Source organism: Gossypium raimondii, chromosome 7 (assembly GCF_025698545.1).
Source record: "Gossypium raimondii isolate GPD5lz chromosome 7, ASM2569854v1, whole genome shotgun sequence".
In the NCBI taxonomy this organism is placed as follows: domain Eukaryota; kingdom Viridiplantae; phylum Streptophyta; class Magnoliopsida; order Malvales; family Malvaceae; genus Gossypium; species Gossypium raimondii.
In genome coordinates, this window is record NC_068571.1 from 42,784,268 (window position 1) to 42,856,356 (window position 72,089).

General features: G+C 31.8%; 4 protein-coding genes and 2 pseudogenes across 6 annotated transcripts; 4 read left to right on the top strand and 2 right to left on the bottom strand.

The window, feature by feature from the left end:
* Positions 1-7,303: 7,303 nt before the first annotated feature.
* On the bottom strand, positions 7,304-9,900 carry LOC105789921 (plant UBX domain-containing protein 4). Its single transcript, XM_012617225.2, has 4 exons — positions 9,298-9,900; positions 8,921-9,212; positions 7,938-8,033; positions 7,304-7,845 (listed from the first exon to the last, which is right to left on the bottom strand). Exons 1-4 carry the CDS (start codon positions 9,798-9,800, stop codon positions 7,462-7,464), a joined length of 1,275 nt encoding a protein of 424 aa, XP_012472679.1. The 5' UTR covers positions 9,801-9,900; the 3' UTR covers positions 7,304-7,461.
* A 4,183-nt stretch (positions 9,901-14,083) lies between these two features.
* Positions 14,084-18,832, bottom strand: LOC105789920 (endoglucanase 11). The gene is made up of 5 exons (XM_012617224.2): positions 18,418-18,832; positions 18,126-18,338; positions 17,845-18,045; positions 17,509-17,766; positions 14,084-14,901 (listed from the first exon to the last, which is right to left on the bottom strand). Exons 1-5 carry the CDS (start codon positions 18,625-18,627, stop codon positions 14,248-14,250), a joined length of 1,536 nt encoding a protein of 511 aa, XP_012472678.1. The 5' UTR covers positions 18,628-18,832; the 3' UTR covers positions 14,084-14,247.
* Positions 18,833-24,405: 5,573 nt separating this feature from the next.
* On the top strand, positions 24,406-30,194 carry LOC105789912 (uncharacterized). The gene is made up of 10 exons (XM_012617220.2): positions 24,406-24,594; positions 25,186-25,342; positions 25,482-25,656; positions 26,386-26,501; positions 26,607-26,661; positions 27,629-27,778; positions 28,003-28,069; positions 28,867-28,938; positions 29,086-29,151; positions 30,009-30,194. The coding sequence occupies exons 1-10, from the start codon at positions 24,406-24,408 to the stop codon at positions 30,141-30,143; spliced, it is 1,182 nt and encodes a 393-aa protein (XP_012472674.2). The 3' UTR covers positions 30,144-30,194.
* A 2,876-nt stretch (positions 30,195-33,070) lies between these two features.
* Positions 33,071-48,601, top strand: LOC105789857 (nucleobase-ascorbate transporter 1). 3 transcript variants are annotated; one of them, XM_052633231.1, is made up of 13 exons: positions 33,071-33,363; positions 34,504-34,601; positions 34,788-34,964; positions 35,163-35,263; positions 35,350-35,425; positions 35,517-35,764; positions 35,841-35,937; positions 36,021-36,107; positions 36,360-36,418; positions 36,504-36,595; positions 37,150-37,227; positions 37,686-37,846; positions 48,373-48,601. In XM_052633231.1, exons 1-13 carry the CDS (start codon positions 33,288-33,290, stop codon positions 48,583-48,585), a joined length of 1,563 nt encoding a protein of 520 aa, XP_052489191.1. In that variant the 5' UTR covers positions 33,071-33,287; the 3' UTR covers positions 48,586-48,601. The 3 variants fall into 3 exon arrangements, with proteins under 3 accessions (XP_052489191.1, XP_012472641.1, XP_052489192.1); XM_012617187.2 differs by lacking the exon at positions 48,373-48,601 and adding an exon at positions 37,938-38,303 and having other exon boundaries at positions 33,076-33,363; XM_052633232.1 differs by lacking the exons at positions 33,071-33,363; positions 34,504-34,601; positions 48,373-48,601 and adding an exon at positions 37,938-38,303 and having other exon boundaries at positions 34,820-34,964; positions 35,120-35,263.
* Positions 39,788-41,309, top strand: LOC105789888 (polygalacturonase-like; annotated as a pseudogene).
* A 43-nt stretch (positions 48,602-48,644) lies between the features above and the next one.
* On the top strand, positions 48,645-50,753 carry LOC105761604 (polygalacturonase-like; annotated as a pseudogene).
* Positions 50,754-72,089: the final 21,336 nt, after the last annotated feature.

The window sequence follows — 72,089 nt, forward strand, 5'->3', positions numbered from 1 at the left end:
ATCCCATCTTATCAAAATACTATTCCATTATAATAAAACTATTACAAGCCTTCTCAGAAGTCTAGGTGGATGAAGTCATCCAATTTGCAAATATAAAACTTGAGTCTCTATCTCACATGGCATCTGCAGTAGGGATTCGAAAGAGAGGTAAAATCTTATTAGAGCATAAAGAAATCCCTAGCTATGAGAAAGTATGACAAGTCTTCCACATAGACTCTGAAATATGTAGATGACGCCATTAAAAGAATCTTATCCGGTGATTCAACACCTTCCAATCCAAAAAGACTCGATTGCATTTCTCGCTTATGTTGGGAAATGTGTCCATATTGTAGTTAACATGTAACTGTTTTCAGTGTATTTGAATGATAAATAAATAAAGTTAATTTCACACTTCACTGATATATCATTTGTGTTTTTGTTTTTCATGTTTTACATACGTAGCAAAATTGTGACAAACAAATATTAGCTTATTGATTGTTTAAGTTCAAATTGATTATAAGTGACATTGTAAGAGCGTTTACATTGCGAGAAAGAAAACTTACTTCAGTAGATAATCTAAACGAGTTTGTAATCTCATAAAAGAATCAAAGTGAACGTTTGATTAAAATACTTAGAAGGATTGTTATGCCATCTACAATTCCAATTGGGGAGATGGCTAGCCTTGGCTATCGAAGTAGTTGACTCCATGGGTAGAGACATAAATGTACTCATTGAAAGAATGATACGTTGGACTAAACCCAAGTTGAATTAATTTTAAATATGTTTGTGAATTAATTCACTTGTGATGTTCATAGTGACCGTGAGTATGTAACTCATGTGTTTTGATATAAGTGGAGACATGCTTTAAATATGATCAAGCCCATAGGCAGTATGTTGGGTACATAACTTATGTATGGCATGACTTTACTAGCAACAATGGAATTCATAGCTCGATTAAAGAGTTAACAATATCCTCTCATTGGTATTGTGTGGATTGCTAAATATGAAACGTGGCCACAGATTGCTTATTCTTAAACAAGCAATTTATCACAATCATTTGTTGATAATGATCATATTAATCATTAAGAAGACACAATGGTGAAAATGAGATAAAATATGATTGTATTGAGTGAACAGATTTAACTTAAAGAAATCAAGGATATCATATGAGAATAACACACACATGACGAGGTCATTAGACAAAGTAGTTGGATGAATTACTTTTGTAAAGAGTATACGATAAAGAGTTTTTAATCATGATACTTCTTGTGGATTGACTCCATTGTGGTGAATGATACTACATATTGCAAAAGTTGTATACCCAACGCAACAAATTTTGGTTTCTTATCTATTTGAACTCAAGATTTTACTTACATCAAAGTATACGAGTCACGCATATATAGTTCGTCATCCACTTAGGATTTAAGTATGCCACACTATGAATGTCACGAGTGAATAAATCCATAAACGGATTCAAGATCTATTCTTCTTAGGTCCAGCTTGATGTACTATCAATCATATCTATGTCTCTATCTTTTGAGAGTCATCTGCTCCGATGCCCCAGACAAAGCATTTCCCTAATTAGACTTGATAGACGACATATTAGTCTTTCAATTAGTTTGGTCATTTCCTATTAGACTAAAGACAGGTTTATGTTCGTCTACTAATATAAGTCATCAAGAAAAAGAGAAAACAACATATACCTCTCTAAGACCTAGCAAAAAATCGTATCATACTCATCTCAAGTGATGTTGATGGCAGGAGAAGAAATATGTTGCTCCAAGTCTGGTCTTAGCATTGGCACCATGTGCAGAGACCTGGGAGGAATTTGTCATTTTCGATTTGGCAACTTTACATAATTTGAGAAGAAATTTAAAGCCTCTAAATGCAAACCCTAAAGATACTTGATGACAACAACCCTCGAATCATACAGTTAGGAGTGTTCACATTACTTCCATTTCTCAACATCCCTCAAGCCATCTATCAAATTTGGAAGGGTGTGCCCTATAACCTTCTTATCGCGAAGACAATAGCAAAACGCTCCGCAAAGGAAAATGTCATGAGAAATAAAAAAGATGCTATTATGATTCAAAAGATTATAGACATTCTTCTCAATAGAAATGTCTCCAACCATGGACGATGAAGATAACGAGAGGTATAGGTTTTCTTTATTTAATGGGGAATCTGCAAAACTCCCTTAACTTTAACTCTACCAAAATATACTTCTTAATATTTGGCTTCAACTTCCCCACTCCTCCATAACTGAGTTGTTTAGTCTTTTCCCTTCAAACCACAAGATATACCTCCTCATAGTTTTCCTTCTCCTGACCACCAGGTGCTCCCAACTAGTTTCTCGAGTGCTAAATTGTAGGAATTTAAAAAATACATAACAAACTGGTGAGGTGGCAAGTGAAACCCCGGTCTCTATTAGGAGCAACGATTGGTAAAATCTTAGTCTCCCTCACCAACACGTGGCTTGAACACAGAAGTCAATAAATGCTTCCCTATGAGAACACTGAGGTCGTACTTGGAATGTCTTATAAGAATGCCCTTACATCTTAGCGCCATTCTCCATTCCTTAAAGGCTTGTCTAGCGCCATTCACATATTTGGGTTTTGTAATGACCCATTGAGCCAATATGGGCCTAGGGTGGGAGTAATGAGTTACTTGAGTGTGCAGAATATTGATTCAGGCCAAGAAATATGAAGAGTGACTTCTGTGTCACAACATTCAACTTCGAATCAACAGAAGTCCCATTTGATGTTTAGTGTCGCTACACCGGTATGATAAGGGCCAAAATATTACCAAGGGTGTTTTTATTTGCACAATATATTTTATTCAGCTTAATGGCATGTATTTAACCTACTTTGGGAAGCTACAATTGCCTATATATAGTAATGTTTTAGGTTTAGTTAAGGGGTCGTTTCTAGAGTAGTTTTACGATTTTTAGTTTTAATTTTAATTTAGCTTGAGATTTCATAGACTTTTTATTACTGTTTTCAGACTTGGATTTGATCTCGATCGAAGCTTTTGTTTCTTTATTACTTTATAATTTTTCTTTGGTTTTCAATTGCAATCGGTGTTATCTCGACAACTGGTAAAAGGTTTTTGACTTCTAAGCGCATCCAATATCGACAACTTTATAATTCGAGCTTTGCGTGTTTAAATTAAACTTAGGGAATTTTGTTTCTGGATGTATGAGTAGCTAAACCCCATAGGGAGATTAATGATTGGAGGTGGGATTAATTAACTAAAAAATTAGGGTTTGCCTTAGAATTAGTTGATTTAAATTATATACACTTAAACCCTAGGATTGACGACCGTAAAAGTAATTTATGTAAATGAGGTCGAAAGAATAGTTTATCGAGCACCGCTTAACTTGACTCGGTTTAAATTGCGAGGTTGAGAGATAAGTGGTTTTTGTCAATTAATTAAGTAGTTAGAGGCCAAGAGGTAATTATTAGCTAATTCATTAAAACCCGAGTTCTGAAGTTAATTATGAACATTGACATGAGTTAATCTTATGTTTGTTATCTGAGTTAATTTCAATTGTTAATTTATTCTTATTCGTCTTATGTTATTTTTGTTACTAAATTTTATTTCTGCTTATAGTGCTATAAGTTTAGATTAGTATTGTTTAGCTCTGTTAGTGTAGAAAGTAATTTTAGTTTTACTCAACCTCCTTTGGGTACGATCCTCGGAATATTTTTCGAAATGTTTCGTTGTAAACTTTACTATATTACAATTTAACCTATATACTTGTGGACACCGCTATTCTATTTTATATCTTTTTGTTGTAGTATTTCTACTCTAGACGTTTGCACGTCTAGCAGAGGTCACTTATATTGATAGAATCCTATGATACGTGCCTATGATTATCCATTACGCATTTAACGGGATTGGTCGTTTATCTAGCCATATCATATCGATGGGTAAAGGGACCTTTCCTATAGATACCCTAGAAAACTATGAACAAGGGATCGACCTTTTAGCACATTAAAGTTACTTTTAGCACTTGCCCTTTCAATCGGCCTGTTCTCTTATCATTGTTTCGACTTTCAGCCTCTACAGGTGAACTAGTCTCTATGCACCACCTTGATCTTGTCCTTGTTCCTTCTTGTCCTCTTCCCTTGTTGTACTCAATATCAACAATTATAATATTTTCATTTATCTCAATTAAAATGTCATTTTATATCTTTCTAGATCAAAATTTTAAACTTTGGTGCTAATTATGTTAAATATTATAATTAATTATATGAGAAAGATATTTAAAAATTATTTCGTTTAAGTTTTTAAAATATATTTTTTGTATTTTTTTATCAATAATAAATTTTAAATAAAAGGAAATCTAAAATTTAAAAATTTGGTCATGAAAAGTTAAAATATGATGATTTTAGTGGGACGGATAGAGTATGAATATACATACTAATGAGACTTGTTGATGGTCCGAACCTACCAATCTAAGTTGTTAGCATTCTCGCTCATAATTAACCTATATGCTATAAGATACAAGTTCAAGTCAACTATGTGCAATGTATGTGATTCGTTTCGTTTTATAAACGTATCGAATATTTAGATACTTAAGCATACTTGTTAAAGGGATTACTGACTCTATACCAACAACACTTTATAGACTTATTTAGTAAGAATTGAAAAGACTTCAACAAGACTAAAATAAAGATAAAAAGGTTGTTATGATTTTTTTAACATGGTCATGAAAGCTAGGGTTTTTCAACTGGTTTTTTGGCAGTTGAATGTTCTTCCAGAAGCATATATATATATATATAGTATTGGGGAAATCCCAACAATTATAAGACAACACTTGTCAATTTTTTATTTGTAAGAAATACCCAAATTCCAACATCCATTACCCTATCTTTTCCATCTTTATTTTGACAAATTTTATGCATTCATGCTGCTGCAATTACTTTTGGGCAAGCTTATACTCTATCAATATAAAGAAAATGTTGTAAATGTTGAAGTTGGAACCTTAAATTCATTGCAATTACCTCTTAATGGAATGTACCAAAAGAAGGTTGAGACCAAAATTAAACTTGGTAACATTGACTACAATGATAAGTTGGAGAAATAGTGAAGTGATGGATCATAAAATCAATAGAGCTTTTGAGAGTAATTTTAATTTTAACCTTTATATTTTAGTTTTATATGATGTTAACCAATCAAATAATAATACATCATTAAAACTCTAATTTTTGATCGGTGTCTAATAACCAAAATGTAGTAGAGAAGAAAAGATGGTAGACATAGGAAATTCAAAGTCACAGCAATGGCAAATCCCTTCACTTCCCCTCCACTCCAAGTGTTTTTTTTCTTTTCCTCACATAAGAATTTATATGTGGAAAATTTCAAGTGTCATTATCCACCCTCCCACCACCCCCTTATTCAATGGTGCAACCACCGCACCCCACCGTCACAGCCAGTCACCACGTTTTTCTACCACATGATCTTAATCCAACGGTGACCAATCCCATGACCCTACCACAAACATAAAAATCACCAATTATATATAACATATATGGACCAATATGCTTTGCTCTATATATTATATAATAATATCAACCCTGGCTTTTACCATTATAGTACCTTGAAATCCCTCTCAAAAGAAAACACCATGAATCGCTTTCAGCTTTGCTCCATTGTTCTTATTTTCTTCTTGTTTACTTCCAAGATCAAAACAGCATCATCTGGTAGTACTGCTTCACATAGCAGACAACCTCGTCGACATGTTTTTCAACCAACCGGTTTCAAAGGCCAACCACCCAGCAGCATGCAATTCGGTGAAGAAAAACGAAGGGTTCCAACTGGTTCGAATCCATTACACAACAAGCGATGAAATTCAAGAACAAAAAAAGTTGCAGATAATATCTCTCTCTATTTCTTTTCTTTTTTTATTAAAATGCTGTATAAGCATATTTTTGGATGATATCAGTGACGATATCACAAATTATTATACCTTGAATTAGTTTGTTTAGAAGGCTTTAGAGATATTGTACAGAAGGTAGACATGGATTTAATAGATTAAACTCGAGATTTTTCTTAATAATATGCATATAATCATATGTACATGAACGTAGTTTCAACGTAATTTGCTTTGAACCCAGTTTATCTAGGAAAGTGAACGATGAGAGAATATTATTGCAGCTTTGTGAACCATCATGTTTTTTCTTGTTACTTGCTTGGCACTGAATGCGATTCTGATTTGGAATTCAAAGCTAAAACACGAAACCCAATGTGTGTGTGTGTGTGTGTGTGTTTCGTTTTTGAAATTGGGTTTTTTTTTTTTAAATGTGTGGAGAGTGTGTTTCAAGGCGGGTTCACTCAGTTCCTGACTCACTGTGACCAGGTCTTTAATGGTGGGCTTTAATAGCAACATTATTACATACCAACAACCATACAATTAATGATTCTTTTTTTTTTATATCATCATGAATCGGGTAGGATTTATTCCGATTCGGTAATAAATGATTTTACTTTGTTTGGAAATTCCATTTCATTGGGGTCTTCAGTATTAATGAAATTGCTATTGTGTATATTAACTGGTAAATCAATTGATAATATATTTTCAGAATCTAAATTTATAATATTTAATGCACTTGAACTGTTAATCAAGATTTTAACTTTTCAACATTTTATTAAATATCAATTGTTTTGTTCAGACAAAAGAAAAAATGGAGTTGAAGCTAAATCCAACTCATCAAATGATTTTGTCAAATTATTAGACATTTTAGCCAGTTTAGTGTATTAGTTTCAACCATTAAATTGAGTTTTGATTCAATCAAGTTTAACTAGGTTGGAATTTTAAAGCTTTTTTTTTAAATTGAAAAATCTATAAATTTATAGAAAAATATAAACACAAATAATTAAAAATAAATAAATGAGCACTTCATCTAACAAAAACATACTGATTTGTTTTAAACTATATTAAATCGGTACATTTTAAAAATCTGATTGGTTTGACTACATTTTGAGAAAATGCAGTTAAGAAGATCAAATTCGTACAGCTGAAAATAAATTGCAAATAAATAATTAAAAATAAATTCAGATATAAAATTACCAGCTGTAGTTTTTTTATTCCAAAGATGTAAAGTTTTTGGGTGGGTTGAAATGTAAAATTTGAGCTAAACTTTTAAAATAATAGGCCTAATACATATTTCAAATAACAACCCTCATTTAAACATAAACACTGGATTCAACCCAGCCCAGTTTGAAGCAATTTGATTAACATCCAGTTATATATATAAGCAGTCAGACCACCGGACCAACCGATTCCTTCTTCCACCGGCTTGCTTCCAACAAGCATTAGTTGACAATGTTGCTATTATAGCAACTAAAACAATTCTAACATAAAAGAGGGCAAAGTTTCGTGAATAATGTTCAATGTGCACATAATGTTTTGCATGGAGTCATTGAAATAAAATGGGAAACAAAGGGAAAAAATAAAAATAAAAATAAAACCTAGGGCTAGTATTTCTGGATAACAACAGAGTTAGCAATGCCGGCTTGCTCTATTGTTTGGTCCAAATCAGTGAGCTGTTTAGGAGGGAACCCCATTGTCTGTAACTGATAGTTTGTTGCTCCGCCAGGCTGTGATGCATCGATGAAGCCACGGATGTCTCTGATCGTATGATGGTGATTGAATCGTGAGATCATGCGCGTACCATCCGATAACCTCAGCTGAATAGAGGTTGTTGGCAATGATGTATCCACAACCAGGCCCATTGATGGCGCCGGTGCAGTGGTGATATTACCGGCTGCAGTAGTTGACTCAGAGGGGGTAGGACTCGGGCTGCTACTTCCTAGGGTTCTTCCAACACCTTGAAACGCGCTTTGGCGTCTCTTTGGTTCCTGCACAGAAAAAGTATGAAAGGAACGTAAATGCAGAAACAGGCAAAAGAATAGATACGAATAACTTATAAGAGGAGAAATAAAGGACGCACGGAATAGTTTTCATCCCGTCTAAAGAGGTGAAGATCCACTTTTGTTCTTGGATCAGCTGGTTCGAGCTCTTTTGGACATTGAGACCCCATCACACTCTGCAATGAAGTGTGGTTAGGAGTAAGCATAAAGCAATCTATTCGAATAAGCACTGGCAGAGATGCAAACTCACATGCATAACACTTGAAAACCAACCTTCTCTCGAAATGAAGCTTATCCAAACATGTAATAACCTTAATTTTACAGTAAGCATATAGCAATCTATACCGAACAAGAAGCACAGGCAGAGAAGCAAACACACATGAATAACATTTTAAAACCAAACTTACCTCGAAAGCTAAAGATTGTTCAAACATGTAATCAGCTCAATTCTAGAGTAAGCAAATACCGAACAAGAAGCATTGGCAGAGATGCAAACTCGCACGCATAACATTTTAAAATCGAACATATCTCAAAAGCTAAAGATTGTTCAAACATGTAATCGCCTCAATTTTAGAGTAAGGAAATACTGAACAAGAAGCACAGGCAGAGAAGCAAACTCACAAGCATAACATTTTAAGATGGAACTTATCTTGAAAGCTAAAGGATTATTCAAACATGTAACCACCTCGATTTCTATGAATGAAACTTCATTACTCAACTGCTGAATCAACTAACAAACATAGAGAAATAGCAGCAAAGAAACCCAAGGTCCAAAATCAAATATCGAATCGACTAAGAGCAAAACACCTAAAAAGGCAGGTAAAACCCAAAAACCTTCAGTCCCGAGAAACTGTCACAACATTACATCTCAAAAGCTAATTGATATAAAACCCAAACATCTAAAGGACACAATCCTAAAGTCTTTGACAGCTAAATTCTTGAAATTACCAAACACAAATATATATACAATATACCTAAGAACTAAAGCCTTGTAATTCATCAAACAAGCAAATATATATATACAATGCATAAATATAAAATATCAGAATATATTAGTATTTACCTCCAAGAAGGTAGCATTGGCAGGATCATCCAGCTGACGCAAAGGCCCATCATCAACTGTAAAACCATTCCTCCAAAAAGTAATATTGTGAGTGACAACTTCAGGTGGCGGAGGAGGAGGAGGTGCCACGGTTTCTCCGGAGAGTAATCTCGCCGTCCCACTGAAGCTTCTCGTGTTCGAAGACGATGGCCGGAAGTAATCGTCAGATCCTTCAACCGCTCCAGCTTGTCTCGCTTGATTAAAAATCGAATCCACATCACGATGCTTCGAAGGATCTCGAACCACCATCCCACTGCTCATTCCCAAATAAGGAATTTAAAAAGAAAAATTATATTTCCCTAACAAAAAAAATTAAAATCCAAAGTAAGAAATTAAACCTTTTTTCACCGCCGGTGAAATAATCCTGTCCTTCATCAGAATCACTATCGGACCCGCCAGGAGGTGTCCGGTTCAGATCAGCTAGGGTTCGAACTCCACGAGCGTTATTCCCACCGCTACCAGACGGCTTCTTATCGTTACGGCGCGACCGAAGCGCATAAGGAGGACGAGCCGGTCGAGCAGGAGAAGGAGAACGAGACCGAGAAGGCGATTGAGAGGGAGAGTAATCAGGGGAATCGGACTGTGAAGGAGAAGCAGAGTTGTTAACACCACCAGCGCCAGAAACAGGCGGTGCGATCGGTGGTTGTTGTAGTGCGGCGGTAGAATTGCTGTCAAGGAAAGTCGAAACGGCGGCGTCTAAGTCCCACTGATGAGATTCCAAAAAGAAAAGGGCTTCTTCTTTAGAAGAAGATGTGATTTCAATGAAAGAATTGATCAAAGCAGCGTTTTGATCGGCGTTTGGGTCAGTAGGGTTTCCTTGCCGATGCGTTTCGTGCTCCATTGTCGAATTTTCTCTGAGTTTAGAGGAATCAATGAACTCACTGAATTAGTTTTCGTCTCCTTTTAACTAAAGCGCTTCGCTTTGTATTTGATTTTGAGTAGATTTTCATCTCTGCGTTTTTCCGTTTGCAACTTGGAGTCTTCAAAACGACTGCGTTTCCCTTTAAGAATTAGTATTATACTTATCCATGGAGGTTTTCTTTTTTTTCCAAAACTATTTATTATATTTATCAGTGTAAGAGAACGGTAGTTTAAGTGCATTGAATTGCATTGTTTTTCCTTTAAATTTAAAGGTTAGAGAAGAATTATGAATAATTTTAAGTATTTCATAAAATATTTTTTAATAAATTTATATTATTTTTAATATTCTTAAATTTTTCGTTTGAATCCTTTTAAAAATAAATATCTTTTAACAATTTATTTTATAAACAATGACTATATAAAATTTTATATTTAAGAAATTTTTTATTTAATTATTAATTATTTTTAATTTTAATACTTTGTCTATTTATTATTAATTATAAATCAATTAAATCTTTATTTTAATTAGTTTTAAAGTAGAGAAATTGTGTTGTAGAAACACTATTGTTTTAAGAGCTAGGCTCTCTTTCTTTCCCCAAAATTAATCAAAGAAAAACAATAATTACAACTACAAATAATATAAATTAAATAAATCCTGAGTTGGTATTATTAGTTAATCAAACACCAATTTACTTAAAATTTTATTAAAATTCATTCTTTTAAAAAAAATAAAAGATACTAGGATGAGTGTAACTTTTTATTTTTATATATAAAATCTAATAAATAACACACGTTGACATTTCTAAAGGTGTCTATTTTGGCATTTCAATTATATATTTTTACTGATTACTATTTAAGTTTTTAACTAAATCGATGTTTGTTAGAAAATATTTAAAATAAACCTTTTAAAAAAGTAACAATTATTATTATAAAACATTTATATCTTTTAAAAATTATAATTATTTTTAAATTAAATAACATAAACCCCAACTTTTAAAAAATCTCTAAATCGAAAAGGTTGATAAAAGCTAAATTTTGTCTTCCAATGTAAAAGAGTAATGTTTTCTTGAAGTTGAAGACAAGTATGCCTTCAAGATTTAATCAAGCCTTGAATAACTATATACGTATATTTTTCATCCTAACGAGCTTAATATAGTTTGTTCAGTAATCATTTAAATTTATTTTATACAATAACAAATTAGTCGCAATAACTTCTGATAGTATAATTATTATCGTCGTTGAACCGATAGTGTGAGTTCCGACTTGATTCTAACTGATTGTAAAACTTCTGATGATCTACAAGAAATCAAACAAAGCAAACGTAAGCAATTCAATGCTTAGTAAATTCATACAAAATTTAACATAACTTACTTGAGTCTAATGTAACTCAAGCATTGAACATACAATTTATACAATTAAGTAACATGGTATTCTTTAATAGCCTATGCAAATCACATACCGACAAGGTTAATTCCTTCGCAATATAAACATAAAAACATTGCGATGCTTATGAACCATATTCAAGTGTACATATATCACCATCCACTTATAACAAATTATACTATCATTTCCATTCCATATGTCCTGCTTTTACCCGATGAACTATAGCGAAATAACATTGGATACTAAGGATAGAGATGCTTACACGAGCTGTGAATATAATGCTCACACAATCTGTGAAAATGGGCTTGCTCACACGAGCTGTGGGTCGAGATGATAACATTACACGATACTACTCACACGAGCTATAAAGAATCTACAACAAATGCAGGACCTTAGCCATCGGTAAAACATTCAAAACCAGCACTCGAAATAGTAATAACTCTAATGACATGTCATTTACATCCTAGTCATTCACAAAGTTCGTAGGGCCCTTAATTCATATCCATATTTTTAGTCCTTAAACATTATCACATATTCATCAATTCAGCCGTATAAATTCCCATTTTCCAATCATATATCTCATTTATACCATAATTCACAATTTAGTCCATCTAGCATTCAAAATTATCATTCCATAACCACTCATTACCAGATATACATACATACCAAATCACAAGTCAATTATAATTCAAACTAAAAGTTATACGAACTTACCTAAATCGAATCAATAACAAACACGAAACCAAGGGCTACTTAATAATTTTTCCTTTTTCGCGTTTGTCTATCTTGTTGATCTATTTCTTAATCTATAGTATAACTTAATTCAATTATCGACTTCAATTACCTTGTAATGTCAAAATGCATGCACATGACTCTTAAGTAATATTTTACATTATTACCTTAAACTTTTATATTTTATTCAATTTAGTCCCTAAAACTGAAACTTACATATTTTTCACAATTAAGCCAAAACCTTAGTGCCAAATTCAATATAGTCCCCTTAACAACCCCTAAGTAACTAAATTTTACAAAAATTCCTTGTTAAATTCAATATTTTATCAATTTAATCCCTAAACTCAAATTTAACTAAAATTACTTTACAAAATAGTCCTATTTAACAACCAAACTCATAAATCTATCATTTAACCTCATAAACATCTAAAAACCATTAATGAAAAGTTTCAAAACTTATGATAGTTTTACGAAATAGACCCTGAACTAGCTAAATTAAACAGACTTAGAATCAACTTACATGCAAAGCCGATTGTTTTTGAAGCTCTCAACAATGGTGGTTCTTCTTTTTCTCTAGGTTGGACGGTGGAAGAAAGCAAAACTAAAAGACGGTAATTCTTTTCCTTTTTGTTTATGTTTTTACTAAATTATAATAATAACATTTTTAACATAATTTTATTAATTAGAAAGCACTTACCGTGCACTGAAACTAATAGGGTCTAATTTCTACATAAAACCTTTCAATTACGATAGTAATTAATTTTACAATTTTACGATTTAATTATTTTTTTCTTAATTAACTAGTCAAACATCAAAATTATCAGACCCAACTCTAAAACGGCATTGTAATAAGCACGCAAATATTAAATATATAATATTTACTAACTTACTAATCAAAATTATAATCCCAAAATTATCATTTCCAACACCACTAAAAAATCGATTATTTTATACTTATCCTACTAAATTAAAGGTTGGGGTGATTGAATTGGATTATGATTTATGACTCATGAGTAAATGTATTCAGTGTCACACCAAGCTAGACCAAGATCCAATTCTAGAAATTTTGTAAGCCTGCGGCAAAAAGCTCCCTTCTCTATTTTATGTTTTTTTTTTAAAAAATAATTATAAAAAACGTATAAACATTAATGTTGCTATTTATAGTTGTTATTAATTGAAAATCAAGATAATTAATAGAAGTGTTTGACTATAATGATCACTATGGTTTGGTACTGCAAAAATTGTGCAAAACTTAATTTAGTGAGTAATTCCGCTATCTTTATTCACCAATACAACAACTGAACCACACTCTATCACTCTCTAAGTATAGAGATCTCACGTTTATACCTGAATGCTAAAACACTCATCTCCAAATCCTCTCCTAAGAACTTGGGCAGTAAATACTCAATGTTTACAATTCAATTTGCACTCTCAGAAAACAGTTATTCAATGAATAAATTCAAGTGTTCTCAATAAACTCTCAAAAATAACTTAGACAAGTTTCATAGCATATGTCAATTTTGGTTTGCTAACATAAAATATAAGTGAATACAAAGTAACTCATTGAAAATAACTATTACAATATAAACATTCTAAACACAATCTATAGAATATATGATCTCTAAAAATCAGTAACACAATCTTAATTAAATCACTCCACATAATAAGGGTTGAATTGGTTCACTCTAATCCAATCTCATCTTTAATAGTCACGAATTGATTTGTAAAAATAAACTATAATATTTTTAAAATATGAACGGTTCAAAGATTTTTTTTAGTAAATTGTTAATATATGAGGGGTAATTTTACTGCCTTAGTGGCACTCTACAGTGAGCACTCAACTCCATCAGCTCACCTTTCCTCAACAATTAATAGAAATTACTTTTTTTATAATTTTATTATTTATAAATAGTAAAACGAACCAAACTAGAATTAAAAACTATAAATTCAAATCTAATCCAAAGCGGACCAAGGCAATCGGGCCATGAACACGTCTCATCTTGAGAACTTGTAAGGGCAGTAAATGGATCAACGAAATTGAGTTACAGTTGACACTATGCTCATTTAGACAATTCGTCGAACACCAAAAACCCATCATGTTAAAAACGAACTGACAGATAAAAAATAAAAAAAAGAAGATAAAACATATATCGAACATTATATTTTTTTCACTATTATAAACATTCAACAAAATTGAAGGTGAAATAGTTAGTGGCATTGAACACCTTTTAGTTCAGCCACACAAAAAAAAGGGTGTCTTAAAATACTCACCACCAACACTATATAATATCATTTGATTATATTTTGTATATCTAATAAGAGGCAACCAATTCTACTTCAAGGTTTTCCTCTAATTGCAACAATCTTGCAAAAACCCCAACTAATGGTGCTGTATTGTATGTGCAGGCCTCGGTCTGCATATAATTATCTCTTTGGTCCATGAAATTATCTCGACAATCTGGTCCACCGACCAATGCTCCAACCAACACATTGGGGTTCGGCTCCACTCGACTATACCAATTGTCATAGCCTTGGGTGCAACCAATGAACCCTTTGTTTTCTCTGTATGATACTATGGAGGCACCTCTATGGTGCACCCTAATAGGGTACTTAGAACCATAGCCCACTAAGTAACTCATGTTCATAGGGTTAGACCCTAGTATGTAATCTACTTGGGATTTGGCAAAACTTAGGATCTCTTCGGTATCAATTGTTCCGGTGGGACACCGGAGGTGTTGCTTTGAGTTGCGGAGAAAGTCAGAGTAGACAGTGAGTAGGAATGTCGCTGTCGACACATATTGCATGTTGTTCCATTGCCGGATGTATAAAAGACCTCCAGGGGTACGTTCGACGTTGTCGCTGGTGGCGTTGTTTTTGTTGAGACACGAGCATAGGTAGTACTCGGCTTTGGATCGGTATTGCTTTAGAACGTGACCCTCATGCTCGTGTTTTGCTTTCTCCAACAACTGCAAAAGAACAATTAAAGTTCGTTAAAAAGAGACCACCTATAACTTGGAATAAAAGAAAGGATTACAGATGTTGTTCGAACCCAGACTCTATGAATGCATGAACATAAATCATTTGGAGTACACTCGAATTTGTACTAATAATATGGAAGTTTGTCATAATGTGGTAGGTCCAGACCCCTACTATTTGGTTGCAATGTGTTAGACCCCTTAATTAGAGGTATGAAAACAAAGCTATTTCACCACCGACCAAATTGGCATCTTCCATGCATCAGATAATCACGGCTAAATTTTCTGCATCTCTTTGCTTTGCCAACAAATTGATAAGTTCTTCAAAATTGTAAACAAATTCAAAGATTTATGACGTTTTCTGACCAATATTTCAAAGTAGAAAAAATGGATTTTAGAATTTGTAGTTTTTGGTTTTTTTTTTTTTTTAACTTGCATCAACCATTGAAATCTCATAACAGAAGCCCTAATGAAACCCTGCTCTAAGAGAGAATTTACTGCAAAAATGAAAGAAAAAAAAAATTGTGGGTCTAACCAAAAAGGTTAATTTTGGTTTTGGTGCCTCAGTAATACTCAAATTTAAAATTTAATTCTTATATTTTAATTTAACATAATTTAATCATTTATTTTAATAGTGTTATGAGTTAGTATTAACTATTTAACCTAACTATCGATATTACAAAAATAAAGAGTTAAATTATACCAAATTCAAGTCTAGGAATTATGTTGAGGGTTGGACTCCCAACACCAAGTGAGTATAAGTGGTAGCATTCTCACCTATTAATGTCCTATAAGCTATAGAGAATGGATTCAAATCCAACCTTACGTGTTGCACATGGTTCACCTTTTCAAACACTGATGAGACACTTTGTGAACTCATTCGAGCATGAACAAAGTTAAGAAACCAAATCTCCATTAAAGATAATACTTGATGTATTAAGGGTATAGATTCAGCAAACTATATCCCAAATTTGTATCAAGCAACTATTAAATACAGGGTAAATTACATTCAAGGTCACTGAATTATTAGTGAGTTTATAGTTTGGTCACTTAATTTTAAAAAATTTACAAAATAGTCACTTAATTATTCGAAACTTTTTATTAAAGTTATTGGACTGTTAATTTTTGTTTAAGTCCGGCTAGCAAGTTCCTAGTGACGATTCAACAATCAGTACGGTGGGTCAGTATCCATCACCGAGTAGAAGAACCTACTTTAGATCTAAGTTGATCTGATAGTCAGTGTTAAAGATCGAAGAAAAAAGTTGTTTGAGTTTTAGTTCGTAGATTCATAATGATTAAAATTGTTTCATGAAAAAAAATTTAACTATAAAAGAGAAGGAGAATGAGAGCTTTCAATTGATGAAGGCGATGCAAACAGAAAAAGTCATACAAGCAGCGACTTTAAAGATCCAATAACTTAAAAAGAAAGTTTTAAAATAGCTGAATGACTTTTTTTTTTTTTTTAATTTTACCCTTAAATATATAGTAACTCAATTTTAACATGGAAATAACATAACATATTATAAATGAAAGAGGGGTTCTAAGCATTCACAGGGTTGGCAGTGGGACCAAGATGTCAGATCAATGTACCAGGCCCTACCTTAAAAAGCTTAGACAACAACCCCAGCACCCATCACTCCCCACCTCTGCTACTCCTCTCCATTCCCCATCTCTTATTTCTAATTTATCTATCCACCTCCTCAGATCATGGAATAGCTACGATGTGCTGCTGAAGCACAGCACATGCAACTTACTGCTCCTGTTCCACTATTTTTAAGCCACGTGGCACTAATATATTGGCATGGATATTATGATAACTTTTTTAAAAAATATAATATAAAAATGCATACATAATCATAGGCACATGTAACGGAATGGTGTATGAAGATGATACCTTAATTAGGGGTTACTCTATCAGTGAAACTTTGGTGTGTAAGTAAGAAAGTGGGAAGTGTATGTCTCAAAGTTAAACTATTATTGCATCTTTGAATTTAGGGAAAAAAGAAAAGGAAACCCATCAAGGTTTTAGGGTCTCATTTGTTTTCTACTATTCAAACTAAATTGAATTCCCTTTCCTGTTTTCATGTAACAATTGAAAAAGCCAAGAGAGAGAGAGAGTAAAAGATGTAGGAATTAAGAAAAAAAAGCAAGTTGATCTAAGATATATTTTAATTCCACAAATCTTAAAAGCTATGCATTTCATATTTTAAATATTTTTTTTATTTGAATCTAGAGCATAGACAAGAGGTAGGCAAGAGAGGAGTTCTGCTGTAAGCTCGGGAAAAAGAGCGTACACCAAAAATTTTTTGGAGGGCACGGTAGAGTCTTTTAATCCTTTTTAAAATTAATAAAATTATAAATTAATATAATAATATAATTAAAATGTAATTCATTTCTGACTATTAAAGTAACATTTTAACTTCACTTATGCTTTAAATTTTATTTATAGAGATTAAAAACTCTTATCAAATAATTTTTCTAGGTTTTTTAATTATGAAATGATTATAAACCCAACAAAAGGCCAATTCATGTGTTCAAAGCATATATAATTAGACATAAAAAAGAAGAAAAAAAATTGAAAGTGATGAGAGAATTTACCATTGATGCCAAAACTTGAACCCCAGCATATTTAACATCCCAGCTAAACTCTGATATGGCCCAACCAATCCCACCAAAACAATGAGCCTTGTTTATAACATACTTCAAGTAATAATCTTCCTTGTCGGTGGCCTCATGCAGCCACAAAGCCGCCCACAACAACTCATCCATGAACCCACTCACCGACGCATAGTAGCTCTTCACCACCCCTATGCTTCCATCATATTTCCCTCTATACTTATCCCCAAACTCAAACAACTGCAACAACACCACACCCAAAATTCAAAATCACTGTCATGTAAACATATGTATATGGTGTGTCATTTTTAAAATTACCTCTTGAGCATGGTGCAAGAGTAAGTGAGAGTAATGAGGGTTTGTTTTCTTAAACACGATAGACGCAGCCGCCATTGCCGCCGCCGTCTCACCGGCGAGATCGGACCCTGGGTTTTTCTCATCGATCTTGTAAGCTTGGCGTGAAGTGGTCATATCTTCCGGCCGTTGCCAACAGTAATGGTCGGTGTCTCCGTCACCCACCTATAGCAACAATGAGCGTTACGTGGTTGATATAATAATGAAGCTTAAATAAGACAAAATTAGGGAACCTGAAACTATACCTCCGCCCATAGTACATTTGGGCTGGTGTGTGCTTTAATGAAGTAATCTGTCCCCCATTTAATTGCCTCTAAAGCATGTTCTAATTCACCGGCATCGGCGATCTGGTCCTGGTATTCGATAACACTCCAAGACAACATTGTTACCGTGAAAGCCATCGGGAGTCCAAATTTGACGTGATCGCCGGCGTCGTAGTATCCTCCGACTAAATCCACCTACATTAGCAACAAAAACAAGACTGTTTATAAGTTGGGTAAAATTTTAAATTCGTGCTATAGCAGTACAGCTACATACTCCTTGTTCCAAGCCGTCGGTGAGGCCAGAATGGTCTCGCCAAGTAACACGTTGATTGTACGGTAACCGACCGGAACGTTGGGATTCAAAGTAAAGGAGGCTCTTCATTAATGCATCGCCATAATCAAACGCTGTTGTGGAGGAAATGGTGAGAACAGAGAAGAGAATGAGGCAACAATGGAAAAGGCTTAGCTTACTCTGTTCACCCATTGTCCCCACTTCTCTTTAGGTGTGAGGGGGGAATTTAGTAGCTGAAATAGCTATTGGAAGCTATATATTTGCACACCCTTTTGCTTTTTCTGCCTTGAAATTTGTGTTTTTTATGTAATGTGGCTCGAGTTCAGTGACTCAGTGAGCGATTTTCATGGCCATGTGAGGTTACTTTTTTTTTCTTTTTGTTGTTTATCATAAAAAATAGCGTGATTTAAGCAACGGTTTATTGCTTTTTTCCTGGTATTTAATAGTGGGGTTGTATGTAAGTTTGAACCGGCGTGGACTACTGTGGGAAAAAAATGGAATATTGGAAAGTTTTTGTGGAAGAAGTGAGATTTGATGGAAATTTTGGGTTCTCTTACTATTTAAAATTTGGGTTAAAATGTGTCGTAAGTACTATACTTTGTCAAAAATTTAGTCATTACACTTTTATTTTCAAGAATTTTATTTGTTTATTTTTTAGATTTTAAATTTCAAATCTAGATGTTAGTATTACTAGATTTTTTCAAAGGTTAATTATATTACTATTTTTTAATTACACGGTTATCAAGAGACTATTTTTTATTTCAACTGTCACGTTAACAAATAGATTTGTATTTTAAAATTTTAAAATAAAAATAAACTAAAATATTAGAAATAAAAATACAAAACTAAATTTTAAATTATCGAAAAAGTACAAAAATTTATTACATATTTTAACTCGAAATTTTATCTTTCTACTCTATCGAAGGTCCTAACAAGTTGTTGAATTTACTGAACACGTGAGAACTGAAAAATTCATACAAATGACCTATATGCTATGAGTTGTAGGGTGAGGCTAATTGTGTGTAAACTCTAGAATTTTGTATAACTTTGTTTGTTGAGATACTCACACTTTATAAACTCATTACAGCTTTCAAAAAAATCAAGGAAAAAAACCTCAAGTGGAGGATAAACTCAAACTTGTCGAAAATTCTAACTCAAATGTTAATTTTTTTCTCTCAGATGATTTATATGATATAAATTAGAAAATGAATTCAATCACTTCAAAAACACATTTAAAAAATATCAATAATTTCATTTTTTTTGGGTTCAAATGTGAATCATTTCATCCCATGTTAGATGTATTTCGTATTCGGAATTTATTGTGTCCAATGTCCGGGTTGGAATTGTTTATTATTTACAGGTTAATGTAGAAGGATTTGATGGGCATGTGGACCAAATAAGTTGGAAATATATGAAGTAAATTTTAAACGTTTTAGTTGTTTAATGCTTTGAGCGTTAAACAAAATCTCAGCTCTGTTTCCTATGAGAATGAGGTCCGATTGATGGCGACAGTGCTCATAATAACTGGATTGCTGCTTATAAATATATAATAATATATAAAGACTGCCAACCCAGGAAATTTCAGTTGTGGAAACTTCGCTCTTTTGCAATTTCATCCCTCTTTATATTAAAATTTTGATTATTATTAAATAAATAAATAAATTTTACACATTAGATTAAAAAATAAATAAATTATTTTTTTAAAAAAATTCATCTCCTTATTTTGGCTGCAAATTCAAACTGAAAATTCTTTAGATTCCTTTTGACATTTAAAAGCTAACAATGGCTAGCCAGTCTGAAAAATCGATTTTAAATGAAATTCTTAATAATAATTAAATACTTTCTAATTATTAAAAATTAAGTGGAAAAATAGCAAATCAAATGTAAAGTTGTCAAATTCGATCACTCTTGCATGAGTTAAACCGGCATATTTTAATATGTAAAATTTAAATTTAGTTATAAAATATATGCAAATAATATAAAAAACTTATGTTTTAAATTTAATTATAAAACATATGAAATTATTAGTTTCATTAAATTTCTTGAAGTTACAAATATAAATAATACCCACTCAAATAAATAGAATAAACTATTATAAAGCAAAATATATCTAAACTTGGGCCAAAATAAATTTAAATAATTTTACACAACCTAAATCAAACATCTTTAATAATTTACATGAAAGTTGAATCAAGGATCTCAAATTTGTTAAAATTTTAATTTTATCATTAAATTAAACCTTCGGTAATTAAAAAGAATATTGTTAAAAATAAGTTAATTTTAATATATATATAAAAATAAATAATCCAATAATATTTTTATATTAGATAACAAGCGTAGTGATCTAATGAGAAGAAAAAGCCATTTATTTGCAATAAATAGATGGACCGGACCGGTTGGCCGCCTTGTTCCATGGCCGACACTTTCTATACGGTATTTTTATCATTTAAAATTTAATACAATTATAAAATGATTTATTGATTATATTTTTATATGGTGAAAAACCATTAATGAATATATGCGTTCTCAAAATAAATATAAATACAAGTATTAAATATAAACATACATCGGAATGAGAGTTTTTTTTTTTTATAAATATTTATTTACAAATCTTATTTTTCTCTTCATATGCATTGAATATGAGGACCAGATAGGAGTAGTTATAAAAGGTTGAAATATTCATCAATTTAAAATTTATTCATTATATTTATAATTTTAAAAAATTCGTTTTTTTCATATTTTAAAATTCAAGTCTAATTGTTAACATTGTTAAATCATTAGTATGTCATTTTGAAATAAAAAATATTCATTTCATAGTCGTGTAACTAAAAACTGTTGTAATGAACTGAATTTAACAAAATAATTTTAATAGTGTTAATAGTTAAATCGAATTTGAAATCGGGACTAAGTTTTTAAAAATAAAAATATAGTGATTAAATTTCAATTTTATAAAGAGTACAATGATTTATGATATATTTTAGCCTTAAAAAAATTAAACTAACATAACATACTTAACTTTAAGCTTAGCTAGCCGGCTGAGTCTTAACTCGGTTGGCATCAATATTGTTGTTAGATATAAGATAACGTAAGTTCAAGCACGCTGAAGCGTGTTTATTCTCGATCGAAGAGGAGTTATGAATAGTTTGTATATAAAAAAAAAAAGAAGCTTTAAGCTCGACTATTTACATTTTAATTAAAAGTTCAATACAATCAAAACTAAAAAAATATTTATTTATAAACAAAATATTTTTAAGGGTTTGCTTGTTTCAATTGAAAATAGCTTTCAAAAATGATTTCTAAAAATAATTTATTTTCCTAGAAAAATTAATATTTTTGGTGTTTGGATGAATCTGTAAAATATTTTTTAATTTGTTTTGGATTTCTTAAAAATATTTCATAAAAGTTGAATTCAATGAAACAAACATACATTTGAGATTTTTTATCATTTTATTGTTTAATTGAGTTTATTTTATATCTATAAATTTATATTTTACATTGTTTTGCATATATTAAAATATTTTATTAAATTCATGTTCATTACAACGTCATTTTTAGTTACAGGACTACGAATCGATTATTTTTATTTAAAATTGTGACATTAACAAAGTTGACAAATAAATTGAATAATGTCAATAACTGGACTTCATTTTCAAATCGAAAAGTAAATGTAATAAATTCTTGAAAATAAAAGTACAGAGACTAAATTGCAAATTTATGAAGAGTACGTGAGACTTATGACATATTTTAACATTTATACTACAAAATATTTATTATTAATATATTTATAATTGCAATAAATATTTATTATTAAAATATTAATATTTAATATTTAAAATTTTATTATTAAAATATAATTGAAATATTAAATAATTTATTAAAATAATAAATTATATTAATTATATTAATAATTTATTATATGACTAAATATAAATAATTAAATATGTATGTTTAATAATATTAAAATATAATATTTTATATTAAAATATAAATAAAATTATTATCAATATAATAATATTAAGCTTGATTTAAGTTAATTTTATATAAAATAAAATTATCTATAGATGAGCTCTTTCTCGAAAAATGACTTACGCTTTTCAAAATTTTCAAAAGGGTAAGTCATTTTACAAAAAAAAAAATTACTTATTTTACATTAACCTATAAGTCATTTTCTATTGACCAAACTGTTATTTGTGAAATAAATACAGGAAAATACACAAAATATTTTATGTAAAACTTTTTACAAACCCATTACGGTAAGACCTACAGAACCACATTTGGGTTCAAGGAAATGATCTCCCGAGTATTGGGTAGCTGTCGTTAAACTAGGCAGAATACTTTATTAAATGAGCGGGGTAACCGAAAATATAGCTAGAAAGGCTATTTCAATAGTGGCATAAAAAATGTCTATAAAAACTCAATTTATTATTTCATTATAGGAATATAGAACCATAGGAAAGAAGTATTGTCTTGGGAATAAAAAAAACAATTGCGAGTTTCCTTCTTTTTTTTTTTGACAAACAATATTTCTTTTTTTTTTCATCTTTTGTTACATTAAAAAAAGAGATTTAAAAAATGATCCAACCTCGGACCCATTTGAATGTAGTAGATAACAGTGGGGCTCGAGAATTGATGTGTATTCGAGTCATAGGAGCTAGTAATCACCGATATGCTCATATTGGTGAAGTTATTGTTGTTGTGATCAAGGAAGCAGTACCAAATACACTCTAGAAAGATCAGAAGTCACCTCAAGTTCAAATAATCCAACCTATCATTAAAATATGGATAAATTCTACCCAAGGTCATTAAACTTTTATTAAGTTTAAATTTTGACCATTAAACTTTAAAAAGTTATAAAATAGTCACTAATATATTCAAATATTTTCATTTAAGTCATTGGACTGTTAAGTTTTTTTTATTTAAAAGTTCGTTCAACGAGCTTCGAGCTACAATTGGACGATCAATATAGTGGAATAATACATATCGATGAGTAGAAGAACATATCTCAAGTCCAAGCTGATTTGATGACTAGTGTCAGAGATCAAATAAGAAAGTTATTTAGATTTTAATTCACTAAATCGTGATGTTAAAAGTTATTTCATGAAAAGTAAAAAAAAAAAACCAAAGTATAGAAGAAGAGGGGAAGTTTATGCTTTCTGATTAGTGCTGAAAGTAAGAAAAGAGAAGACCATACAACGACAATTTTTAATAATCTAGTAACTTAAATAAAAACTTTTGAATAACTTAGTGATAACTTTTAAAATTTGGTAATCAAAATATAAACTCAAGGCTTACATGGAATTTACCCTTAAAATAGTCAAATTCGACTTTCTTACATTTAAGACCATGTGGAGAGAAAAAGGGAGGTGTGGGTTTTCAATCTTAATGATTATAAAATCAAACGGCTAAGCTGAACAGAGGTCCCACGCTCAAAGCATTTTCTGCCACGTGTCCACACCCACTCAACTTTCGACACATTTCCACCCACAAACAACATTTTCTCCGGTTAAAGTACTAGGAGATCCCTATATTACAGGGGGGATCAAATTAATGCATCTATTATTAAATAAATTAATTTAGTCCCTATTAAGAAAGAATCAAATAAACTAAATTGGAACACATTTAAAACTTACTAATATAAAAAATGCATTGAAAGTTATTATTATTAATTACAATTTAATTTAAAACAAAAATTTTAATTACAAAATCAAAACTTTAAAAACATTAAGTAATAATTTTTTAAATAGTAAATGTTAATTTGACCTTAATTAATTTCTTTTAATAATATAGAAATTAAATTCATCGATTTAATTAGTAGAAGTACTAATTTGAACATATGCTTATAATAGTGGAACCTCTCGAGTAAATGCACTTTTTTTTATACGCAAATGCCAAATGGGAAATGGCGCGGAACTAAAACTTTATATTAAATTGCATGGGCGCGTTACGATTTCCTTTTTTTGACCTATGATCATGTCGGCTTCAGCGTTTACGACGGACGGTGCGGACCATAAGGTGGAACTGGTCGTGCTTGAGAATCCTGAATCGGCCACCGACGGTGGCTTAGCTGTACCTTCGAAGGAGATAATACCTCTCTTGTCGCAGGCCGAGAGGCCTAAGATCAACATCTTCAAGGACTTTCGTTCCCGAGAGAAACCTCTTGTAAGTAAAGTAAACTTTTCGTTCTTTTTCAAAAATTATGTATTGCTGATCACATGAATCTTTAGTTTTTACCATAATCTAGTTTCTATGTGTTAATTGGGAACCAATTACGTTGAAATTCGACCGTTTGGCTCGATAATCTGATCATTTTGTGTGTATGCGTGTGTGTTTTACGATTAAAATGGAATTTCGTAGGATTTTTGTTCTCTTAATTGTGTTGTTTAACCTCTGATGCCACCTTGAGGAAAAAGAAATTCGTAAAATTGATTGCCAAACAGAATCCATGGAAGTAAAATTCATTTAGTAAAGGTAGTAATCGGACATTGGTTAATTATTCTGTTTGTTATTTCATTTTCTCTGAAGAATGCAGAATGTTGATCGGAATGGCAAAATTCAGTTCAGATTCATAATTGGTAAAACTTGAATGACAAAGCTCCTGAACTAGAGGATAGTATGGTTGATAGTGGATTATTGATTAACCGTATTCCTAAACTAAAACTAGTACTAAAATATTCTTACCTAGAATGTAGAAAGCAATGCAGATTCCTATTAGTTTAGGACTGAGTTCAGGTTGGTTTAATATATTTGCAGGAACAAGTCATAAAAAATATTACAGAGGCAGAGATATCTCTACTTTCACAGTTAAGTTTTTGGGTATGGAAAGGATCCAGATACTCTGGTCTAGTATGCATGGCGTTATCATCTATAATCTACTTCGTGATGGAAGTTCTCTCTGATAAATTCAATGGTTAGTAAATTCACCTAACACCCCCTGAGTGCCTATCTCTGATATCCCTTTTTCAATGATTTAAAATCATTTGTGGCAAGGGATGTTTTTGCATAAAGTTTCTATTGATTTATTGTGTTTCATTGTTTTACGATGGCAGCACAGTCAATTCCTTTATTTGAGACTGCATTTACCAGATGTACAGTTACTTTGATATTATCATGTTTATGGCTGAGAATAAGTGGACAGCCACTATTTGAAGCAACACATCCCTGGAGTCCTTTAGTTTTAAGAGCTCTACTGGGAAGTCTCTCGCTACTGAGTTTTGTCTATTGGTAAGTTGCACTTCATATCCTTGCATTTCTTTCTTTTTTAGAGTTTGCTTACATTGGGTTCCTTTCCCTCCTGTTCTTCTGAAATAGAGAAAGAATAATCAAGGAAGTTAGGAAAAGAAAAAGGTTTTCCATCATGTTACTCCCTCTTTATCTATTCGGAATTTTCATACAGCATATTAATCTTTCAAATTTACAAAACTTCTTTGGCATGATATGGTCACTACTGTTGCTCCAGTGATACATTAGGCATGCTGGAATTTCATTTTCCCTGTTAGGTTGGGCTGCAATCCATCATGTTTTTGCCTGCCTATATCTGTTCTTTGGATTCTCATCTTAACAACTTACAATGAAGGCTTATCACTTTTATGACTGCAATGGTCTAGTTTACTATTTATTTGAAACATTACACCACATTACATTGGAAAATTAAGTTATCAGGATGGCATAGGACATAGATTGTTACCAAGGTAAACATGAATCTATTTGTTTTCAAGGATATGCCTACTTTTTTAATGGGTTAAGCATTTTGAATCGTTTCTTCCTTTACCGCATTCTCAGTGTTCGTAGTAGGTTTTGCTTCTTTGTTTTCCTATTCATTGTAAATTTGTAATGCCACACAATTCTTGGACTGTTTTTGGTATGGTTTGTAAACCTTTATCCTTGCAAACAGAACTAAGACAATCTTGTAGTCATAACCAGTTCACTAAAAAATTCTTATTTCTTTTTCAGCATTCAAAGAATACCTTTCTCTCAGGCTCTTGTCTTAGGCTTTACAACTCCAATATTTGCTTCAATCATGGCTAAAATTATTTTGCATGAGAAGTTGAAAATTGCTGATATTGTAGGTATGTTAAAATATTCTATCTTTTATCTCTAGCTATGATATGAAATTTGAGTTGCCTAGCAGTACAAGGGGTTTGATCTTTGTTTTGATTGTCATCCCTTTCCAGGTCTTATTTGCAGTTTCTTTGGCATGCTTTTCATTTTTAAGATGCTTTACACAAGGTACAGAAGTGAGTCAACACAACCTTCTCTAATGTTCTAAGAATGAGTGCCTTTGATATATTAAAGGTTGAAGTATAGTGGGGGTTTTATGTTAGTTTTCTAATTTATGTTTTATTTAGTGTCTCGTGACCTCTTTCAGTAACTTCGCTTCTTTTGTCTCTCTCTGCATTTTTGCTATTTTTTTACTGTCTCTAGTTGCAAAAATACTAAAGTGAAAATTATTTCTTCCAATTCAACAAACAGAAAGTCAATTTAGTTCGAAATCCCATATCTAAAATATGTTTCATTTTGTTCTACCTAAGTTGTTAAATCTTTTACGGTCGCTAGTTTATTTTAGCTCTGGTTTATATTTCACGATTACGAGACCTCGTTCTGGTAGGATATGAGACAGTCTCTTTGCATCCATCAAGTGATATAATTATTAGAGAGTTGTTAAGGTTTTGAGGTCTTCCGATTTATTAATAATCTTGCATTTTTGTTCTCTTTTTCACCTTTTAGTATTAATGGATTTGTTTGCCCTTCTCCGTCTGGATTTTTTGTTCTCAATTTGTGTTCATAGCTAGAAGGGATATTTTTTTTTCTCTTTTTCAAAACCAAAAATCCCGAGCCCTGAAACCTGAAATCAATTTTTAACTGTTCTCAAGTTGCTCTTCAGTGCCAGCTACTTTCAGCTCGCTCTTGCCTTATTCAGAATCCTAAAATTGTAGAAAGGTTTAAATACGCAAATTTCATTCAAGTCGGCAGGCATAGTGTTAGTACACATGTTTCTTTAATGAATTTCGACAAAGCTAGTGCAATACCTGTTCAGTTACTTTATGGTAAACAATCAAATGCTTGCATAAGGAGTAGCCATGAACAAGTCCTTTGATTTTGTTTCTCTTCTTGGCTCATGGAACTATTTATACTTGTTCCTGCTTTTGTCCATTACTGGTGGCAAGTCTTTTTCACCCATTCCTTGATTTGGCAGGAGGCTACTTAAAGCTGAAGAAGCAAGCATTATAAGTTTTATGCGCAATCACCATATATATATAGCCTTGATTGGTTTGTTTTCATCAATAACTAGTGGAATCAGCTACTGCCTCATAAAGGCTGCAGCTAAAGCATCAGATCAACCTGTGTAAGTTTTTTCTTTTTCCTAAACTTGTACGGAATCCTTTTAAAATTTCATCATCCGCAATTGTTTGATATTTTTCCATGTTTTAAAAGTACTGTTTACCATTCAACTAGGTCCTGACTTTTTTCTATTGTTATTCCGATATTTATCTCTGTAAACCATATTATGATATCTACCCTCGTTTCCTGTCATTCTATTAATGCTTGATGCAAATACCTCTTTTCTAGATTGACAGTTTTTTCATTTGGCATACTGGCTAGCCCCGCTACAGGAATATGCTCGTTTGCCTTTGAGGTGAGTTCAATAAAATGATAATTTTTAAAATGTTTAGAGAGACGCATTTTGTATTTGTCAATAATTACAGTTTTGACCACAGCTGATGTAATATCATAAACCTCCATTTCCTCTGCATGGTTGTACCATTCATTACTCCATTAGAAAAGAGAGTGGATATTTTTATTAGAAAAGGTCAAAGTTTCACAATGATTGTTGAAATGACTTATATGACCCATCATAGCCTACTCAGTGAGTCCATGAGCATTTAAAAACTACCAATACTCTTCATTTACAAAATATTTGGTAGAAGATTAGGGTAGTTGATAGAAAGTTTTGAGATTATAGCTGAAATGCCTAATTATCGTCTACTCCATGACCACTTAAAGCTACTAAATACTAAAATGGATGTAAGTATATAATCAAGGCTAAGTTTAGAAATATCTATTTGGAGAAAGGAAGGAGGTAAATGTGTTGAAGGTGATTTGGTTTTAACCATGCAAGGGTATGGTTTGTTCCTCTAAGAAAATGTGTCTCAGATATCGCCCATATCCAAATATGACATGAATGAGAAGTATTACAAGAGACATACTATGTTTATTGAGAATATTGCCCTAAATATATCACAATGGCATAATGTGATCCAAGTAGCTAACCATTTGATGTGTTAAGGTTTTAGTTTGTTGTTTTATGTGCTTGCTCCTTGTTGGATAACTGTCCAAGATTCCATGTTGTGCTAGAAATTATTATTTTGAAAATAGTTTGCACTTGTTACATTTCTTGTAATTCTAAAACAGATGTTTGCACTCAAATTGCAGGAGTTTGTACTTCCAAGTCGATATTCGCTATCTCTTATGCTTATACTTGGGACTCTATCCTTCCTAGCAGAAGTATGTTTCCACTATAACCTTTCAATAACCAAAATTGCACCAATAATACTTTGGTCATAAAACTAACAAGCAGAACTGTAGTATCCTTTTAATTTTGTGGTGATGCTTTTTATTAGCCTATACATGTCTCGACATATTCTGCTACAGGTGTTTCTAGCCCGTGGACTTCAGCTTGAGAAAGTTGGCAAAGCTGTAAATGTCCAGTTTACTGAGGTATATACTCTCTCTTTTTCTCTCAATTGTTGGGAATTCGGTAAAGTACTGTAGAGAAGTCTAATTGCATTTTACCTTCTCCTCTAAAAAAAATGAACAAATTAGTTCCTTATGTTAGATCAAATAGCAAATCGGTTCTTTTGCTAAAAATTTCATTCATTTCATTATTAAAAACTGATCATTGTAAGTCAGCATGAGATACATATGGTATACCACGTGTCACTATCATGTTATTTCGTCACACATGCCAGTTTTTCATAGGATAAATCAACGAAATTTTCAACAGGAAGGACCAATTTACTCCTGCATATAATGGATAGGAACTAATTTATTTATTTATTTTAGTAAAGGAAGTAAAATACAATTTGATTCCTAATATACGGCTTCATATTACTTTTTACCTTGAGAATTCTTTTTGTTTTGATTATGTATACCTCAGCTTAGTAGGAGGTTATAGCATCCTTGAGCTTGAGTAAGTTCAAGCTTGAGGCGGATCCTTATGGATACTTAGCGGCTTGAGCTCTATAAAATTTTGGAAAATTTTGATTTTTTTTGCTTGAAATTTTTAGAATATTTTAATTAGATTCCCTCAAAATTTTGAAAAATTTTATTTTTTCGAAGTTTTTAAAAATTTCAATTAAGTCTCTTTAAATTTTTTCAAATTTTCATTATTACTTTTAATTTTTTTGAAAATTTTGATTAAGGTTTTGCTAATTTTTTTTTTTAAAAGTCTCATTAATTTCACAAAAATTTTAAGTAAATCTTAATTTTTTTATTCCTCTTTTAAACTAGTTAATCATTGATCAGTAAGTGCTAACAGCTTTTCACCATATATTGCCTGTGATATATGTTTTCAGGTTGCCTTATCACAGTTATGGGGCATATGTACATCAAGAATGGGTTGGTCGTTCGGTCAACTCGCCGGATGCCTACTTATCTTGATCTCAGTAACTTGTACCATGTATATCGGACCGGACAAAGACAACGAATGATAAAAAATTGTACATTCTTTCCTTAATCTCCAAAATTTTTGTGTTCAGACATGTTTTTTTCTTAAATCATTAACTTTAATTGTATTTAGCAGCTTTTGTTTGATATCCTGTCAACATGGCTTCTTTATTTAAAGCAAAGCAAATCATATGCCTTCTTATATAGCATAGCAAAAATGGAATATTGTTTGCTTATTTTGTTGAGCTAAAATCTTAGTTGAGTAAAGTGATTGAAAATTTAATTTTAGTATCATAGTGTTTTCTTTTTAGTTCCAATTTTGCATATTTTGCATCTTATACAACTAAACCTTACTTTTTGGTGATTCTTTTGATGTAGCTGAGCAAGAACAATATTTATTTGAGGTTTCTTTTTAATTATTATTCATTTACTTTACACACACATATATAATAATAATATATAATAATAATAATAATAATAATAATAATAATAATAATAATAAGACTTCTTCTGTCCTCTCACTTTTAAAATTGAGTAAATTAGTCTCTAAAAGATTAGATTAATTTAATCCTGTCAATTTTGAAAGTGAGCAATTAAAATAATTAATCATGACGTTGATGTCTTTTGTCAATTGTACATAATTTTATTTGATATAATAACTAATTTAGCCCTCGATGTTTATATATTTTGTTATTTGGGCATTGATTCGAAAACATGCAACAAATTTAGCCTTAAGTTTTAGAAAATATATTGTAGGCTAAATTTGTTATATAATGATCAAATTGATAAAATGTGTAAATTATGAGAGTTAAATTTATTATTATACCAATTAAATTTATGTAAAATTGAAGTTAAATGTTAACGTTATGATTAGTTAACCTTGATTGCTCATTCTTGAAATTAATAGAAATTAAATTACTTTAATTTTTTAAAATAAACTAATTTATTTAATATCAAAATTAAAAAAATTGAAGAGATTTTTACAAAAGTATCCCATATTAAATCATCATTTTAGATCTTAAGTAATTGCTGCTACACACTAAAGGGAATAGAACTTTCTTATGAAGATTGAAGAGTTAGCCCAAAAGCATATGAATCATTGAGGTGACAGGGTTTTGTAGCTTTATAAATAATAATATAATCGGATGGTGTTAGGAAGCCAACTTAAGTTATACCAAATTCCATAAATTAAAATTTTTAGTTTTGTTTCTTAATTTTCTTTTATTTTTCTTTTGTAGAAAATATTGCATTTTAAGATTATAAATAATGATGATATTGGATCTTTTTATATCTATTATTTCTTAATGCCATAATATAAAAGGGTCTTATTCATCATTTAATGCCTTACCATAGTCTTTATTAAATGCTTTCTTCAGAACAGAACATTTATTCTCATCCTTCATTTTGTATTAATGTCAACCCACCTATCCCCAAGTCCAATTGCCTTTTGCCAACTCTTTTTTATTTTTAAAATGACTAATACATTTAAAAAGAAAATACAAGAATATCTACACTGAATACATATATTAATCAAATTTTAAAATGTCCTGAAAACATTAGCAATTTGTTTTCCTTTTTAATTTGGTCCAAAAAGATACAAATTTGGGACCCATTTTGATTCTCCTAATTTAGATTCTCAATACAGCGGCATTGGGCCACCCTTCTTTCATATATATTCTCCACCATTTCATTTTGCCATAAGCTTCATCTATGGATTATTTAATTGTTAAACCCATCATCTAATTATCAGTAATAATAAATCTCATTAATTTTTCTTTAAAAAATTCTCGTTGATTGATCCCATGTGACACACAATTAATCCTGATTTAATCTTTTACTTCTAATAATCTAAATGTCACATTTTGATGGTCAAATTTTAGAAAAAAATTATAAGAAAGGTTTACATTAGATTTTTCTTTTGTATAATTTGGATAGAGTATTGCTAAAAAGAAGAGTTATTAGTATTCTGAATCTGTACTATAATATCATATGGTAATTTACTTAATGACATCAAATTTCATTTCACTTAAAATTGAATTTAAAAAAAAATCAATGATGGTTATTTGTCTTTTATGATTAGAAATTTATGTGTTTGATTTTTATTGTGTTTCTTATCATAGCCAGATCTTTTATTTTGTTTTCTATTAATGAATAATTTGTATTTGAATAGAATCATTTTATTACTAATTATTTAATCTTTTTAATTTCGTCCAAATCATATCTAATTGCATTTAGTTATTAATTTAACAATAAAAGTTTGAATATTTTACCATAATGTCAAAACTATTAAATATTTCTATAATAATTATGTTAGCTAAAATTAGGGATGAAAGAAAGCAATCAGAAGTAATTAATGGAAGAATCCAAAATTTTATCTTCTCAATTTTACACTATCTGTTGGCATGCTCAATTTAAATTTGAAGGGATTCGAGATAAGATTTTCTTTATTTGATTTAAAATTTTATTTTATCAGTAAAAACGCTTTAAATTTAATTAATATTCCTTTTGTCATAATAAGATTATGATATCCTGATTTTTAAAATATTTAATATATTGAAGTTCAAAGTTTTACAACAAAAATCTACTATAATAATTTAATTGAGCAAAAATATTCAAAAATTAATATATTTCAAATAATTTCCATTTTTCAACAAATGGTTCTTTTATTAATCATAGTATTAACAGGTTAGCAATGTTTATTGGATTGAATTTCATACTTAACTTTAAAAAATAAAATATAAAGAACATAGAATATAGAAGACAAAGACATCTAAGATTTTCATTTCAATGTGTGTGGGGGATTTGAGACCGTACACCCACTGTTGTACTCGTTTCATCCATTCCCTGCATAAACCATGGTAATTAATTAAATGAAAAAAAAATCAACGCTAATTAAAAAAATAATAATAAAACTAAATAAACAACAAGCTTCTCGACCAGAGAGCAAAGTACAAGTACCAAAAAATAAAAAAAGGTGGTGTCGGAGGGCTTCACTGAGAGGCCATTGCTTCTTTTGCCTTTGCCTTTGTTCATTGTCATCTTATTCTCTTTTTGGTACTATTTTTATTATTATTATTTCATTAGAACCCTCTTTTCTTTACACCACTTTACTTTACCTCAGTTTCCTCCCTTCTCCTTCTTCTTCCTTTTACTTAATAGTTTTCTATCTATTCTAAAGCTTAATAACAATGGCGGAAATAACCCATCCTCCTATGGACCAGCTTCAAGACCTTGAGTATTGCATAGACTCTAACCCTTCTTGGGGTATGTTCTTTCTTTATCTAGTGTTTGTTGTATATTTGAAATGTTTTAGACGAGAAGAAAAAATGGGGTTGTTGGTCTTGAACTTAAAAATGTTTCTTCTGTGTTTGTTTTTTTGTCTTTGTTGTTCTCATTGTGTTAATGTTTTTATAAGCTGAAAACAAAATGGTTGTTGTGTTTATGTGAAAGTAATACGTGACATTATGGCATAATTATGAACTTGAATCCATTAGATGGAAAATAAATGATGAAAAAAGATTAATTCTTTTTCCACCTTTGTTCCTTGATTTTAGTGTTCTTTTCTTGGGCATTTTCCCGGGTACCAAACAGAAAATTCCTTGAAACTTTCAACTGATTTTGGGAGATGACATTTTTGTAATTTCCCTTTTTTTGGTTGCTTACAAAAATGGTCTCATTCATGCTAGAAGAATGAAAATACTGGGGGTATCATTTGCATTGTATGATGCGATTATTTAAATCAACTTGGAAATGCATTCAACTAATGCAAATTTTTAGGGTCATGGTTTTAGTATGACTGCAATATTGATCCCAAGCACATAAAACTGGGCACTGGCATGCTCAAATGATATAGATTACCTTATAATGACATACATTCACTCCGATGATGATCGGTTTCGCCTTGGAAGAGATCATGCCATTGTGCATTTGCTTATAGCATCTCATATTAGGATATAATATGATATGATATGATCTATAGATTTGTTAAACTAGATGTAGGATCCAAATGCATGAATTATTTGGAGATTGGTGAGGGCGATGATGGTTTTGATTCAAAATATCGACATTTCTAGGTGGAAAAAGAAAAGGGTTAAGAGATTTGATCATTGCATTTCTTTTTTGAAAACCAATGGTATCTTTTTTCCCCATGTGAACCATCGGAAATATCGAATCCCCTTGCTTATAGTTTACTAAACTATATTGAACTGCCCGGCTTTAAGTAAACCTGTTTGATCATAGGTCGAGTTTTGGTGCTTGTCTAGGCTTGTATAACTTCTATGTGTATTCCATATAACCGAGAAATATAGAAGTACAAGGCATTGCAGCTTAAAGCATTGAAGGATTATATCTTGCCACAGTTAAAATAAATCACATTTTGACAATGCCAAGTTCATTTTCTTGCAGCTGAGACCATCCTATTAGCATTTCAGAACTATATCCTAATGTTGGGTACAAGTGTAATGATCCCTACATTGCTCGTTCCAGCAATGGGTGGAACCGATGTAAGCTTGTTATACTCGATTTTGTTAGTTCTTTTTCATCTTAATTCATGCTTGGTTTATATCACGACTCGTAGCTAGGCACTATCTAACTATGCCGGTAACCTTGAGCCAAGTTTATCGGTTCCCAAGCATTTCCTTCTTTAACACGTATTTTGTTTCTTTATCCATATTTTGGCTTGTAATCAGCGGGACAAAGCATTGGTAATACAAACGTTACTCTTTGTAGCCGGCATTAACACGGTTCTCCAAGCACTTTTTGGAACAAGATTGCCAGCAGTTATTGGAGGTTCTTATGCTTATGTTATCCCAGTAGCCTATATAATAAACGACCCGTCATTGCAACGGATTAGTGACAGACATGATGTAAGTTGCTTGTTACACCTACTTATCAACATTGGTTCAAAAAAATCGGCAATGGAAACATTGCATGTTGTTCCTATCAGTGCTAGCTTTTACATCCCACTACGAGTCTTGTCTTTTGATTCCCTTTTCAAAAACCGAACTTTCTCGTTTGCTAGGGGTAATTTGAAAGAGGTCTCTTCCCATGTGATTGGTTTGCAGAGATTTATACAAACGATGCGTGCAATTCAAGGAGCTCTTGTCATAGCCTCAAGCATACAAATTATACTGGGATACAGCCAAGTTTGGGGTCTCTTTTCACGGTACATTCATCATTAACATACAAAAATGTGAAGTTGCTAGCTGACTGGCATTGGATTATACTGTTCTTTATCATTTTCCCATGCAGGTTCTTCAGCCCCCTCGGTATGTCACCGGTGGTCGCATTGGTCGGCTTGGGATTGTTTCAAAGAGGGTTTCCTTTGGTAATAGAACAGTCATTTTTTTCCCTATTACTCAGAGAGTCCATTAAGTTTACTCTAAAGCATGGAACTTCTCTTAATAATATCGTTTCAGCTTGGAAATTGTGTTGAAATCGGGCTGCCGATGCTGTTATTGGTGATCGGAGTGTCGCAGTATCTAAAACATGTGAGACCATTAAGAGATATCCCAATTTTCGAAAGGTTTCCCATATTAATCTGCGGTACAATCATATGGATCTATTCCCTTATACTGACTGCCGGTGGGGCTTATCATAACAAGCCGATTGCTACTCAAATTAGTTGTCGTACCGACCGAGCAAATCTCATATCAACTGCTCCATGGTATATATCAGAACATTAACTTTGATTTTTATGTTCCGTTTTCACTGGTTCGGACGTTAATGTTTTTATGCTTCAGGTTCAAGTTTCCTTACCCTCTTCAATGGGGTCCTCCTACATTTTCGGCTGGTCATTCCTTTGCTATGATGTCTGCAGTTTTAGTCTCTATGGTTGAGGTATACATCTACTTAAAAAGTTCTAACCGTAAATAATTTCCGGGTTAATGAAATTGCTTTTAATGTTACTTACGATGCTATAGTCGACTGGAGCATACAAGGCGGCATCTCGATTGGCTATTGCGACTCCTCCTCCGGCTTACGTACTAAGCCGTGGCATTGGCTGGCAGGTAGGATGGTTTAACATAACTAATCAATCAAACAAGCCCTTCCTGAGGGAAAACCGAGAGCAGGTTACCCAAAAACCATCATATAACCGAAGAAAATCCTCCCTAGATTAAGCTCAAACATTATGAAACTCAAAACTGAAGGCCTCGTTGGCCTTACAATAAGGACCAATGCCTCATTGGCAATCCATTGAATGAATGTATATATACATATATATGTTTTCTAGGTGGTTGATTTTTGTAATAATTTTGCAGGGGATTGGGATCATGCTTGATGGACTATTCGGAACGGTGACCGGTTCTACGGTTTCTGTGTAATATATACTTTCAGACCAGCCATTGGTGCAAGCTGCTAGTGTTGTATTATTCTCCCATGTTGATATCATAGTTATGTTTCAGGGAAAACGTCGGACTCCTAGGATTAACCCGAGTCGGAAGTCGCCGAGTTGTTCAGATATCTGCTGGCTTCATGATGTTTTTCTCTATATTTGGTATATGTCCAACATTAATATGCTCGATCCTTTTTTTATTTATTTATTTTTATATATTTGAACAATCATACCTATATTCATATCTAAATATATGTTGAAAAAAAAATAAAAATTCAGGTAATATAAAGGGTTAAATTACTTTTTTGGGTCTGAACTTGACAAATTTTTTCCATATTGTGGAACCCTAAACCCTAAATTTGATAATTGTTCCTATTTTGAGGCCTGATTTTTTTTTATCTAAATTAAACCTTGAATTTGGCAATTGTTCTTAGGGGCTTGAATTTTTTTTTGTTCAAGTTAGTCCTTAAAAACCCTAGAATTCAGGTCCTCATGTAGAAACAATTGGCAAGTTTAGACCCCAAATATGAGAACAAGTGTCAAGTTCAACAACTAACTTGGACAAAAAAAAAAAAAAGTTAAAGCCCCAAAGTGGGAACCATTACCTAAATATGAGAACAATTTACTAAGTTGAGAACCTAACTTGGGGAAAAGAAAGTTACTAAATTTAGATCCAAATGGTGATTTGATCGTAACATATATGATATTTTGTGCAGGAAAATTTGGAGCAGTGTTTGCATCCATACCTTTCCCCATCTTTGCAGCACTTTATTGTGTACTTTTCGGCCTTGTTGGTATGTATTAATTTTAACCATACCTACCCATTTTTATCCCAACCATAGATCTTTACTTAATTAATCCAAATTCGAGTCCGGTTTAATTTTTTTTTTACCATAAAATGTCATATTAGTTTAAGAACTTGATAATTTTTTTTAATTTAATCCTTAAATTTAGACTCCATTAAAGTGTAATAAAATGACATTATTAAATTGTGTTATGTCATCACCTAATTTTTTTAACTAATATTTTAATATATTTCTTGTATTTTTTAGATTTTAAAATTTTAGGTGATGGCATCTTAGTTTAGAAGTGTTACATCATCCGAATCCAAGTTCATGACAAAATTGGGTTCCCAATTTTGTCAAAGACAAACGTGGACCAAGTTGAAGAGAAGTTATTTCATTTAGGACTAAATATTGATTTATCCCTTTTAATAACCTTGAAGAAAATATTGCTGCTTTGTTGGTTGCAGGTTCCGTCGGATTATCGTTTCTACAATTCACAAACATGAATTGCATGAGAAACCTCATCATAACAGGATTATCACTTTTCTTAGGGATTTCCATCCCTCAATTCTTCAACCAATATTGGAACCCATCCCATCGTGGCCTCGCTCACACCAATGCCGCCTGGGTAAGTTTTTTTATTTAAAAAAAAAAAAAAACTCCAATCCCATATTCTTCAATGATAAAAGAGGGTAAAAAAATAGTGAATGATTTTGCAGTTCAATGCATTCGTGAACACCGTGTTCTCATCGCCGGCGATGGTGGGACTGACAGTGGCGGTGATCTTAGACAACACGATAGAAGTGGAGAAATCGAAGAAAGATAGAGGGATGCCATGGTGGGTTAAGTTTAGAACATTTAGAGGAGATAATAGGAATGAAGAATTTTACACTTTGCCTTTTAATCTTAATAGGTTTTTTCCACCAACTTGAATTTCCCAAAATTAGGCATGGTAATTGCATATATTTTACCGGTTTTTCCTTTGACAAATATGGGTAGTAGTAGAGGCCATTCGTGTAATTTTTCAAAATATTTTATGAATTATTTATTAATTTATAATATTTAAATTTTGATTTTTTTATAAATATTTTTGTATTAGTGGTAAGAGTAATTTAAATATGAAATTTTAAAGTTTGTCAACGTTGCTATTAAAGTAAGGCCTTAACCTTTCAGCTGGCAGTGTGGTTGTTGACGATCATCTAGTCGACAATCAAGCCTCTCTTCCCCCTATTGACTTTTGTATTAGCTGGCATAGTACCGGCCTTTGGATGCTAATGAGATGCGAATGGGCATCCTCTTTTCTGACATAATAATGTATTGCTTGGCTCCTCTGTTCAGGGTTCGGTTTCCCATTTTGGGAGCTCTCGGGCATCTTTAGTTTGCCTATTTTTGCTCGAGCTTTTCACATTTATTGGGTACTTGAGGTGTGGGCATGACAAAACTCTACGTATCATTGATTCAAATAGAGTATGATTTTCTTTTGTAATTTTATCCAAGATTTTGATCCTCACTTTCGTTGAATGGATATTATTCTAAAAAAGAAAAAGAAAAACCTTACCATTGAATTGAAATAAAATAAAAGTGTTTTTGCATATTATGTTTATTCTTTTAAAAACGAAAAACAAAGATACTTACTAGCATTATAACTACACTTGTAGACCATTGCTGATACATGAAATAGTTATATGAAATTGCAATGAGACTTTGAATTCAAGTAATCTACCCAACAAAGTCGGTGTCCCTTGGCTTGTGACACCAACTCAGTCAAGGCAGGCTCTGTTTGTTTCATTGAAAATGGTTTCTGAAAAATATTTTCTATATTTTCTTGTGTTTGTTTCATGGAAAACAGTTTGGTCAATGAAAAATAACTTACAAGTCAACGAAAAATAAGCCATTTTTTCCTCTAGAATGACTTATCCTTTATGGGTGATTTTATTTTTATATAAAAATTAGCTTAAGTTAAGCTTAATATTATTATATTATTAATAAATTTTTATTTTTAAAAATATTTAAAATTAATAAAATAGTATAATTTTCAATATTATTAAACATACATATTTAATTATCTATATCTAACCATATAATAAATTATTAATATAATATAGAAATTAAATTAATAATGGATAATTTAATTCATCATTTTTTTTATACAATGCCTAAAACTACTCATAACTCCTTCCCAACCCTTATTATAGGAAAGCATAAATACCCTTCAGCATGCTCGAATCCACGGTCACCTGCATGTGCAACAATATCGATGCCAACCGAGCTAAGTCAACAATTTTATTTGTTATTTTCAATTATATATAGAAACATTAAATAATTATATTAAGTCACCTGACTCTTTTTACTATATCAAGTTTGTTGGCAAATTAACGAGCAAATTCCCTTCCAAAAAGAAAAAAAAAGTGCTAATTATAGTAAGTAAAACTTGGTCATATTATTTACCCACACTAATTAAAATAGAAAACGTTTAGTTGGTTGTAATTTGGCCGTACTCTCTCCATATAAGATGGTTTGAAACAAAACAAAAGACAGAAGTCATTCTCTCTTTGAAATAAATAAAAAGAAAGTATGGCTATTCAATTTAATTTTGTTTCATCCATGTTAATACTATTACTTTTATCCATATCATCCGCTGTAGGTCAAGGAGGAGGTGGAGGTGGTGGTATTATTGATGTTGTTGCAAAGTTTGGTGCAAAGGCAGACGAGAAAACATATTCGAGTAAGGTAAGCAAAATATCATATAACTTTATAGTTAGCAAATAAAAGCATGCATAACTATTTTTCAAATCTCTTATCTTTATATGTATCTTTTTTTTTCTTTTTTGGTTTTAGCCATTGTTGGATGCTTGGAAAGAAGCATGTGCCTCGACATCTCCGGCAAAAATTGTGATTCCTAAATGGATATATTTTTTAAGTATAGCTACCTTAGATGGACCTTGCAAGGCCTATTGAGCTTCAAGTATAAGGTACTGTGAAGGCTCACTAGACCTTGGTGCTTTCAAGAAGCCTAAATGGATTGCCTTCAATAGAATTGAAAATTTCAAATTGCCTGGCGGAGGAGTTTTCGACGGCTAGGGAGCCACTGCTTATAAAAGGGAAGGTTGCGAAAAGCATGATTATTGTGATTCACTTCCTATTGTAAGTTCTTTTCTTATTGAGAAGTTATGACTTTTGTTTTTATAAATAGAATTAAGTAATAATTATTTTTTGTTTCATTTTGAAATTAAATAGAACCTAAGGTTTGATTTTTTAACCAATGCAATGATACAAGGTATAACTACCAAAGACAACAAGCAGTTCCACGTTAATGTTCTAGGATGCAAAAACATTACTTTCAAACATTTGACCGTATCAGCACCTGGAGAAAGCCCAAACACAGATGGGATTCACATCAGGAGATCAGATGGGGTCAATGTTCTTAACACGGAGATAAAAACTGGTGATGATTGTGTTTCAATTGGGGATGGTTCCAAAAATTTGGTTATGAATGGAGTAACTTGTGGACCAGGACATGGTATCAATATTGGCAGTCTCGGACTGTTTAAAAATGAAGAACTCGTTGATGGAGTTACAGTAAAAAATTGCACTTTGACTAATACTTCAAATGGTGTTAGAATCAAAAGTTGGCCAGGTGCTGAACCCAACACTTGTTCGAACATTCACTTTGAGAATATTACCGTGACCAATGTCAGTTCTCCTATTATAATTGATCAGAAATATTGCCCATGGAACAAATGCAAAATAAATGTATGTACATATTTATCAAAATCGTAAGAGAGCAAAAAGAGTTAATCGGTCATTCAATCATTATTTTGTTGATGCAGGAAGAATCAAAAGTTAAACTAAGCAACATTAGTTTCAAAAATATTCACGACACTTTTGCGCTGCCAGAAGCTGTCAAGATTATTTGTAGCTCTACTTTGCCGTGTGTAAATGTGGAACTTGCCAACATTGAAATTACGCACAGTGGACCGACTGGACCTGTAGTATCACAATGTTCGAATGTGAAGCCTAAAATTAGTGACAAACAAAATCCAGCTGCATGTTCCGCCCCTATCGCTGCAAAACCTACCCTGACCGCTTAATCAATAGCATAGGTATAATTTTTTGGGTAAACTGTTAAAATAGTCACTTTTGTTTACCTTAGGTTACATTTTAGTCACTTATGTTTGAAATGTTACATTTTAGTCACTTACGTTATCCTATTGTAACATTTTAGTCACTGAGCCGTTAATTGCCATTAATAGTATAACGTTAAGCTGACGTGGCATGTTAAATCATCATTTTAAATGAAAATTTTAGGTTAAATTATACAATTGATCCCTATATTTTTTGTTTTGAGCAATTTAATTTTTTCTTTTATGTTTTTAAACTTTTTTTTCCTTATTTTCCATTCTCTTTTATTTCTCCTCTATTTTCCTCCCTTTTCCATTTTTAACATATTTTTTTATATTTTCCATTTGTTAAAACTAGTCCCTACACTTTTATTTTTTGAACAATTTAATTTTTTCCTTTTATTTTATTCACAATTGTCTATAATAAGCAAAAAAAAAAGATTAAAAATCTTTATTCGGTTTTCATTGAAGATCAATACAAAGTTTTTAACTTTCCTTTTTTTTCTTTATTTTCCATTCTCTTTGTTTCTCCCCTGTTTTCCTCCCTTCTGTTTCTTTTAACATAGTTTTTCTATATTTTCTGTTTGTTAAAACTAGTCTCTATACTTTTATTTTGGTATTGGGTATTTCTTATCGTTCATTTAATCTTCCTTTTGATTAGTTTTTAGTATATTTTCAACTTAGGGTAACAATTTTGTATTGATCTTCAATGAAAACCGAATAAAGATTTTTTAAATCTTTTTTGCTTATTGTAAACAAATGTGAATTGGGGTTTTTATATTTTACACCTATTGTTGATGCTATACAAAGGTTAACCCTTCTGATCCCATTAGAGTTAACTTGATTTCTAGTTTTTGGCACCAATTTGGTAAACAAATTAATGTCTTTGGTAGAAGTTAGCTTGGTGTTCTATTATATATTGAAGAAGAATTGGTATTGATTAATTCAATAAGATCGATTTTATTCATCTTGCAATGATCAAAAATGGTCTTTGGGTTTACACACGAGTATGTAATCAAAGATAATTTGCTTTAACAAATAAAGAAATAAAATAAAAAATTAAATTGTTCAAAAAAAAGTATAGGGACTAGTTTTAACAAATGGAAAATATAAAAAACTACATTAAAAAAAATGGAGAAGGGAGGAAAACAGAGAGAGAAGTAAACAAGAATGGAAAATAAAGGGGAAAAAAAGAAAGTTAAAAGAACATAAAAGAAAAGAATTAAATTGCTCAAAATGAAAAAAATATAGGGACCAATTTTATAATTTAACCTAAAATTTTCGTTTGAAATGATGATTTAATGTGCCACATCAGCTTACTGTTACATTGTTAACGGAAATTAATGGCTTAGTGACTAAAATGTTACAACACGATAACGTAAGTGACTAAAACGTAACATTTCAAACATAAGTGACTAAAATATAACCCGAAGCAAACAAAAGTGACTATTTTGATAGTTTACCCTAAATTTTTTTGATGAGGTTGTAATTGCTATAATTATTTTTATTTTGCAAACAATTTTTTATTTTTACATTCCATGTTATTAAGAATATTTTCTTAAGCTTAATTATTTTTAAAATACACTTCAACAAAAAATATTGCAATTTGATAACATTTTATGCTTTTAGGCTTACGATATAATTATTATTAAAATACTACTGAACAAGATACTATTTAATTATTTTGTTTTTATTTATCTAAATTTGTTTTTTATTTATAAAATTGGCATAATAAAATTTTAATCCTAAATATTTATACATTGTATTAGTTTAGTTTTGATTCTCAAAATAACCTTTAACTTTTACACATTGTATAATTTGATTTTTTATAGTTTTATTTTTTATGACTCTTTCACCTTAAAAGCTAAAAAATAAATTTATCAATTAAATTTGATCCAAAATATATTAAAATTAAAAATCTAAAAATTTAATATAATAATTTTATCTTTTCTTATTGTTTTAAATTTAACCTTGTATGTTACAAACAAAAGCAAAACAGTAAAAAAATTAAAAAATTGCACTATATAAATGTTAGGGAGTTGAATTTTTTAGAATCAAGATCAAATTGACACAATGTATAAACGATGAGAGCTAAAATTACTTTTATGTCAATATTAAAAGCTATCAAAGTTGTATAAAATGTTTGGCGATGGAATCCATCAAACTGGTTGAATAAAAAATCGATGGTTTAACCTGTTCAGCCACTTGTTCAATTATTGACACTGAATGTAATCATCACTTGAAAATTTATATAAAATTTTTAAATTTTAAATGATAATACCTTAAACTCAAAGACCAAAAGGAATTTATTTGTCAAATTCAAATGACAAAGTGGATTAAAAAAAATAAATCTAACAACCAAATTTTTAAATGATAACATGATTCTCCAAGCACTCTTTGGAACAAGGTTGCCAGCAATTATTGGAGGCTCTTATGCTTATGTTATCCCAATAGCCTATATAATAAACGACCAGTCATTGCAACGAATTAGTGACTCCTCCTCCTGTTTATGTACTAAGCCGTGGCATTGGCTGGCAGGTAGGACAGTTTAACATAACTATCAATCAAACATTATGAAACTCCAACTTAAGGCCTCGTTGGCCTTACAATAAGGACCAATCCCTCATTGGCAATCCATTGAATGAATGCATTTATACATATATATGTTTGCTAGGTGGTTGATTTTTGTAATAAATTTGCAAGGGATTGGGATAATGCTTGATGGACTATTCGGAACGGTCACCATTTCTACGGTTTCCGTATAAGATGTGCTTTTAGACCAACCATTGGTGCAAGTTGCTAGTGTTGTATTATTCTCCCATGTTGATATCATAGTTATGTTTCAGGGAAAACGTCAGACTCCTAGGATTAACTCGAGTTGGAAGTTGTCGAGTTGATTAGATAACTGCTGGCTTCATGATGTTTTTCTCTATGTTTGGTATATGTCCAACATTGGTATGCTCGATCTTTTATATATATATTTGAAAAATCATACTTATATTCATATCTGAATATATGTTGAAAAGAAATAAAAATTCAGGTAATATAAAAGGGTTAAATTACTTTTTGAGATGTGAACTTGACAATTTTTCCCATATTGTGGAACCTTAAACCTTAAATTTGACAATTGTTTCTACTTTGGGGCCTAAATTTTTTTATCTAAATTAAACCTTGAAATTTGAAGTTGTTCTCATATTGGGGTTTGAACTTTTGTTTTGTTCAAGTTAGTTATTAAAAACCCTAGAGTTCAAGCCCCAATGTGGGAACAATTGCCAAGTTCAAAGACTAACTTGGAAAAAAAATTTATATCCCCAAAGTGGAAACGATTACCTAATTCAGGTCTCAATGCGAGAACAATTTACTAGGCTCAGAACCTAACTTTGGCAAAAAAAAGTTTAGACTCCAGTGTAAAAAAGTTATTAAAATAGATCCAAATAGTGATTTAATTTTTAACATATATGATATTTTGTGTAGGAAAATTCGGAACAGTGATTGCATCCATACCTTTCCCGATCTTTGCAGCACTTTATTGTATACTTTTCGGCCTTGTAGGTATGTTTTAATTTTAACCATATGTACCCATTTTTATCCCAACTTTAGATTGTCACATCCTGGAAACCAGCCGATAGTATTGACATTAGATTATAGACTAAAAATAGAGTAAATAGAAATCACGTTAGTAATTAGGACTAAATAGGAATAATAACGACAATAGAGAACTTAAATAGGTAAATTAGGACTAATGGTTAGTGGGGGATTTATTAAAGCAGGGTAGAATTAGGAGGGATCTATAGGATAAGTAAACTAAATTTATAAATGAATTTGGCTATATAAGCCATCACTGCTCATTTGCTTCTCCTGTTTTAATTTCCTTTTTTAAATTATTTTCTTTCTTTTTACACTTTCTTCATTTCAAAAACTGTTGCATCTGGTAGTTAATTTTTCTTCAAAATTTTCTTGCGCATTACATTTTCTAAGCAACCAAGCACCATTTTCTTCTTTAAATTCTCAAGTAAAACACCAACTTTTTCTTCTTAAACTTTGGTTCGGTTATTGAGCGGACCACTCGAGAGTCACCAAGGATAGCAAAACCGAAGGTAAACAATCTATTTTCATATCAAATCTGCATGAAATGCTTTTGACTAAAGTATCTACGGTTTAGTTAGGAAATATAAATAATCTTTGTTTTTTTTATGATCTGGCTTCATGAAAATGGTGGATTGAAGTCGGCAAAACTAAGAAATGTTGTTTAAAATGATTTTATTCTTGAGGAAGATGATGAACAGTGACTGATTCTTAAAGGAAAGAGTTAGGTGAGATTAACATTTAATTAACAGTCTAGATCTACAAATATATGAGTTAGGAGGGTTAAAAGTTAGGAAATGGGGTAAGTATTAGAGCAATAAAAATCTGCAAGAGATAATGTAAGTAGTGGGCTGTTATTGAGTAGAGAATCAATTAAATTGTTTTAGACAATATGTGATGTGTATTTGTTCATGCGAAGCTGAAAATACCAGAGGAGCATCGACTAGTAGAGACAAAGGCAAGGAAAAGGTCACATAATCGACATTGTGGTGTACAAGGTGAGTACACTATATACTGCACTTGAAAACAAGGTCGAGCTCTACTGAAAGCATGTAAGACATGCGAACCCTGTCTTCATGTTATGAATTGAACAAGTGCATGTGTGAGCCTCTTCCATGCATTGTGCAAACCTCATCCATGTGCGTTGTGCGAACTCTTAGCATGAATCTATGTGCGTGTGTTTTTACATGATATGCAAACCTTGAGTAAAATGTATACATGCGTCCAGGGTTAGGTTAAATATATAATATATATAGGCGTCTAAAGTTTGTTATATAGTATAATTTGTGTGTACTGTTATATATTATAGATAAGTTTGTGGCTTTTAATTTATGTTTTATATATACATGATGTAAAAGGGAATTGTTATATACAATGAATGCATGCACCAAGGTTATTATAAATAATATATGTACATATCTTTACATTAAAAGGGTTTTGTATTATATGTATGCATGCGCGGGTTTTAATATAAAAAATATATAAACATACCTTTGCATTAAAAAGTTTTGTTCTATCTATTATATATAAATGTATATATATGCGGTGTGCGAACCCTAAGTCTCATATGCTGCTGTTTTATGGTTAATGTTCTGTATATGCGAGCTTAATGCTTTCCAAGCTATTCTATGACGAGTTGTGGTAGTGTGAGCTCTATTAAAAATTGTGAGCCTAAAATGACGTTATCTGTAAATTTATATTACTGCGATATGTTGGCATTGTGAATTTTTTGAATCATTGGATATAGTTAGCATGCCATGCCAAAGGATTGTGAGTGCTCACCTATGTAATGTGATAGGACATTGTGGCCCAATGATTCGATGGAGAAATAAGGGAATGTCGGGCTATGCTCCATTCATCGGGGATCATAAGGGTGTATTTTTCAGAGAGTGTGAGCATTCGTGCTACACTTATATGGTGATTTGAGTGGCTCTATGAGTCTTAGGGTGTATTTTAGGAGATCCGTTTATCCAATGAGTATATTATTTAATTATGTTTCATTTTCACAAATTGCCAATATATCACTAAACTAAAAGGGGTTGATTATATGTGAATTAATGACATGCGAACCGATTGTATGCAAACCACCTACATGTAGAACTGTTTATGTGCAAATTGTTATATCCGATCTGTCTGTAAGTGAGTTGTTTAGTATGTGAATTATTGATGTGTTTTCTTGTGTTGTGTACATGTGTATTCACTGAGCTTTCCCAAGCTCATCTCTTTACTTTCTTCTCCCTTTACGATAAGTAGTGTGCAGGATAACGAGGAGGGCAGCAGTTTGGTGATCCATTGCACAAACTTTCTTTCTACAGTATGTGCGCCGAGCTTATAAAACCCCAAGAAGGCAATGTGGGACATTTCCAGGCTGGAGATTTGGAATGAGAGTTATATAATTTTAGACAATTTAAAAATAATTTTTTAGAGGGTTGTAATTGGATTTTTTGGTCTATTTTAACTTTTTAGATTTTTTTAATCTTCGTGTTTGCTTGTTTGGCTGAATTTTTTGTTTGAATTATATGATACTGCCCATATGAACTAACGAGACATTTTGAAGCTAGTAGAGCCTGCCAAAATCCATGTACGCCTTATTCTGCTTATTATATAACTTATAGTTTGATTTAGAAAAGCATGCTCTTAGGAGTAAATGCTTGTATGAAATATTCTGTATATGTATGGTGAGTATGGATCGTTGGTGTGATTTGTGGTAGTTTTTTGGAGAGTCACCTCGGTGGCTAATGTGTTGCTCGAAATTAAAGTTGGACCGTCCTGGCCGAGTTTGGGGTGTCATATATATCTTTACTCAATTAATCCAAATTCAAGCCTGGTTTAAAATTTTTTTTACCATAAAAGGTCATAGTAGTTTAAGAACTTGATAACTTTTATCAATTTAATCCTTAAATTTAGATTCCATTAAAGTATACTAAAATGAATATTATTAAATTCTGCTATGCCATCACTTGGTTTTTTTTAAATTAATAATTTAATATATTTCTTGTGTTTTTTAGATTTTAAAATTTTAGGTGATGGCGTCGTAGATTAAAAGTTTTACATCATCCGAATCCAAGCTGATGACAAAATTTCCCAATTTTGTCAAAGACAAATATGGACCAAGATGAAAAAAAATTTATTTCATTTAGGACTAAATATTGGTTTATCCCATCTTAGTAACCTTAATGAAAATATTGTTGCTTTGTTGATTGCAGGTTCCGCTAGATTATCGTGTCTACAATTCAAAAACATGAATTGCATAAGAAACCTTATCATAACAGGATTATAACTCTTCTTAGGGATTTCCATCCCTCAATTCTTCAACCAATATTAGAACCCATCCTATCATGGCCTCGCTCACATCGATGCAGCCTGGGTAAGTGTTTTTTAAAAAAAAAACTTGAATCCCATATTCTTCAATGATAAAAGAGGGTAAAAAAGTGAATGATTTTTGCAGTTCAATGCATTCGTGAACACTGTGTTCTCATCACTGGCGATGGTGGGATTGACGGTGGCGGTGATATTAGACAACACGATAAAAGTGGAGAAATCGAAGAAAGATAGAGGGATGCCATGGTGGGTTAAGTTTAGAACATTTAGAGGAGATAATAGGATTGAAGAATTTTATACTTTTCCTTCTAATCTTAATAGGTTTCTTCCACCAACCTAAAATTCCCAAAATTAGGTTTGGTAGTTGCAGATATTTTACTAGCTTTTCCTTTGATAAATATGGGTAGTAGTAGATGGCAAGTCGTGTAATTTTTCAAAACATTTTATGAATTATTAATTAATTTATATTATTTAAATTTTGATTTTTTTATAAATATTTTTGTATTAGTGGCAAGAGTAATTTAAATATTAATATTTAAAGTTGTCAACATTGCTATTAAAGTAAGGCCTTAACCTTTTGGCTGGCGGTGTGGTTGTTGACGATTATATGGCTGACAATCAACCCTCTCTTCCCCCTTTATCTTCTTTCTCGTTGACTTTTGTATTAGCCGGCATAGTACCGGTATGTGGACGCTAAGGAGATGCGAATGAGCATCCTCTTTTTCGACATAATAATGCATTGCTTGGCTCCTCTGCTAAGGGTTTGATTTCCCATTTTGGGAGCTCTTGGGCATATTTAGTTTGCCTATTTTTGCTCAATCTTTTCACATTTATTGGGTGCTTGAGGTGTGTGCATTGTAACAGTAGTGAGGGCATGGAAAAACTCTACACATCAAGGTTTAACCTTCTTAGTCCTAATGGCTAAACACCAACATATGATAGAGTTTTCAAATTGATTCAAACAGAGTATGATTTTCTTTTGTAATTCATTTTTTTATTTACATCTTATTTTGTACATTTATTCGAGATTTGGTCCTCACTTGTAAACTTTTTTCGTTGAATGGATATTATTTAAAAAAAAAAACTTACAATTGAATTGAAATAAAAGAAAAGCGTATTTGCATATTATGTTTATTCTTTAAAAAATGAAAAACAAAGATTCTTAGTAGCATTATAACTACACTTGTAGAACATTGCTGATACATGAAATAATTATATGAAATTGCAATGAGACTTTGAATTCAAGTAATTTACCCAATAGAGCCAGTGTCCCTTGGCTTGTGACACCAACTCAGTTAAGGCATGCTCTATTTGTTTCATTGAAAATGGTTTCTGAAAAATATTTTCTACATTTTCCTGTGTTTGTTTCATAAAAGGGATATATTTTTTAAGTACAACTACCTTAAATGGCCCTTGTAAGGCTTCTATTGAGCTTCAAGTTGAAGGCATTGTGAAGGCTCCGGCAGACCTTAGTGCTTTTAAGGAGCTTAAATGGATTGCCTTCAATAGAATTGAAAATTTCAAATTGTCTGGCGGAGGAGTTTTCGACAGCCAGGGAACCACTGCTTATAAAAGGGAAGGTTGCGAAAAGCACGATTATTGTGATTCACTTCCTATTGTAAGTTCTGTTCTTATTGAGAAGTTATGACTTTTTTTTATAAATAGAATTAAGTAATAATTATTTTTTGTTTCATTCAGAAATTAAACACAACCTAAGGTTTGATTTTTTAACCAACACAATGGTGCAAGGTATAACTACCAAAGACAGCAAGTAGTTCCACGTTAATGTTCTAGGATGCAAAAACATTAATTTCAAACATTTGACTGTATCAGCACCTAGAGAAAGCCCAAACACAGATGAGATTCACATCGGGAGATCAGATGGGGTCAATGTTCTTAACACGGAGATAAAAACTGGTGATGATTGTGTTTCAATTGGGGATGGTTCCAAAAATTTGGTTATGAATGGAGTAACTTGTGGACCAGGACATGGTATCAATATTGGCAGTCTCGGACTGTTTAAAAATGAAGTACCCGTTGATGGAGTTACAGTAAAAAATTACACTTTGACTAATACTTCAAATGGTGTTAGAATCAAAAGTTGGCCAGGTGTTCGAACATTCACTTTGAGGATATTACCGTGACCAATGTCAGTTCTCCTATTATAATTGATCAGAAATAGTGCCCATGGAATAAATGCAAAATAAATGTATGTACATATTTATCAAAATCGTAAGAGAACAAAAAGAGTTAATCGATCATTAAATCATTATTTTGTTGATGAAGGAAGAATCAAAAGTTAAACTAAGCAACATTAGTTTCAAAAATATTCATGGTACTTCTGCGCTTCCAGAAGCTATCAAGATTATTTACATTGAAATTACGCACAGTAGGCCGACTCGACCTGCAATATCACAATGTTCGAACGTGAAGCCTAAAGTTAGTGGCAAACAAAATCCAGCTGCATGTTTTGCCCCTATCGCAGCGAAACCGACCCCGATTGCGTAATCAGTAGCATAGGTATAAATTTTTTTGATGAGGTTGTAACTGCTATAATTATTTTTATTTTGCATACAAATTTTGTTTTGTTTTACATTCTATGTTTTTAAGAATTTTTTTCTTAAACTTAATTATTTTTAAAAATATACTTCAACAAAAAATATTGCAATGTGATAACATTTTATGCATTTAGGCTTACGATATAATTACTATTAAAATACTACTAAACTAGATACTATTTAATTATTTTGTTTTTATTTATCTAAATTATTTTAGTTTATAAAATTGGCATAATAAAAATTGTAATCGTCAATATTTATACATTTTATCAATTTAGTTTTGATTCTAAAAGAACCTTTACCTTTTACACATTGTATAATTTAAATTTTTTATAGTTTTGCTTTTTTTTTTATGACTCTTTCAAGGTTAAAAGCAAAAAAATAAATTTATCAATTAAATTTGATCCAAAATATATTAAAACTAAAAATCTAAAATTTAATATAATAATTTTATCTTTTCTTATTGTTTTAAATTTAACCTTGAATGTTACAGACAAAAGCAAAACTGTAAAAAAATAAAAAAATTGCACTGTATAAATGTTAGGGAGTTGAATTTTTTAGAATCAAGATCAAATTGACACAATATATAAACGATGAGAGATAAAATTACTATTATGTGAATATTAAAAGCTGTCAAAGTTGTATAAAATGTTTGGCGATGGAATCCATCAAACTGGTTGAATTAAAAATCGATGGTTTAACCTGTTCAACCACTTGTTCAATTGTTGACACTGAATATAATCATCGCTTGAAAATTTATATAAAATTTTTAAAATTTAAAGGATAATACCTTAAATTCAAAGACCAAAAGGAATTTATTTGTCAAATTCAAGTGACAAAGTGGATAAAAAAAAACCTAATAGCCAAATTTTTAAATGATAACACGATTCTCCAAGCACTTTTTGGAACAAGAATGCCAATAGTTATTGGAGGTTATTATGCTTATGTTTTCCTAATAGCCTATATAGTAAATGACCCATCATTGCAACGAATAAGTGACTCCTCCTCCGGCTTACGTACTAAGCCGTGGCATTGGCTGCCAGTTAGGACAGTTTAACATAACTATCAATCAAACAAGCCCTTCTCTTGGAAAAATCGAGAACAAGTTACCCAAAAACCATCGTATAATCAAAGAAAATCCTCCCTAGATTAAACTCTAACTTAGGGCCTTGTTGGCCTTACAATAAGGACCAATCCCTCATTGGCAATCCATTGAATGAATGCATTTATACATATATATGTTTCCTAGGTGGTTGATTTTTGAAATAATTTTGCAAGGGATTGGGATAATGCTTGATTGACTATTCGGAATGGTCACCAGTTCCACGATTTTCGTGTAAGATATGCTTCGAGACCAGCCATTGGTGCAAGCTGCTAGTGTTGCATTATTCTCCCATGTTGATATCAGAGATATGGTTCAGGGAAAACATCGGACTCCTAGGATTAACCTGAGGTTCAAGTCACCGAGTTGATCAGGTAACTGCTAGCTTCATGACGTTTTTCTCTATATTTGGTATATGTCTAACATTGATATGTTTGATCTTTTATGTATATATATTTGAACAATCATACTTATATTCATATCTGAATATATGTTGATAAGAAATAAAAATTTAGGTAATATAAAAGGTTAAATTACTTTTTGAGATGTGAACTTGACAAATTTTCCCATATTGTGGAACCTTAAACCTTAAATTTGGAAATTGTTTCTACTTTAGGGCCTAAATTTTTTTTATCTAAGTTAAACCTTGAAATTTGCAGTTGTTCTCACATTGGGGTTTGAATTTTTTTTGTTCAAGTTAGTCCTTAAAACCCCTAGAGTTCAGGCCCCAATGTGGGAACAATTGCCAAGTTCAAAGACTAACTTGGACAAGAAAAAAGTCAAGCCCCAAACTGGGAACGATTACCTAATTCAGGTATCAATGCAAGAACAATTTACTAAGCTCAGAAACTAACTTTGGCAAAAAGAAGTTCAGACTCCAATGTAAAAAATTTATTAAATTAGATCCAAATAGTGATTTAATCTTAATGTAACAGCCCAATTTTGGGCCTAGTCGGAACAGTGGTTTCGAGACCACAAATCCGACGAGGAGAAAAATTTTTTTATTATACTTTTATGGTCTACAGTTTCATGGAATGATTTCGTGAAAATTTTGTTCAAAAATTTTGACGTTTGGGCACTCAATTTAGTTAAAAGACCTAAATTGTAAAAAATGCAAAACTTGAGTTCTAGAAGCTGGAGGTGTGAAATTGCTATGAAATTTTAAATTGGAGATCCTTAAATGGTAATTCGACCATTGGTTAAATGGTGGGACAAAAATGAACATGAGATAAATGAAATAGGATATTTTTAAATGAAGGGCTTTTTGGTAATTTGGTAATTAAAATGAATTAAAAAGACAAAATAAGCCAAATTCTTATCCATCTTCAAGCTTTGTCCGAATTTCATAAGGGGGAAGTCATATTTAGGGTTTTCAAGCTTCCAAGCCCTATAGTAAGTGATTCCAAGCCCTGTTTTTAATGTTTTTTACATTTTTAGAGTCCCGGTAACTTAATTTAGCTTATTCTAGCAATAATTTAATCTAGGGTTTATATTTGGAAAAATCCCCATAGGTGAAATGTGTTTATTTTTTTATGTTTTATGGTAGAATATGAAGCTTGAAATTAGGTTAAATAACTTTTGCTAAGTGATTTTAAGTGAAAACGAGTAAAACGATATAATCGGTAAAAATACCTAATGTTCATAAGTAAGTGTTAGAGTGGGAATTTGATGTTGCCATAGAAGGGAAAAATTTTCAGCATTCCATAATACATAAGAATAAGGGATGAATTTTAATTTACGAGCTTTGGGGCAAAAGTGTAAATATGCAAAAGTTTAGGGGCAAAATTGTAATTTTCCAAAGTTTGAGTCAAGGACTGTTTTGATAAATGTGAGTATTAAATAAGTCAAATGTGTTATTATAGATCAAGAAAGAAGTGGAATCGACCTTGATCAGAGAAAAGAAATGATTAAGGACTAAATTGCTAAATTTTTATATTGTTGCACCAAAGTAAGTTATGTGTAAATAATAGCAATATATTTTTATAAATTGTGAATTATATTTGATATGTGAATTAATATTGAATGTGGAAGGAAAATTGTTCATGAATTATTTAAGTGATAAAGTGTTTAAAATAAAGTGTTAAGTGCAAATTCCCGGTTGAACTTAGGAATAGAAGTGGATACCATTGACATGTCACTAGAGACTAGTGTTACAGTGTTACAGTGAGTCCCAGGTGCTGGGTGATCTAACATGTGTTGTAGACACCTGACAGCTTGTGTGAGCAGGCCCGTGGACATTTCTAGTGTTATTGATCAGTGGTAGCTTCGGCTACATTTCAGTGGTAGCTACGGCTACATATCAGTGGTAGCTATGAATACATATCAGTGGTAGCTTCAGCTACATTTCAGTGGTAGCTACGGCTACGTATCAGTGGTAGCTTCGACTACATATTAGTATGGCACTTATGTGCTAAATCTCTACGTATCCGTGTATATTCCAAGTGTTTAACGGGAAATTGACTAAGTGAAAATACATGAGATCATGTAACGACTAAGTGTAATTGAATGATGAATATATGTGTGGAATTGAATTGAATAGTGATCGAAAGTGAAAAAGTGAAATTGTGAAATAGTAGAATTAGCAACAAAATAGTTTTGGACAGAAACAGTTGTGTGATTTTGAAAAATCACCAAAAATGGTGGAAATTGAATTAGAGAGTGAATAAGATATAAAATAAAATCTTAATGAGTCTATTTTTACATAAAAGAAATAGAGAAAGCATCAAAGTTATATATTTTGAGATATTTTAAGTTTAGTGAGACAGGATCAGAATAAGTTTGGAATCCCCTATTCTGACTTTGGAAAATTGTTAAAAATTGTACAAAAATAATTATGAGCTAAAATTTATTTTTTAGAACTCTGAATGAGTCTATTTTCATGTGAAATAAACTTAAGTACCATCCAATTCTGTACAGTGAGATGATTAATTTATAGTGAAGAGAGGATAGAACCATAGAGTAGTGAAATAGGAGAAATTTTAAAGAATAAACTGTACTTATTGGATGCGCCAAAAATTCTGAAAATTTTATGGTAAGAATATATATGAATATAGTTTTAGGAAAAATTAATGATCTTAATTTGGAGCTCAGTAGATCCATATAAAAATTATTTAGTGACTTTGACTCGGATAGACAACTTTGATTATACATATGAGTGAATAGTAAAATTATAGAAAATGTTATTTATAAGAGTGTTATGTACATTAAGGATGTGGAATGGAGAGGAGGAGGAGAAAAATAAAAATATATGAATGAATTGTGTATAATTGGTCATATGTTCGATTATAATCGACAAAAGTTGAAATGGAAATGATGCTTATATTTGTGCATTATTGGTTATGGTTTAAGCTCATGTGGGGAAATAAAGTTTCATAACATATGTGTGTGTGGTATGTTTGGTATATGATTTGGCATGAAGTAATGTCATGAATGGTTTATGAATTAAATCATGTTGGCAAGTTGATACATAGTTATAGTATACAAAAATATATATTTGTAATGTTTTGTAATGTGATCCGGAAAAAGGGTAATAAATAGCATAATGCAAATTCGGCCAAGATGCTAGTTTATGTTAAAGGTATGTCTTATGGTATATTTTGTGTGATGGAATGGCATGGATTTTGAGGCTAATTTACTAGTCGAATAAATGAGAAATGAATTGGTTGCGTATTCGTAATTTTGGCATATGCTCGGTATATGAAGTGTAATAATATACGCTTGAATAAGTTTTAAGTATTTGAATGACATGGATTTGATGGTAATAAGGTTCGAACATTGAATTTATGAAGCACAGGTAAGGTATTATTGATGTATGATAGCTTGGTTTGAAAAATTGATTAGTAAATAGTAAGTGATAATTGATAAATTCATATGACAAGAAAGTGAAAGATTATAAGTTCAAATTGAGTAGAACGCAGGGTTGAGTACTTTCGTTCAGTGATAAAAGATGAATTGACGGAAAAGACCATGGTTAGACCATGACAACTTGTGATATGTGATTTTCGTATAAGACCATTGCTAGGCTATGGCATCGGTAAGTGATATGTGATTTCGTGTAAGATCATAGTTGGGCTATGACATCGATATGTGTTATGTGGATTACGTGTAAGACCATTGTTGGACTATGGCATCGAGAAAACGAAGTACTCAATTCCGTATAACGTTCTCAAATCTGACAAATTGTGGTAAATGTTAAGCGAATTTTATGTGATAAAACATATTAAACTGTGAAATTGAGTTCATTTACATGAAACAGTCATTTGAAACTGTGATTGATCAGAAGAAGTAGTGAATTGCACGTTTATGTATGGTTATATATACATTTATCTGAAATACAAGAACATGATGATTATTGATGTAATGGCCCAAATTCAAAATTATCGGAATAGTGGTTTCGTAACCACAAATCCGATTTAAAGATAAATTTATTTTAATATTTTTTCATGAATATTGATATGATAGGAAAAATCGTATGAAAATATCGATAGAATAATTTCTTGATTAAGTGGTTAGTTAGAAAAGAAATTATTGAAGGAATTAGGTAAAAATAAGATATCAAGACTTGATCTCAGAAACCGAGTCAAAAATATTTTTATGAATATTTATGAAGTGTTAGTAATATGGTATTAAAATTTCGTTAGAAAATTTTAATGTTTGGGTAGTCAATTAAGTGAAAAGGACTAAATTGAAAAAAATGTAAAAGTTACTAGAAGGATTAAATAGCTCAATTGTGAAATGAGGATGGACATAAATTGAAAATAACCCCAAAATGAGATATTTTGGCGGCATAAGCTGAGAAAAATCAGGAGAATTGATGAAATAAGGGTAAAATGGGAAAATAACAAATTTCACTAATATAAAAATGGGACCAAATTGGAATATCTAGAATTCTCTTCACATTTTCTGCACTCTCATCAGCCAAAAACGTCCTAAGGGTTTCTTCAAGCTGGTTTTCATAATTTTGCACCAAGTGAGTTAATTCTTGCCTTTTCTTGTAATTTTTGTGTTTCTAAGACTTTTACAACTAGGTCCTATTACTAAATTCATTAGTTTTTGATTTTATGAATGAGTTTGAAAGTTGATATGAATATGTGCTGGAAGTTTATGATGAGATAGGATGAAATTGAAGCTTTAATTGGTTTATGAGATGATTTTATTAGGTAATTTCAATAGAAATTGATTTATAGGACCTAATTGTGAAAAGGTTTGGAATTAAAGTCTAGTGCTAAAATTCTGATTTCCAAAAGTTATAAGGTAGTTTAAAGTGATGGGATGAAGTGTTAATTGAGAAAAATCAGCTCAATTGAGAGGTTAATTGAGCAGGGATGAAATTATCATTTATTGAAAGTTTAGGGGAAAATAGTAATTAACATCAAACACAAAAACAGTTTTGGAGAGCAGCAGTAGTCTAACTTTGAAAAATCACAAAAAATATTAGTGATCGAATTAGAGGATGAATAAAATATGAAATTAAAGCTTATTGAGTCTAGTTTCTCATGAAAGAAACGGTTTAATCAATGGATTTGTAAATAATGAGATATAATAGATTTTGTGAGACAAGGTCAGAATGAATTCTGGTTCCCCTGTTCTGACTTTGGAAAATCATTAAAAATTGTAAAAAAATTATTATGAGTTATAATTTATATGGTTAGAATCCTTAATGAGTATATTTTCATAATAAATAAATGGAAACATCATCCAAATTCTGTACAATGAGATAATTAATTTTTAGTAAAGAGGGGTCGGAACTGTCAAACAGTGAAACAGGGGAAACTTTAAAGAATAAACTGTACTTATTGGCTACACCAAAAATTCTGAAAATTTTATGGTAAGAAGATATGTGAGTCTAGTTTCGGGGAAAATTAACGAATCTTGATTTGAAGTTTCGTAGCTCAAGATATAAATAATTTAGTGACTATGACTCAGTGAGACAACTTTGAATGCACTATAAATAATAATGGAATTATAGAGAATCTTACACATGAACATGAAAAGTATTAGATTAATGATTAAATTTATTTATTTAGATCCGGAAAATTCAAATACGAAGCAAGATCGAGGAAAAGAAAAAGTTCGGGATTAGTAGATTTTTGTTTACGAACAAGTGTCGAGGTAAGTTCGTGTAACTTGAATTATATTCATAAATGCTTGAAATGTTTGTTATTGATGTGAATATGATTTGGATGTTTATTGTATGATAACTGATGAAGTATTGATATTCTTGATGAAAAGAGGAAATAAATCCCGGTTGAATGAAAGGAAAATTTCGATGGATCTCTGAAAAGGAATTGACAGTAAAAAGGATCTAGCCCGGACGGGTGATCCTATTCTGATATAGTCCTCCCGAAGAATATGTGGAAAATGGATTTAGCCCGGACGGGTAATCCGAATTAGGGTCTAAATTTAGCCTGGACTGGTAATTCAGATCCAAGTTCATTAGAGTAATTGTCGTTGCAGGGGATTTAGCCTGGACTGGTAATCCCGACAATACTCTATGAGTTTATATTACAGGGGATTTAGCCTGGACTGGTAATCCCGCTGTAAGGATGAGGTTCGCGGGAGTGTGCTCTCTGAAATGGAAATGTATGCACATGAATATGAATTGACGGACCCGGATTTGTACACTAAAGTGTACCTCTGAAAATCCATCGAAATTCCAAGTAGTTCAACGGGATAAATATAGAAAAATAACAAGGAAATGGAAATCATGGAATTGATGAGCTCATCAATCATGATAAATATCATTGATACATAGAAATTATTGGACTAATTTGAATGTTGAGTTTGTGCATGATAGGGGAATAATGTATTGAATGGATGTATGAATATTTATTGCATTGTATTGAAAATATTAGGTAAGTATAATTCTTGTTAAATGAGCTTACTAAGCACAAAGTGCTTACCCTGTTTCCTTTTCCCCTATTCTGTAGTGTTAAGAGCTCAGAGGTCGGATTTGGTCGGAGACGCATCACACTATCAGCCTCAAGATCTCGGTATATAAAGAAACTTTATTTTGGGAAATCAATGGCATGTATAAGCTAGTAATAATAGTAAAGTAGATGTTAATGTGAAATGAATGTATGGTTAGCCATTGGTATGGCTAGGGGTGAGCAAAACTCGATTCGACTCGAAAAATTCGAAACAAAATTCGAATTTCGAGTTAAACGAATCGAGTTATTCGAGTTAATCGAGTTATTCGAATCAACTCGAATTTTTTTTTTCGAATTTCAAGTTCGAATCGAGTTGAGTTTTCGAATTCGAATAACTCGAATAATTCGAATATCAGACTATAATATTTTACATTTTTACCCCAAACTCCCAAACCTTTTTACTTTTTCCTCAAAACTTTTACTCATTCCCACTTTCCCCCCAAAACTTTTACTCCCCTCCCCTCCCAACCCCCCAATCTACCCAAAATCCATTTCCCACCAAAATTTTACTCTTCCATTCACTTTTTCTCAAAATTTTACTCCCCAAAACCCTCAAAACTTTTATTTTCCCCAAAATTTTTACTCCCCACTTTTCCCTAAAACTTTTATTCCTTCCCATCCCACCTCCCATCTACCCTAAACCCTCCCCCTCCAATTTTTTTAATATTTTCCTCCAAAATTTTACTCCCCTATTTACTTTCTCTCAAACTTTTATTCCCCAAAACTTTTATTTTCCCCTAAACTTTTACTTCTCACCCTTTACTCTCAAATAAAAATCAAAATTATCTAAAAAAATCACTAAACATAAATAGTAATAATTTTATTTATATCTACTATTTATATTATTAAATCAAATTTCACATTTTATATTATTTATATTATTAAATTGTTTAGTCATATTGAATATTTATATTAAAATTGAATTATTAATTATGCCATAAAATATTCGTGTTAAAATTTTATATTGGTATCAATTTCACATGTTATTTTTAAAATAACTTTTATTAAAAATCATATTTTTACATTTAATATATTTTTAATTCCAAAATACATAGTGACAAGAATCAAGATAATTAAAACAACTAAGCAAGCAAAGAAGCTAACCAAGTATATAAAAATTAATAAATAAATTATGAGGTAATGAAAGTTAATAAAAAAATTGATTAAGGTGGACAAAATTTATTAAGATGGGTGACAATGGTTACAAGGACCCAAAATTATATTTTAAAATTTAACTCGAACAAATATATTCGATTCGATTCGATTCGAATTCTATCTCACTCGACTCGATTCGAGAAAACTTCAAATAAAGTTAGGATGATAAAATAAGATTCGAAAACTCGATTAACTCGAAAATTTTCGATTCGATTCGATTCGATTCGATCGAATGCTCACCCCTAGGTATGGCTAACAAATTTTGGTTTTGGCATGTGATGAAATTATCTTATGAATATGATAAATCTATCTCAAAAAAAAATTCGGTAAAATCTGGTAATGCCTTATACCCTATTTCGGCGACGAATACGGGTAGGGGTTATTACAATTGAAATGGCTATGAAATGAACAAATGGTGAAAGCTATAAGACTTGGTTGAATGATTGCGTATTGGACCTCATAAGCCCTATTTAGCAACTCCAAGATAATAATTTGAAAGTTTTAATTTGGATGACATTTTACAACTCGGTATAATACGTTACAAGTGTATGTGTTCTAGTAATGCCTCGTACCCTATTTTGGTGTCGAATACGGGTAAGGGGTGTTACACTTAACATATATGATATTTTGTGCAAGAAAATTTGGAGCAGTGTTTGCATCCATACCTTTCCCGATCTTTGTAGCACTTTATTGTATACTTTTCGGCCTTGTAGGTATGTTTTAATTTTAACCAGTACCCATTTTTATCCCAACCTTAGATTGTCGCATCCTGGACACCGGGCAGATAGTATTGACATGAAATTATAGATTAATGATAGAGTAAATAGAAATCACGTTAGTAATTAGGACTAAATAGGAATAATAGCGAAAGTAGAGAACTTAAATAGGTAAATTAGGACTAATGGTTAGTGGGGGATTTATTAAAACAAGGGTAGAATTAGGAGGGATCTATAGGATAAATAAACGACCTTTATAAATGAATTTGGCTATATAAGCCATCACTACCCATTCGCTTCTCATGTTTTAATTTCATTTTATTATTATTATTATTATTATTATTATTATTTACACTTTCTTCATTTCAAAAGCTATTGCATCTGGTAGTTAATTTTCCTTCAAAATTTTCTTGTGCATTACATTTTCTAAGTAACCAAGCACCATTTTCTTCTTTAAATTCTCAAGTAAAACAACAACTTTTTCTTCTTAAACTTTGGTTCGATTATGAGCGGACCACTCAAGATTCACGAAGGATAGCAAGACCGAAGGTAAACAATATATTTTCATATCAAATCTGCACGAAATGCTTTTGAATAGAGTATATACGGTTTTGTTAGGAAATATAAATAACCTTTGTTTTTTTTTATGACTTGGCTTCATGAAAATGGTGGATTGAAGGTGGCGAAGCTAAGAAATGTTGTTTAAAATGGTTTTGTTCTTGAGGAATATGATGAACAGTGACTGATTCTTAAAGGAAAGAGTTAGGTGAGATTAACATTTAATTAATAGTCTAGATCTACAAATATATGTAAGTTAGGAGGGTTAAAAGTTAGGAAATGGGGTAAGTATTAGAACATTAAAAATCTGCAAGACATAACGTAAGTAGTGGGGTGTTGTTGAGAAGAGAATGAATTAAATTGTTTTAGACAATATGTGGTGTGCATTTTTTCATGCGAAGCTAAAAATATTGGAGGAGCATCGATTAGCAGAGACAAAGGCAAGGGAAAGGTCACATAATAGACATTGTGGTGAAAAAGGTGAGTACACTATATACTGCACTAGAAAACGAGGCCGTGCTCTACTGAAAGCAAGTAAGACATGCAAACCCAGTCCTCATGTTGTGAATTTAACCTGTGCATGTACGAACCTCTTCCATGCATTGTGCAAACCTCATCCATGCGTTGTGAGAACTCTTAGCATGTAAACGCTCGTTTTTCAGTGGTGTCAGAATAGTAGTTTCGGGGCCACCAATCTGACTTGTGAGTCCGTAAATATTATTATTTAATACTTATGAATAATATATGGTGTGATAATAAAATTTGATTTAATAATTTTGTTTAAATGGAAGAATAATTAGGTTCAAGTGGTATGACCCTAAAGTCGAGTTGTTTTAGAAAATAAGGTATCGGGACCTCGTTTCTATAAAACAAGCCCTAAATATTTTTATAAATATTTACGGAGTGCTATTAAGGTTGTATTAAAGTTTCGCTAAGAAATTATAACTGTTAAGAAATTATAGCTATTTTATGAATCCAAACTAGTTGGATTCCTTCCACTGTATCGATGCGAACCGTACGTACAATCGTTCTTCGCCTTTACAGATGATTTGAGACATTTGAGTCAGCACCTAATTCAATAATATACTGGAAAAAGAGGTAGTTAATGATTAAATTCCTTAATTTAATCAATTTAGAACCTTTACCCAACAACTATGTCGAAATAACAAACTAGTTATCCTTAATTGCACTTACGCTTCACGATTTGTGGGATCCGATTGGCTAATTGATCAAGAATGCCTCTCCCTAATTAACATGAGATTAAAGGCTGATTAAGAGGATTCAAGAAAAAAATTTAATGCTGGAAAAATATGGGCAAGATCCAAGAAACAAAATAGGCCCCTTTCTTGCACATAGGCGCACGCACCACCACCCATGGTGGCCAAAATTGGGGCTAAATTTTAAAATAGTTTGAGATCTCATTAAAATATGGAAAAATACCTTTGAAATAATTTAAAATCCCCCAAATTCAAGATCTGGAAATTTTGGTTTTTAATTGACAAGATTAATTAAGAAATTGAAGAGAAAAGAGATCTTACCCAAGCTAGTTGAAAGAAACGGCAATGGCACTTTTTTGGCAATGTTCGGGATCGATCTTGGGGTTCAAGATTTCAGATTTGGGGCTGATTTAGATGAGTTCAAATAGCAGCAATATATTAAATGATATGGTGGACAATCTTGATGCAAAAAGAAGAAGAAAAAGATGGTAAAATGGGATGTGTAGGCGACGACAATAATGGGAGAAAGAAAGAAAATTGAAGAGAAAAGAGGAGAGGAAGAGGGTGAACGGCTAGGGTAGGGAAAAATTGAATTAAAGACTTAAAAATACAATAAAAATTTGTATTTATACTTAAGGTTTAAGGGTATGGATGACACACACATTAAAAAACAATGGATTTTGCAAAATTTAATTATTTCGCAAGGGAAAGGATTCAAACTTAGTACCTTATTTAATTTCCATGCTTTCTTATATTTATTTTAACCATTAGGTTTTTTTCTCATTCTTGAAATAATTTTGTAATATTTATTTTTAAAAAAAGGCATGTTACATACTAGGGTTTAAGGCAAAATTTGCAAAATAATAAAAATGATGCGAGAGAAGTGATTTAAACTTGGGTTTCACGAAACATTTCACAACACTTAACCAACAAACTAATACCTTATTTATTTCCTAAAAATGCATAGATAATCTCAAAAATTAAGGAATGACCACTCTTTCTCGATTCACAAATCCGATTCTACTAACCCCCGATTTCTAGGATGTTACAATTCTCCCCTCCTTAAAGAAATTTCATCATTGAAATTTTCTTAGTCACAAAATCTATTACCCCTTTTCCTTCAACTGGGTCACCAAGCTTTCTTTGTGCAACTCTGATTCCAACACAATTCTAGACAATACATCTTCTTAAATTTCCAAATGTATCTTATAGATCTAATTACGGAAATGTTACTAACAGATTCCTTTACCCCAATTCCCAATTTTAATAGAAACTCTACTAGATTACGCTTAACACAATATCTACAAACCAGAGCCTTAGCTGATCTAACAGTTTCTCCAATAATAACTGCTACAACATTTCATTGAGGTCTGGCTCATCTGACCCTTTTTAAAGGTCACGGATTTGGACCAATGGAAGAAGAATCTCTCCTTTTTCAAACTTTAATCTTTTCCTTTCTCTTGAACTTTAAGCGTTTACTCTCTCCCTCCTTATTAGTCCTTTCAACCAAAATCTTGAAAGCCTTTTCTAAGACTCCTAATATCGCTTGGGGCATTGCATCATCCCCAACATCCTGGTTTTCACTTTTAGTAGTAGGTGCAATCATGATGCCATTCATCTTAGGGTTAGACACAATTCCTTGAGAAGCAAATGACTCAATTAGGATAGCTCGACACTCCCTATGGTTCCACATTCTATGTTTATTCATTATGCATCCTATGGTCTTAAATTTGATCTACAGTTTCAGAAAAAAATAATGACTAGCTAACTTTGATTAATTTTCAAAGAAAAATTAAATACTAACTATTTCAGTTCTATGTCCACAGTAATACACCTCAAGTGTTTACCTATAACTTAATAGTATCTTTTCTATGGCAATCGGCATCGGAGTTTCAGACCTGATTTTTTTTGTAGAGAATTAATTTCAAAATTCTTTGTGGCTTGTTTTTCTACCATTTCCCCTTTTTTATGTATGCATGCATGCAGAATTATTTAGGTAGATCTAAAAATTCAGTCCAAGGTTTTGAACCAAGGCTCTGATACCACTAAATGTAACCTCCCAACCTCGACCTAGACATTATGGCTAGATTGAGAAGGCTACATTAGCCACCAAAATGGCTAAGCTAACTTACGTTACTTTTGAAAACCTTAAATAAACTCATTTTAGAGAAAATTGTAGTTGTACTTTGAGTTAACTTAAAAGCATTCATTCATTAGGTCGTGTATACTTAGGATTCATGTTCTTGTTGATAGTGTTGTTTTAGAAAAACCGGTTGCTTGTCGCTCTTCTTTAAAAAAACTCGATGTTAAACTAATGCAGCAGAAAAACCATTTTTTAATTCATTTTGGAAACTTAGTTGCCTTATCGATTTCTTTTTAAAAAATGGTTCCTTTGTAAGGCGGCGGAAACTAGGGAACAATATCAAAATTTACTTAAGCTTGATATCATACATTATCCGGTTATTATGCTTGAGTAATCCATGCATGTAAAAATCCCTAAAAGAAAAGTTACCAAGCCACAGACCAGAAATAATTAAAAATTACAAACCAAAACCAATAAAGTCTTAATAATACTTATTAAGAAAAATAATCCAAGGTCCAAGGTGATTCTTTGAATGATGAGTCCGATCCTAATTTCTAGGTTTACCTAAAAAGTTAAACACTATTGGGGGTGAGCTTATGAAAAGCTCAGTGTGAGTCAAACAATTATTTAAACAGGCAAAAACATCAAATACAATGAACCATATTAGCATTAACAGAAGAAAATAGAACAATCATAGGAATTTCATATCATTACATAGCCACTATCAAATTGATGTCAAACGGTGTATGAGCATTGGACATCATTTATTTGAGTAACAATCATTAATTTCGATACCATTCAACACAACAAAATACAACACATACCATAAATCAATAACATTCGAATACGTCATGAGCATGATGCAATGCAAAAAGGTTCCTACCATCCGCTACACACCACGAGTTCCCCAAAAGCCGTCATTTGAACTCCAAAACATTTTGGGCTTAAGCCCGTTGTGGTTAAAACCACCGATAACAATATGCAGAAAATTTTGCCAGTTAAAATGCAGACAAGCTGCAAGTAAAAATGCGATAAATTGCCATTCCCTTCAGTACTCCAGGTGCAGTACACTGACTACGAATAATGCAGACTTATTATGCCACCAGTACTCTATGGAACTCCTCCGTCAACCATAAAATCCCAACCCGATGCATATGCAATATGTCACACAATCTCATACATAACCATATCTCAATACTTTTCACATTCATTTGACATGCTCAGCATGTTCTCAATAATCACATACTTTCAGTAAATGGAAACAATGTTCCAATCTTTCAAATTACCATTGTGTTGGTATCAATCAATATCGTTCAATTTCACATGCTTTACGGATTTTCATTGTGCATAAATAACACCCTTTTTAGTACACAATATAATAAATAACTCATACGTTTAAATCATACATAAGCTTAATATCTCAACACATTATATCATTCAGTCAAACATTCTCATATCTCATAACTCAAATATGCAATTACAAACTCTATCAAACATTCATACTATCAAACTAGAAAATTTGCCAACATGTCAATCTTTTAAGGCTTGAAACATACCTGGTTCAGTCACTCACAAAATTAATAATTTGGTTGTTAAGCCAATCCAATCAGCAAGCTAATTTATCAAATATAACATGATATTTAACATTTTCAAAAATTTTATGAGTTTAGGACCCACACCTTATTTTTCGCTTTCTCGTAGCACACCAACGGATCTTCTAATTTTCCTTAATAATTTCTTAAATGAACCTAAATCGAAATTTAGTATAAATTCAATCAACTTACCATTAAATTGTTCTGGGTGTGGTTATGTGTTTGCTTAATAATTTTCCTTCATAATTCTTTAAATGAACATAAAATATCTGTCTTCTTTAGTGGTTATGTGTTCTGGGTGTGTTTGGGAGGTCCCAAGTTCAAGCCAGGACTTGGGAAAATTTTTGTATTTTTATCTTTGGTCAGTAGGCTTTTAAGTAAAAGTTGGAAAATAATTAATAGAATGGGCCTGCTAGTCTGGTGGATAAGTGGAGTGTTGGTGTGAAGGAGGTCCTGTGTTCGAATCTTGGCATGGGAATTATTTTTGCTCGTACGTCCAGGAGAGTTTGAGATGGACTAAAAATCTGAGCAGTGAATTTAGTGGGGAGTTTGATGGAGAGAAATAAGGGATTGGGGTGGTTATCAAATATTCTGTTCATCTTTTTTTTCTTTGTTTGTTTTACTTTTCCCAAAATCCCTCCACTCTCTTGCCTTTTTTCTCTTCATTGCTGCCAAATTTCTGCTCTCTTTCACCCTTCATCTTCTTGATTTTTCTTTTCACCCTTCCCCTTCTGGATTTTTCTTTTCCCACTCTACCTCGTGTCCTTCCACATTTGTCTGCGATGGTTCGGTAAGTTTTAGATAAGTGATTTGTCTCTGTTTTTTAACTTTCTTTTGAAGTGTTTTGTTTATGCCAATTAGGGGAGGATTCAAGGGCTCGTAATCACCAATCAGAATCTTAGTTTGTTTGGGAATTACTGTTCATCGATTGAAGGTAAGGTTTAGTCGCTTATGGGTTAAAACCTCGATACGAATTCGATTTGAGATCACGTTATGTGAGATTAAATTAGTGTTATTTGTTCAATTATAGGCTTTGGAGTGCTCGGGGACTTTTTTAGCATCAAACAAAACCAGGCGTGTATCTGAAACGCAGAAAATGAGATTCGGCGAAAAGCTGAAATTGCTTGCTGTTGGGACAGCAGTAGTAGGCTAACTTTGAAAAATCACCATAAATTGTGGAAATCAAATTAGAGAATCAATAGAATATGGAATTAAATCTTATTGAGTCTAGTTTCTCATAGAAGAGTTTCTCATAGAAGAAATGATGTAAGTAATGGAATTGTAAATCCTGAGATATAGTAAATTTTGTGAGACAAGGTCAGAATGGATTCGGGTTCCCCTATTCTGACTTTGGAAAATCATAAAAAATTTGAGAAAAATAATTAGGCTTTAAAATTTACTTGTTTAAATTATTAATGAGTCTATTTTTAGTAGAAACAAATGAAAACATCATCCAAATTTTTTACTGAGAGATAATTAATTTTTAGCAAAGAAAGGTCGAAGCTGTCAAACAGCAGAATAGGGGTAAGTTTGAAGATTTTACTGTACTTATTGACTAAACCAAAAATTTTAAAAATTTTATTGTAAAAATGTATTTGAGTCTAGTTTCAAAGACAGTAAGTGGATAATAATTTGGAATTTTGCAGCTTAAGAAATAAATAATTTAGTAATAGTGACTCAAGTAGACAACTTCAAAAGAACATATAAGTAAATAGTAAAAACATATATGAATATTTAGCTTGCACGGGTTACATTAAATGGACCATGCGGCCAAGGCCAATTTGGGCCGAGTGGGCCACACAGGCATGTGGGCCCACACGGGCAGACCACATGGGCGTGTGAGCCTATTTTCACTGAGTTGATTGCTAATGTTGCACGGGTCGCCCAAGTCGACTGTGAACCTACTGTAGGGTCGGTTAGCATCACTTAGACCCCTAGTTATACGAACTGACTATTTGATTTATATATGTGTTGAGCACGATGATAGTATGCTTGTATAATGAACTGGTTACATGTACTGATGTCCTAAGATAGCATGTCATGACTTGTATGTTGCATTGCATGGGGTTGGGTTGATTATATTTGGAGGAAGTGTACTGAAAGGCTCTTAAGCCTAATATCTTGGCATTTCATTTGCAAATTCTTATTTTGTGCCGCTTAGGTATTACACGGAGTGTAGGGATGGGTGGGTTGATTTGATCCCCACATGGAATGTAGGGTTGGACGGAGATGGTGTGTAGAGGCTGGTTGGGTAGGACTTTGTTACTGAATACTGCATGACTGCTTCTGATACTATGATAGGCTACGGCCCTACTGCATATTTGATACTGTACGGAGATGGGCTAATGCCCAAACTGTTACTGATACTGAAAAAGCTTGGCCTGAACTGATTAAACTGTGCACTGTGATTTGCTATTTTTTATTTTCTATGGGATTACACACTGAATTTTTGTAAACTCACCCGTTTTGTTTAAATGTGCACAGGTAATTCCTAGATCTAAACGGATCGGTGTAGTGGAGAACCCGGAAGTGACCATGGTTTTGGACTTTCATGGTTTTTAACACATATTTACGATAATTGGTTTTATTTCTATTCTACTTTTACTGGTCTTATAAAATCGTATTACGTTAGGAATGAAAAGCAAAATGTATGTGATGTTCATGAACTTACGCATTTGTGAGTTAATGGTCATATAGTTTGATAAATCATGTGGCATTGGTTTAGGTTTATATATATCCTATAAAGTTCATTATTGAAATGAATGGTTATGTTTAAAGTTTATACGAGCTTAGTAAGCATTCATTGCTTATGTAATTACTTTCCTTAACTTTACAGATTATCAGAAGTTCGATCAATTTTGAAGCTCGTCGGAGATCTATCACACTATCCAACGATTATATCTATAGATTTTGATGTATTGTTCAAGGTAATAATGGCATGTATAGGCGAACTTATGTATAAGGTCTAGTTGATGTATATGGCATGTAAAGGTTACCTTGAATTTGTGGTACTTTTGGTACTTTGATACTTTGATTGTTGGTGTTATTATGACTAAGTTGATGTATGATGGAATGACCAATTTGGTATATGATGGTATGTTTATATTGTGGCCATGTTAGGTTATCCTTTGATATGGATATGAGCTATGTGTATTGGTATGAATATGGTTAATTATGCTTGTGGTTATGTATATTTGATTGTTTGTGTTTGAAGTGCCTATATGGCATATTGGCTGGATGGTTAAATGGCCTATTGAATTGGTATTATTATGCATGATTGGGTATGTTTTAAGGTCTTGGTTAAATGTGCAAGTTGTTTGTAGGTTCATGCTTGAATAGGTGAAAGAAATGGCTTGATTTTGGCCACTTTCTTGTCCACATAGCCTGAGACATGGGCGTCTGTCTCAACCGTGTGAGTCACACGGTCTGGCCACACGGCCGTATGACCATTGTAGTTTGAATTTTTCTAACTTTTTCCTCAATATTTTAAATGTTCCTGATTTAGTCCTGAATTGTTTCTAAAGTGTTTCTAAGTCGATGGCTCAAATAAGGGACGATATGCATGTGTATGAATGGATTATGCTATGATTATTTTAGTGTTTAAAAATGAATGTTTATAGGTTACGTTTTAATAGTAATACTTCGTAACCCTATTTCGGTGATGGATACGGGTTAGGGTGTTACATAGAATGAATCTATGTGCTTGTGTTTTTACATGTTATGAGAACCTTGAGTAAAATGTATACATGCGTCCAGGGTTAGGTTAAATATATAATATCTATAGGCGTCTAAAGTTTGTTATATAGTATAATTTGTGTGTACTGTTATATATTATATATAGGTTTGTGGATTTAATTTATGTAATATATGTACATGATGTAAAAGGAATTTTATATACAATGAATGCATGTGCAAAGGTTATTATAAATAATATATGTACATATATTTGCTTTAAAAGGGTTTTGTATTATATGCATGCATGCGTGGGTTTTAATATAAAAATATATTTACATACCTTTGCATTAAAAAATTTTGTTCTATCTATTATATATAAATGTATATATATGCGGTGCGCGAACCTTAAGTCTACTATGCTATTTTTTATGCTTAATGTTCTGTATATGTGAACTTAATGCTTTGCAAGCTATTCTATGACGTGTTGCGGTACTGTGAGCTCTATTAAAAATTGTAAGGCTAAAATGACATGATTTGTAAATGTGTATTACTGCGATATGTTGGCATTGTGAATTTTTGGAACTATTGGGTATAGTTGGCATGCCATAGGATTGTAATTGCTCACCTATGTAATGTGATAGGGCATTTTGGCCCAATGATTCGATGGAGAAATAAGTGAATGTCAAGCAATGCTCCATTCACTAGGGATCACAAATGTGTGTTTTTCGGAAGTGTGAGTATTCACGCTACACTTATATGGCGATTTGAGTGACTTTTTGAGTCTTAGGTTGTGTTTTAAGAGATCCATTTATCCAATGAGTATATTATTTAATTATGTTTCATTTTCACAAATTGCCAATATATCGCTAATCTAAACAGGGTTGATTATAGGTGAATTAATGACATGCGAACTGATTGTATGCAAGCGACCTACATGTAGAACTGTTTATGTGCAAACTATTATATGCGATATTATTAGAATTGAGTGACTCGAATCCTTATTTAAATAAAATACAGTGGTAAAATAAAATAAAAATAAAATCCATATAGAACTACACTTCTTTTATTATATTTTAGAATAAGGTTTTTTAAACCTTATTAAACTCCATCTATTTGGTATTGATTAGAATAAGGTGTTTCAATCTTACTACACTCCTATTAGAATATGGTTTTACAAACCTATAAATAGACATAGTCTACTCCTCTTGTAATCATTCGAATTCGACATAGTAAATTTTCTTCTCCTCTACCTATTGTTTTTTCTCGAAAAAGTTTCCACGTAAAATTCTGTGTGTGCTTTATTTTTTCTTTCTTTTTAACGATATATTGTGATCATTATCGACATTCTATTTTTCACAAATTGGTATTTGAGCTTTCGGGTTGTTCATCTCAATCATGGTAATGGGGTATTTGAAGTATGAAATTCTACTATTGGATCACAACGCCAAATTCGTGTTGTGGCAGATAAAGATGCAGACAGTTCTTGCACAAATGGACTCAGAGGATGCGCTTCTAGGGATACCTAAGATGCCTTCGACATTGACAGAGGAAAAGAAGAAACGTAAGGATTGAAAGGCGTTAACACAGTTACATCTACATTTGTCTAATGAAATTTTACGGGATGTGATGAAGGAGAGGACTGCCGCTGCATTATGGAAGAGGCTGGAACAAATATATATGTCGAAAACTCTAACTAGCAAGTTACATATGAAGTAGGGTCTTTATGCTCATCGTTTGGAAGAAGGTGTGTCTGTGTATGAACACTTAATTGTGTTTAAAGAAATTGTCTCAAACTTGGAGGCCATTGAGGTTCTGTATGATAAGGAAGATATAGGGTTGATTCTACTTTGTTCGTTTCCCTTGTCTTATTCAACCTTTAGAGACACGATTTTATACAGTCGTGAGTCTCTCACAGTTGATGAGGTTTATGATTATCTGACCTCGTATGATAAGATGAAGCATTTTATGGTTAAACCCGACTTTCAGGGAGAGGGTCTTATTGTTCATGGGAGACAAGATCGAAATGATGATGATGATCGTGGAAGGGCACAGGAACAAAATCCTCGCAGTAAATTTATGGGTAGATCGAAGTCTTCAAATAGAGGTAAAACTTGTAACTTCTGCAAGAAGAAAGGGCATATTAAATCTGAGTGCTATAAGCTACAGAACAAGATCAAAAGGGAGGCTATGAATCAAAAGGGAAAACAACTAGAAAAATTCAGTGAAGCTGATGTTGTAGAAGACTACAGCGATGGTGAA

Excerpts from the sequence above, each read along its gene's own strand:
- LOC105789921 (XM_012617225.2), bottom strand. The coding sequence starts at position 9,800 with ATGGAGCACGAAACGCATCGGCAAGGAAACCCTACTGACCCAAACGCC. Across the intron at positions 9,213-9,297 it reads TTCACCGGCGGTGAAAAAAG|TGGGATGGTGGTTCGAGATC; the intron begins GTTTAATTTCTT and ends GGGAATGAGCAG. Across the intron at positions 8,034-8,920 it reads CCAATGCTACCTTCTTGGAG|AGTGTGATGGGGTCTCAATG; the intron begins GTAAATACTAAT and ends ACTTCATTGCAG.
- LOC105789857 (XM_052633231.1), top strand. The coding sequence starts at position 33,288 with ATGGCGGAAATAACCCATCCTCCTATGGACCAGCTTCAAGACCTTGAG. Across the intron at positions 34,965-35,162 it reads GGATTAGTGACAGACATGAT|AGATTTATACAAACGATGCG; the intron begins GTAAGTTGCTTG and ends ATTGGTTTGCAG. Across the intron at positions 36,596-37,149 it reads GATGTTTTTCTCTATATTTG|GAAAATTTGGAGCAGTGTTT; the intron begins GTATATGTCCAA and ends TATTTTGTGCAG.
- LOC105789920 (XM_012617224.2), bottom strand. The coding sequence starts at position 18,627 with ATGGGTGAACAGAGTAAGCTAAGCCTTTTCCATTGTTGCCTCATTCTC. Across the intron at positions 18,339-18,417 it reads CCGACGGCTTGGAACAAGGA|GTGGATTTAGTCGGAGGATA; the intron begins GTATGTAGCTGT and ends TTGCTAATGTAG. Across the intron at positions 17,767-17,844 it reads TCTTGCACCATGCTCAAGAG|TTGTTTGAGTTTGGGGATAA; the intron begins GTAATTTTAAAA and ends GTGTTGTTGCAG.
- LOC105789912 (XM_012617220.2), top strand. The coding sequence starts at position 24,406 with ATGTCGGCTTCAGCGTTTACGACGGACGGTGCGGACCATAAGGTGGAA. Across the intron at positions 26,502-26,606 it reads GAAAATTGCTGATATTGTAG|GTCTTATTTGCAGTTTCTTT; the intron begins GTATGTTAAAAT and ends ATCCCTTTCCAG. Across the intron at positions 29,152-30,008 it reads TAAATGTCCAGTTTACTGAG|GTTGCCTTATCACAGTTATG; the intron begins GTATATACTCTC and ends ATATGTTTTCAG.